Source organism: Capra hircus, chromosome 26, assembly GCF_001704415.2.
Source record: "Capra hircus breed San Clemente chromosome 26, ASM170441v1, whole genome shotgun sequence".
Classification (NCBI taxonomy): domain Eukaryota; kingdom Metazoa; phylum Chordata; class Mammalia; order Artiodactyla; family Bovidae; genus Capra; species Capra hircus.
The window spans coordinates 17,347,088-17,412,231 of record NC_030833.1 but is presented as its reverse complement, the minus strand read 5'-3'; the positions used below and the strand labels follow the sequence as shown (position 1 = coordinate 17,412,231).

Here is a 65,144-nt window from a genome sequence, read left to right as displayed (position 1 = left end):
TCCTGCATTGGCAGGTATGTTCTTTGCACCTGCCTGGGAAGCCCCCTTTGCATTCTGAAATGGAACTAAAACTTGGGTGTGAGCAATGATGTACATTAGAAATCATTTCCCCTTTTCTTCCCACCCTCTGGAGGAAGGCTCACCGTTTCACGTGGGTCTGACCTCTGGGGTTGGATTTCTGAAGCCAAGAGGCCCCCTCAGTCCCTAAGGCAGCTCTGTAGCAGGTGGCCCAGGTAAGTGAGTGAGTGCAAATCGCTCAGTGGTGTCCGACTCTTTGCGACCCCATGGACTATAAGCCAGAACACTGGAGTGGGTAGCCTTTCCCTTCTCCAGGGGATCTTCCCAACTCAGGGATTGAACCCAAGTCTCCTGCATTTCAGGAGGATTCTTTACCAGCTGAGCCACGAGGGAAGCCCAAGGTGGCCCAGGAGACAAGCTCTATTCTGGGCAGGACACGCCCCCTGCTGAAAGGGCTAGAAACGCCTGTGTTATGCTGCGGCAGGAGGGGGGCCCAAGGAAGGACACAGCTGACTTTCCCAGCAGGCAGAGATCAGGTGCGACCTGGTTAAAATAGTAACTGCTGAAAGTGACAGCGACATAATCCATGCGTGCAGCAGTCACCATCTGAGTGCTCCAGCCACATTCTGGCTGAGGACCGCCCTGGATCATTTTGTATCCTGCCCGGCTCCAGGACTAAAACCTAAGTGCTTAGAGACTTTGCATTCCTGTTCTTTAAGGTAAGTGCTAAACATTAAGTTGTGTGCTGCAGTCCTTGGGGCCACAAAGAGTCGCACACAACTTAGCTACTGAAAAACAAAAACATTAACTAGATTCCTTAAAAACGTGCCTCTGTCTTCAGTATCATCTCTGTAGCTTTCAGGATGATCATTAGATTGTTATCAATATATGCACAACTGGCAAAGATGCCGACCATGCCAATAAAGGCCAATCTCAGAATCTCTGATCTTTATGAGGAGTGGGGGAGTTGGCATGCCACCCAGGCTGTGGCATAGGGGTGACAACGAGGGTTGGGAAATGGGTGAATTTGTAGACCAGTAGGCTCTAAGTAACGCAGCTCCTCCCTCTCTTCCAGTGGCCTTTGAAGTAAAGGCAAAACTAAACCTACTGGTCCCCAAGCATGACAAAATGAGGCGCAGGAAGCCCCAGGGGGTGGGTAATTGTTCATCTAAACAGCCACCACGGAGGATGTACTGCTGGTTCCCGATGCAGCACAACAGTCCTCTATTCAAGACTTTATTAAGGAAAACCGTATTTTACACTCCCCATTAAAGCCAGTTTGGAAATGTCTAAGAATACTTCAGCATTATGACCAAAGCTCAAGAAACGCACCCCACTACTAAAGCAAATTTGATCCTACATTAAATGAAAATAGCTCCCTGAAAAAAAAAAATTCCCTGCAGGTCAAGCCAGGAACCACTTAGAACAAGAAAGAAGAAATGAGTGCGGTTTTCCTTCCTAGGGTGAAAACCACAGAGAAGGTTACTGGCAGCAGGGATCAGCCTCCCCGTGGGCTGGGAGGGACCCCATGCAAAAGGAGGAGAAACTGGCCATACACCTGGATTGGGGGGCGGGGAGGGGAGCGGCAGGGCCCTGCTGGAGATGGGGCTGGGGCTCTGGAAAGAAAAGAAGAAAAAAGAAGAAAAGAAGAAAAGAAGGCCTGGGCCATGGGAAATCCTCAAGTGATGAGGATTTGGGAAGCGAATGGGGACCCACAGCAGTGAGCAAAGTGTATGGAAGGGGGGCAGTTTCGGGCTCACTCCCCACCCCCAGGGCATCTTTCAAAGCTCTGTCCAGACACCTGCCAACAGATGAGCCAGCCTAGAAATGAGGCTGTCTGAGGCTTCTCCCCTCTACAATGCCTTCCACCTCCAGCCGCCCCTGACCATGGACGGGCATTCTGCTCCCTCCCTGGGCTTCCTTCGATTCACAGCTGGCTGCGCTTCCAATAACCCTTGATAGACAGCGAGAGGAGGGGAACTTCCAGCCCTCGGCTTGGCTCACATGGGTGAGGGCAGTAGGGTTCCTTCAAAGAAGGGAATGATTGTCTTGACTTAACTTGGAAGCCCCTGAACTTCATGTGCCCTTAATTTGAAAGCTGGATTTCTCTCTTACTTTCTTCCAAAAGCTGAGAAACAAATCCTTTTGCTGGAAAGCTCCAGCCCTGGAGGGAGCCTATGGCCGCTGCAGCAATCACTTGCAGGAGTAAGGGCACAATGGGTAGAAAAAAAAAATGCTCTGGCAATATCTCAGCTGACACCAGAAGCTAGGAGCTCCTCAGTAAGAAAGCACTGCCCAAGCGGGACGCGGAGGCCCTGAACAGATCTGGGACACACTGAGGCTTTAACTGATGGTGGCTTAGTTCACAGGTGGGCTTCCCAGGTGGCGCTAGTGCTAAAGAACCCACCAGCCAATGCAGGGGATGTGAGAGTCGCGGGTTTGATCCCGGGGTTGGGAAGATCCCCTGGAGAAGGGAATGGCTATCCACTGCAGTATTCATGCCTGGAGAATCCCATGGACAGAGGAGCCTGGTGGCCTACAGTCCACGGGGTCGCAGAGTCGGACACGACTGAAGCAGTCCTCTTAGCACAAGTAGGGCACAGACAGAGGAGAGTGGGCTGCACCCAGGGACACACTCCCGGAAGCCACCTCCAAACCCCCTCCACTGTCACCTGGACAAGGCGTCCTTTCACACTGTGAGGTCTCCATCCTGTCTCTTTATCACATACCCTGCTGCCATCTCAGCTGGTCCTGTGCCAACCCCCAGTCACATCTGTCATGTGGAAATAGGAGAGGAGGACTTCATTCCTAAACCAAGGGCCTCAGCTAACCTTCGGCTTTCCTCCAGAAACTGGAACAATTAATTGAATGGTTATAAATGATAGGAGAAAGTTTTGTAACTCTTAGCAATCTATGTTGAATATAATAAAATTCTGAGTCATAAAGCAGAGGCTGCTGGATTTTTTCTTCACGGGATGGTGACATGACATTAAAGCAGCACATTCTCCAAGAAAGCATTTCCTCTCTGCTTACAATGTTGCTTGATCAATCCCATCCTGAACTCTCTCCAGATAGAATATAACTGAGCCAGTGCTCAGAAATAAAAACAGTGCTTTCTAGCTCAGACTCAGAACCTTATTTTTAAAGGAAGAAAAAGAAAAGAAAGAAAATTTAAAAAAAGAAAAGGCCCATTGATGAACCATTCAAGTTTAAACTGTATTCTTGCCTGGAGAATCCCAGGGACAGAGGAGCCTGGTGGGCTGCTGCCTATGGGGTCGCACAGAGTTGGACATGACTGAAGTGATTTAGCAGCAGCAGCCTCTCAGACTTGGGAGTGTTAGAAACTATGCTCAGCAGCCAAAATGAGTGATTTCTGAGATTAAAAAGTTAAAGGTTTTCATAGCAGTAGTGTTGCTGGCTCCTCCTGGGAGTGGGCAGGTTGAGAAATGGATCTGACCACAGAAAGGGAGCAAGACAGCTGGGCAGTGTATTGGGCTCATTCTCTCTAAAAAGTGTCTGCAGAGCGCTGCAGGAATGTTGCTTTTCTTCCAAATGTCCAGCTCTAGGAGACTCGACAATCTTTCAAAGGTTGGAAATTTTGGTATTTTCTTTTTAGGGATTTGGGCAACACACACACTAGGTTATGCTAGTACCAGCCATCCAGGGCCACAGACTCCTCTGGGCGGGGAAAGGGGTGAGTATGTGGAACCACAGGGGCTAAAAGTCCAAGTGACAGGAAAGGTCTCTCAGGATCCTTCAGACAGGGCTCCCTCCCGGACATCAGGAAAGGGAGACACGTACTTTTCCTAGTCTGTGATGATCCGCGGGTTTCATAACCTTCCTCTGCCACCTAGTGGCAGAGTCTACATGTAAATTCCACAGAACTTTCTAGGGATTCCTATGTCAGGGAGGATTATCTGCAAGACTTTTATGAGTTAACTTTGTTTTACTCAATCAGTTTTCAAAACATCCTTCCTGGGGCTTATCATAGAGGAGATCAATGAGAATTGACTTCGGGTCTATGTTGCTGTGTGGGGTGATGACCACTTTGCCATGTGGACCATTTGCCTGAGAACTTGTACCAAGTGACAACTTTTTCCATCATCATAATGTGATCCACAGCACAAAAGCTACATACACACATGCATGCGTGCATGCATGCACACGCGCGTGCGCGTGCACACACACACACACACACACACACAATCCTTGCTCTCTTCATCACTAGAGACAAGGAGGTCCACCATAATTCCTTGACTAGCCTCTACCATATGTACTGCTTTGGGGATTCTTTTATAAGGATCAGGCCAATCTTTAATGACATCATGCTATTTACATGCCTGTAGTCTTTGCCTGGTGCCTATGACCTTGCATTGTTCTAAGCCTGGAAGAGCCATGTTCAGTCCTGGTGTTCTGAACTCTCAGCCATGACAATGGCTCACGTTTATTCAGTGCTCATGCTGCGTGACAGAGTACATAGTGTAGGCTCGTCATCTCATTTGAATCTCACAGTAATACTGGAAGGAAGGTACCTACCCTCACCGTCATTGTACCTACGAGGAAACTGAAGCATGAAAAGGTGTAGAGGTTGTTTGACATAAAACAAAAAATTCTGTAAAGCAATTGTCCTTCAATTTAAAAATAAATAAATTGTTAAAAAATGATATAGAGGTTTGATCAACTGATCCAACCCATATGGTCAGATTCCGAAATGTACATTCTTTTGCTATTTTGCCAAAACTGCCTTCATGTTCCTATCATATCTCCGCTGTTGGACTTTTTGATGATATGAAACACAGAATTTTTCAAGTTGATCAAATTGCTTGATTAATAGTCCAAGCTCATCACTGTGCAAAATATAAGGTCTCAGCAGGAGACATAAGAGACGTGGGTTCGATCCCTGGGTCAGGAAGATCCCCTGGAGGAGGGCACGGTAACCCACTCCAGTATTCTTACCTGGAGAATCTCATGGACAGAGGAGCCTGGAGGGCTATGATCCATTGGATCACAAAGAGTTGGACAGGACTGAAGGTACTTAGTATGCAGCATAAAAAACCACAGCCTGATTCCAAGGGGTGGGTGCCATATTGGCAATGCATATCACATTGTATCAAGGACTTCTTAGCACTGAAGCAGAGGCCTGGAAGTGAATTACACATGTGAAAAATTTGTAGCATATTTCAGAGTAGCAAATCTCAGGGAAGATTTCCCGGAGCCATTTCAAAGGAAGACCTTGTAGACGGTGTGAAGGAATGAAACGAGCCCAGATCCAAAGTCAGACGCCGAGGCCTCCTATGCAGTCAAATGAATTCAGAACCTACTTTCATCAATTGCTAAACATCATTCTTTTGACAAAGCTAAAAAGGAAAATAAACATTGAAATTTAAAATCTCAAACAAAACGTGACAGCAGAAATAAACAGGTTTCAGTTTCCACACTTTCAGGCGAGCATAGAATGTCTTTAGTGCTTTGACATGAATGAAATCATTCAGTTTTGTGCTTTTCAATTTTTAAAGCCACTTGAAGTTTTAAGGCCAAGTGTCGCTAACTCTGTTAGATGGTCTTGTTGCCTCAGGGTGCTCCTAAATCTTTTAAAATTCATTTTCATTTAGAGAAAGGGCACTCTGCTGAGGATAGAGCAATGAGAAGAGTCAAAATTAGTAATATTATAGGGAACAGACTCCAGAAAAACTGATACTCATGTCATTTGAGGTTGTTCAAAGTTTTTTTTTTTTTTTTCAATTTTGCTTTTGAACAATGATGTACAGGGCAGTAACTGATCGCACCAATATGATTAATTTTGTCGATCTCTACTTGTGTATTTCTACCTTTGCTGCATCTTTTACAACAGGCATTTGATTCATGCCAATTATAAGATTAATTAATAATCTTGTTGTCAATATATTAATTAATAATCAATTAATAATGACATTTCATTATTTTAGTTAAATCCAACCAATCCATTCTGAAGGAGATCAGCCCTGGGATTTCTTTGGAAGGAATGATGCTAAAGCTGAAACTCCAGTACTTTGGCCACCTCATGCGCAGAGTTGACTCATTGGAAAAGACTCTGATGCCGGGAGGGATTGGGGGCAGGAGAAGACGGGGACGACAGAGGATGAGATGGCTGGATGGCATCACTGACTCGATGGAGGTGAGTCTGAGTGAACTCCAGGAGTTGGTGATGGACAGGGAGGCCTGGCGTGCTGTGATTCATGGGGTCGCAAAGAGTTGGACATGACTGAGCGACTGAACTGAACTGAACTGAATTACATTTTTATTAAATTAAATGTTAAGTTTAAAATAATATTTAAATAATAATTAACAATTAATAATATATTAATTAATGTAAGAAATGTCAATAAGGGAATCCAGTGGTTAAGACTCTGTGCTTTCACTGCTAGGACCTAGGCTCGATCCCTGGGTGGGGAACTAAGATCCTGCAAGCTACCTGACCAAAAAACAGAAAAAGAGAGTAAAGAAATGTCAGTAAGTCAGAAACTGGCAACCAGCTGTACTTGGCCTTGAAATCTTGGGTCTATTTGGGCCATATCTTTATTTTACAATATATGATAGAATTTTATATATTGTAACCCTTTCACATCCAATAATGCTGAACTCCAACAGTTTTTACCTTAGCTGTTGGCAAATCAATCAACCAAAGTAGTTAACGTAAAAACATTTTTTAATACATTGTTAGATTTTTAGCAAAATATCTACCAAGGAAACTTTTCAGTACAGAAAACAAATATTTTTATAATATAAATGAATATTTATAAGTAGAAGATATATTTTAAAATATAAGGTGAGGGATTCCCCGGCAATTCAGTGGGTAGGACTTGGGCTTTCACTGCCAGGTTCCATTCCTGGTTGTAAAACTAAGATCCCACAAGCCATGCAGCGTGGCCAAATATACGTATAAGTTGAAGCAATCCCAAGACAAAAAATGTGTTGTTTTCTACTACACATTAAAATGCAATGACAAAGCTCTGCTTCCTTGCAACTAAAATGTGGCCAGATACCAAAGGCAGTCCATGGCCAGGACACTTCTTTGTCTTTCCTGAAGTCAGCGTCTTCTCACATATCCTGCTAGAGAAAGTTGGCAAAGAATGTGTATCTTTCCTAGATATTCTATCCCATTGGCAAGAAATACATGCCATTTTTGTAAATTATAACAATCAAAGAATGCCATACTCTTTCTCAATGACCTGCAGAGCAAATTGTACCTCAGGCTGCACAAATTAATCTGAATTACCCAAGGAAAATGTGACCAGTACAGAGATCTATTGAGATATTGTTTATATGCCTGTGTTAATTTTTCTTTGACATTGTGTAATTTGGTTTTGCAACTGCTTAGATAAATAGTAGTTAAGAGAATGCTGAATAATTTATAATTCATTCACTTATTTGATAAGTGGTGAGTGCATTCTTTCAGTGCTGGGCTATGCTAGGGCTAAGGATTCTGGCAACTAGGACTCTGGTGTCCTTGCTGAGAGCAAAAGCTCGACAGTCATCTCGTCTGAATACCACCAGTTGCCCCAAAAGTAATTTATAATGATTTCCAGACTTATTTTCCCAAATGAAATGTCTATTATCTACAGCCTGGGTGTTGGGCTTCCCTGGTGTCTCAGCAGTAAAGAATCCTCTTGCAATGCAGGAGATGCAGGTTAGATGCCAGGGTGGGGAAGATCCCCTGGAGGAAGGCAGGGCAACCCACTCCAGTATTCTTGCCTGGAGAATCCCATGGACAGAGGAGCCTGGAGGGTTATGGTCCATTGGGTCACAAAGAGTCGGACACAACTGTAGTGAATGAGCACGCAGAGGTAGGTTCCTCCTCCAGACTTTTAGGGGCCAGGCATAATGAAAGAACATCATGGCTTTGAGGAGCCATACAACTGGCCAGTGGGTACATGAAAAGGTGCTCAACCTCACTGATCATCAGGGAAATGCAAATCAAAACAACAATGAGCTATCAACTCACACCTGTTAGAAGGGCTTTTATGAAAAGGAGAAGTGTTGGCAAGGATGTACTGCATGAAAGGGACCCATTTTACACTGTTGGTGAACATGTAAATTGGTGCAGCTGCTATGGAAAACACTATGGAAGTTCCTTAAAAAATTAGAAGTAGACCTACTATAGGATCCAGCAATCCCATTTCCAGGTACATAGCCAAAGGAAATGAAATCGGCATTCCATGTTCACGGCAGCAATAGTCACAAAGCTGAGATATGGAAGTGACCTAGATATCCATCAACAGATGAATGGATTAAAAAATGTAGCGCTTATATTCAATGGAATGTTATTCAACATTAAAAAAGAAAGAAGTTTTTTCAGGTCATCTGATGTACTTCACTCTCACTTTCAGCAGTAGTCTGGGTCTAGTCAGGAAAGAGAAACAATGCAATAGGTTAAGCAAATTTTAAATACAAAGAATTACTAACTATGAGAAAAGACTTACTATAAGATATGAGGAAATTCTATATGGTACCTTTGGCTGATGGAGAGGACCCAAGAAAACACCGACTTGGCAGGGGTTCAGACCTCGTTGCAGAAAGTGTGGTCCAGCCCACTGGGCAGCAGAGGTGTTGGCGGGTTTGGTCAGCAGGGAGATGATCCGGATTGTTTGGCAAACAATAGGCAGGAATGCCAGCAGGGGGGCAGGTGGTCAGCAATCAGCGGCGCGGCCCTGCAGTGGCTTCTTTGTACGACTTTCTGGACCACATGTAACTGTGTGTATCCCTGCAGGGGCTTTGCCTTCCATGCTGAGAAGGCTATGGAAAGGTCATCAGGTGCTGCAGAGTTGCAGAAGGATGGCTGGGGCAGGCTCACTAGATGTCCTCTCACTTACAAGGCTGATACTCAGCCCCTTCCAGCAATTTCTAGAAGGTTCTTCCTCCTGTAATGTGCTTCCATTGCCGTCTGCTAAGGAAGCTTAACACCGTGCTCACTTTGAAGGAGAAATGGTTAAAGGAATTCTCCTGTTGGTCACAAGGCAGATATTTCACATTACGTTTGGACCTGAGAGGCAATAATTCAATAACCCACATACTTTCCATTTTCAGAGCTTCCTTAGTTTATTTGGTGCTTGGAAGAGAATATGTAGAAACATAAAGTATTGGTATCAACTGTGATTCAGGCACCATCAGGGTCATCAGTGCCTCTGGAGCAAGGAAAAGCCTGGCAAAGTGTGACCTCAGGCAGATCACTTCCTCCCATGGGCCTTTCCCCTCATCTTATGAGTGGCTGGATTGGATCTGTGATTTTCAAATACCAGATTCCACTGAGGGGAGAAAAATAAATAGAGCTTTGCACAGTACTAAACTCATGCAATTTAAAATTTAAATCTTTCAGCCTCTTTTGAAAACTGTTAAAGCTTCCTCTTTCATGAAATTATGGTGATAAATGGCAATTCTTTTTGATCCTTGTTTAGCAGAATAAAAGAAGTCTGCAAGCTCAGAATTTTGTTTCTGAAATGTTATTAGCCTGTGGGACCTGAAAGTCTGTTCGCCCTAAGCCTAGATGCTCTCTCAAGCCTTTCTCCATCTCTGAGAGCTGTGGTCCACATGGCCCCACAGTCTTTGCTTCTCATCATCCAACTCTAAAACGGGCAGAATAAAATCTAACAAAGGTGCTTTCTCCAGCAGCACGTGTAATAAATTTGGGCCCATCACAGAATTCATGTGGCCCCTACACAGTGATGACTCGTGAATAAGTAAAGCATTTCATATTTTTAAGATATTTTGTAAACCCCAGGGCAACCACTAAGACATTTTACAAAGAGGATTAACTCCTAAGCCAATAATGGAGATATAATTGAATTGTACAAAATAATCCAAAAGCAGGCAGAAAATCTAGAAAAGGATGGAGAATTTATTTTACATATGTATCTGGCTTAGCTTAAGGATTGAATCTTAGTGGCTGCAAACACAGCCTGAGTTCTATCAAAACACACCTTGAGGGATTTCCCTGGTGGTCCAGTGGTTAAGAATTCACCTGGCATATGGAGGTTGAACAACACACTTCTGAATAACCAACAAATCACAGAAGAAATCAAAAAAGAAATCAAAATATGCATAGAAATGAATGAAAATGAAAACACAACAACCCAAAACCTGTGGGACACTATAAAAGCAGTGCTAAGAGGAAAGTTCATAGCAATACAGGCATACCTCAAGAAACAAGAAAAAAGTCAAATAAATAACCTAACTCTACACCTAAAGCAACTAGAAAAGGAAGAAGTGGAGAACCCCAGAGTTAGTAGAAGGAAAGAAATCTTAAAAATTAGGGCAGAAATAAATGCAAAAGAAACAAAAGAGACCATAGCAAAAATCAACAAAGCCAAAAGCTGGTTCTTTGAAAGGATAAATAAAATAGACAAACCATTAGCCAGACTCACCAAGAAGCAAAGAGAGAAAAATCAAATCAATAAAATTAGAAATGAAAATGGAGAGATCACAACAGACAACACAGAAATACAAAGGATCATAAGAGACTACTATCAGCAGTTGTATGCCAATAAAATGGACAACGTGGAAGAAATGGACAAATTCTTAGAAAAGTACAACTTTCCAAAACTGAACCAGAAAGAAATAGAAAATCTTAACAGACCCATCACAAGCACGGAAATTGAAACTGTAATCAGAAATCTTCCAGCAAACAAAAGCCCAGGTCCAGACGGCTTCACAGCTGAATTCTACCAAAAATTTCGAGAAGAGCTAACACCTATCCTACTCAAACTCTTCCAGAAAATTGCAGAGGAAGGTAAACTTCCAAACTCATTCTATGAGGCCACCATCACCCTAATACCAAAACCTGACAAAGATGTCACAAAAAAAGAAAACTACAGGCCAATATCACTGATGAACATAGATGCAAAAATCCTCAACAAAATTCTAGCAATCAGAATCCAACAACACATTAAAAAGATCATACACCATGACCAAGTGGGCTTTATCCCAGGGATGCAAGGATTCTTCAATATCCGCAAATCAATCAATGTAATTCACCACATTAACAAATTGAAAAATAAAAACCATATGATTATCTCAATAGATGCAGAGAAGGCCTTTGACAAAAATCAACATCCATTTATGATAAAAACTCTCCAGAAAGCAGGAATAGAAGGAACATACCTCAACATAATAAAAGCTATATATGACAAACCCACAGCAAACATTATCCTCAATGGTGAAAAATTGAAAGCATTTCCCCTAAAGTCAGGAACAAGACAAGGGTGCCCACTTTCACTGCTACTATTCAACATAGTTCTGGAAGTTTTGGCCACAGCAATCAGAGCAGAAAAAGAAATAAAAGGAATCCAAATTGGAAAAGAAGAAATAAAACTCTCACTGTTTGCAGATGACATGATCTTCCACATGGAAAACCCTAAAGACTCCACCAGAAAATTACTAGAGCTCATCAATGACTATAGTAAAGTTGCAGGATATAAAATCAACACACAGAAATCCCTTGCATTCCTATACACTAATAATGAGAAAGTAGAAAAAGAAATTAAGGAAACAATTCCATTCACCATTGCAACGAAAAGAATAAAATACTTAGGAATATATCTACCTAAAGAAACTAAAGACCTATATATAGAAAACTATAAAACACTGATGAAAGAAATCAAAGAGGACACTAATGGAGAAATATACCATGTGCATGGATCGGAAGAATCAATATAGTGAAAATGAGTATACTACCCAAAGCAATTTACAAATTCAATGCAATCCCTATCAAGCTACCAGCCACATTTTTCACAGAACTAGAACAAATAATTTCAAGATTTGTTTGGAAATACAAAAAACCTCGAATTGCCAAAGCAATCTTGAAAAAGAAGAATGGAACTGGAGGAATCAACTTGCCTGACTTCAGGCTCTACTACAAAGCCACAGTCATCAAAACAGTATGGTACTGGCACAAAGACAGACATAGAGATCAATGGAACAAAATAGAAAGCGCAGAGATAAATCCACACACATATGGACACCTTATCTTTGACAAAGGAGGCAAGAATATACAATGGAGTAAAGACAATCTCTTTAACAAGTGGTGCTGGGAAAACTGGTCAACCACTTGTAAAAGAATGAAACTAGATCACTTTCTAACACCGCACACAAAAATAAACTCAAAATGGATTAAAGATCTAAATGTAAGACCAGAAACTATAAAACTCCTAGAGGAGAACGTAGGCAAAACACTCTCAGACATAAATCAGAGCAGGATCCTCTATGATCCACCTCCCAGAATTCTGGAAATAAAAGCAAAAATAAACAAATGGGATCTAATTAAAATTAAAAGCTTCTGCACAACAAAGGAAAATATAAGCAAGGTGAAAAGACAGCCTTCTGAATGGGAGAAAATAATAGCAAATGAAGCAACTGACAAACAACTAATCTCAAAAATATACAAGCAACTTATGCAGCTCAATTCCAGAAAAATAAACGACCCAATCAAAAAATGGGCCAAAGAACTAAATAGACATTTCTCCAAAGAAGACATACGGATGGCTAACAAACACATGAAAAGATGCTCAACATCACTCATTATCAGAGAAATGCAAATCAAAACCACAATGAGGTACCACTTCACACCAGTCAGAATGGCTGCGATCCAAAAATCTGCAAGCAAGAATTGCTGAGGGTGTGGAGAAAAGGGAACCCTCCTACACTGTTGGTGGGAATGCAAACTAGTACAGCCACTATGGAGAATAGTGTGGAGATTCCTTAAAAAATTGCAAATAGAACTACCTTATGACCCAGCAATCCCACTGCTGGGCATACACACCGAGGAAACCAGAATTGAAAGAGACACATGTACCCCAATGTTCATCGCAGCACTGTTTATAATAGCCAGGACATGGAAACAACCTAGATGCCCATCAGCAGATGAATGGATAAGAAAGCTGTGGTACATATACACAATGGAGTATTACTCAGCCATTAAAAAGAATTCATTTGAATCAGTTCTGATGAGATGGATGAAACTGGAGCCGATTATACAGAGTGAAGTAAGCCAGAAAGAAAAACACCAATACAGTATACTAACACATATATATGGAATTTAGAAAGATGGCAATGACGACCCTGTATGCAAGACAGCAAAAAAGACACAGATGTGTATAACGGACTGTTGGACTCAGAGGGAGAGGGAGAGGGTGGGATGATTTGGCAGAATGGCATTCTAACAAGTATACTATCATGTAAGAATTGAATTGCCAGTCTATGTCTGACACAGGATACAGCATGCTTGGGGCTGGTGCATGGGGATGACCCAGAGAGATGTTATGGGGAGGGAGGTGGGAGGGGGGTTCATGTTTGGGAACGCATGTAAGAATTAAAGAGTTTAAAATTTAAAAAAATAATAAATAAAATAATAATAATAAAAATAAAGAAATAAAAAGAAAATAAGGGCTATGGCCACATTAAAAAAAAAAGAATTCACCTGGCAGGGGATGCAGTTTCCATCCCTGGTCGAGGAACCAAGATCCCACATCCCAGCTAAGCCTGTGAGCAGCAACTACTAAGCCTGGCAACCAGAGAAAAGGAAAAGCCCTACTCTGCAACAAAGACCCAGCACAGCCTAAATGATTAATTAAAAAATAAAATGTAAAATGTTTAAACATACACACACTGACTCAGGAGCCATGCTTGAGTTACCTAGATTGCTTTGAAAAGCACTACAGAACCTAAATGAAATATTGAGGATGGAGCTTTCTTAAACTCAGAGAATGAGTGCCAACCTTGTGGCAGGGGTGGGCACATGGTTAGTTGCCAGCACCTGTCTGCCTTCCTGTCTTCAATGGCACACCATTGCCTGGTGTTAAGCTGGGGTGGCTGAAATCGGAGCCCTGATTAAACCCCCTGACCAAGGACTAAAGCAGGCAAGTGCTGCCAACACCTTCCTTGGGCTGGTATTAGTGAAATTCCAAGCCCTGTAGTGCTTTTCCTCCCTTTTCTTCCTCCTTCCTAGCAAAGGTGAAACACCCACAGTTCGTCCACAGTAGAACCTGGCCTTTAGCACAGAGTCTGTGTGACCATGTCAAAAACATCTCAAAGGTCCAGCCGTCTAAGCATTCTCCCTGCTGACACCTCAGTGGCTGTGCATGAGAGGATGGGCTTGGCTGGAAAATGAGTAAGTTCAAAGGCACCTGCGTCCTTCTCGTTATTTATTCTCATCCTGCAGCCACTGCACCTGCTCTTCCACTTTCAGAAACAGCATCAGGCTGCAGGCGTCTCCAGGTAGCACCAGGTCTGAAGCTAGGCTTGAATTATAGATCTTCTCAGAGAAGGCTGCTCAAATGAACACTGGCAATACATCACCTTCTCTTACCTCTTTCCAACGCTATGAGAAAGCTGAACAATCTCTTTCAGGAGAATTAGAAAATTGAACAATAAGGTCTTTCTAGATAATAAGTATGTGTGTGTATGTATATAATCTCCATCCCTGCCCCCTTTCTCTTACTATGCACCTCCTATGGTGCCTGGCATGTGATATAATTCTTAGAATACAATTCTACAAGCCACCTATAGCAAAAGAGCACACATTGAAAAATACTTTGGAAACAAGAATTTAAAGTGAAATATGAAAGTATACCAGGGACTTCCCTGGTGGTACACATGCCAAGTCCATGTCCAGTGGCTAAGAATCCACCTGTCAATGCAGGAGACATGGGCTTGATCCCTGGTCCAGGAAGATTCTACATGCCTTCTGAAGCCTGCATGGCTCTAGAGCTGGGGAGTCACAGTTAATGAGCCCTGTGTTGCAATTACTGAAGCCCGTGTGCTTACAGCCATTCTCCACAACAAGGAAGCCACCTCCATGAGAAACCCGTACTCTCAACGAGAGAGTAGCCCCCACTCTCTGCAACTAGAGAAAGCCCACATATAGCCATGGAGACCCAGCACTGCCATAAAGAAACAAATAGTACAGCACTGTGCACATGGCAATCTCAGGGAAGCATTTACATTAAAAAAGTCTTTTTAAAAGAAAGTGTAGTGAGCCTCAGCGGAAGCCAGTGTTGAGTCTATGTATCTGATCAGAACTTTGCCTTTACATACACACATAGTTGTATATTTAACAGTGCTTTTTCACTTTGTTGTAAAGGCTATTCTATTAAAGCAATAATCTTTATAATACAATTATATATACATCCTTCAACATTTTAATAATAGTATTTGTAAAAACAGGAATTATCCCTTTCTTTTTAAAGATTTAGCTTATCTGGCCACATCTCCGAGCTTCACAGTTTACACAGTTCTTCCGTATTCAGTGCCCAATTTAATCCTCAGAACAGCTCTGCAAAGTGCATTTTATCATCCCCATTTTACAGGTGAGAAAACTGAAGCGCAAAGAGGTTAAGTCATGTGTTTAAGGTTTCACAATCAGTGGCAGGGCAGGGTCATGCAAATCCGTGTCCAGATCATTTTACATCCCTCAGCGTTCTCCAGCTGCCTTAGATGAAAATGGGGCCGGAAAGGGAGGCTCCATTACAGTCACCAACAGGGCAGCAGGAAAAGATATACCCACAGGTAATTCAGAAGCTCAAGGAACTCAAAGTGCTGAAACAATTATAGTATCATCCATTAATTGAGTCCTCTGCAAAACCATTACTGAGGTTTCAGAGAACAAAACGACTGATTTTTCTACTTCTCTGATTGCAGTTAGAGGAAGGGCTTAGTCAAAAGACAATCAGAAAGAGGAAGAAAAGAGGGGTGCCAAGTCTCCAGCGAAGAGTCTGCTAAACCACCCGAGCTCGCACATCCATCTTCTTTAACAGTTGATTGGTCTTTTTGTTTAAACCATATTAATACAAAGAAAAAGAATCTAATTATGACTTCAACCCACTCACGGATATATTTGTGCTTTAACTGTGTTCCTTATCATTTCAAAAGGAAAACACACATTCTTAACATGCAAAAGCAATATAGTACATTGTACTTATTTCTGACCAGAGACACTAGGTCCTAAATGCTATCGGGCTAAGTAAGTACAGCATTGGGTAAACCCCTAGAAGACGTAAGAACACCTTGCGTGGCAAACCATGCTCATATAGGAAACTATTTTTTTATGCTGACAAGTGTCCAAAACCAATCAGAGGGGCTTTTAACTTCATTGTTGGAGGGATCATGCAACCAGCTGTATCAGAACATGAGACTCAGGGCCCTCAAGCCATCTCTGCAGACCTCACCTTCACTTGAACTTGGTCCTTACCTCTACCCTACCCACCCCAAAACCTGATAAGGTCTCTGCTTCTCATTCCCACTACTCTATGACACCTATTGATATGTTAATGAGCATTTAAGGCAGAAAATTAACCTAGAAAAACATTTCAGTGTACTCTAATTGTTTCTTAGGATTGACCGGCTTTTTTTCTTTTTAGAGGGGAAGTTTTAATAGAATCAACTTTAAATTATATAATACATTAATTTATCCTTAAAAGGGGCTTCCCTGATAGCTCAGTTGGTAAAGAATCCACCTGCAGTGCAGGAGATCCCGGTTTGATTCCTGGGTCGGGAAGGTTTGCTCAAGAAACAACAGGCTACCCACTCCTGCATTCTTGGGCTTCCCTTGTGGCGCAGCTGGAAAAGAGTCCACCTGCAATGCGGGTAAACCTGAGTTCCATCACTGGGTTGGGAAGATCCCCTGGAGAAGGGAAAGGCTACCCTTTCTAGTATTCTGGCTTAGAGAACTCCATGGACATCCAAGGGGTCTCAAAGAGTCAGACACGACAGATTTTCACTTTCACTTCCATCCTTTAAAAAACTGGAACAGTCCTTAAACCTGGCACCCCCTCCTCCATCCCCCCTCAACAATCAGACAAAGTAATTTCTTCTAGTGTTCAGTGTTTCCTATTCAGTGTTTAACTTCTGGAAATCCTCTCCTTTTAAAGAAATAATAGATATATGTTAAGCTGAACATCTCTAGCCGAACTTACAAAAATGTGCAAAATGACATCAGGAATCACTATGGAACATCCTCTGTAAACAGCCACGTTATGTGGGTCCTGCCTCCTGTGGCATACCATCCACAGCACAGGCAAACATGATATGGAGCACTTCCACCATCAAAATACAATTTGACAAGGAACTGAATGTGACAAGGAATCTTGCTGAACTTTCTCATTTTTCCCTTTTATCTCTTCCTCACTTGACTGACTTGTAAAAAAGCCTATCCAAGCAGAATTTGAAGGAAGTGATGAAGGTTGGAAACTCAAGAGACAGCCAAACCAGCTCTGGGCAAGTAGTGTTCTGGTTGTTGTTTTGGGTGTGTGTGAAGTTTTGTGTGGGAGATGGGAGTGTGGACAGAGACAAAAGGAAAAATTCTCTTCCGCTTTATCCTAAAGTTGTTACTGAAATGAAACTACACTGTGCCTGTAGGTAGAGTGCCATCTTTAAAAATCATCAGCAACATTTGCGCTTTAGAGGACGGACTTTGAAAACAAGTGACTGACTTCTGAGACTTCAGGACACCTTTATGAGACTGTAATATTGGATCATCAAATTTCTCAGGAGGTATCTGGGGCTTGAGTGTGCGGAGCACCATCCTGCCTTGAAGCTTCCAAGCCTCTGCTTTAACTTTTTTTTGAAAGTTGGTGCCTTGGAGCTCAGAAAGCATTTAACCACATAAAAGTAAAGAAAAAAATGTAATAAATGTTACAGGCAAACACAGCCTTCTAGCCCATAAATTTTGATGAGAGTTAGTCACTGTTTGAAAATACCATTTCTATAAGAAAGTGGATTCTGGATTCCAGTTAGGCAGCAAGCAAGAGACTGTTCTTGGCCTGTGAGTCCCAAGCAGGTTCTCCCTCCCTTCCAGGCTTGCCTGGATAACACAAAAATGACAAACACCACAAAAACATAAAATCCGGGAGAAGCTGGTTCAGAGCCCAAAGCAATAGCCAGCCCTTTAGCATGAACTCCTAGGGAGCTGGGTTTTAGGGGGGTAGTTGGGATCTATTGGGGGCTCTGGTGGGAAGAGCTCAAAGTGTTTCTGTCGTGTTGGCGGGTACACTAGATCAACGGCAGCATTTGGTCAGACTTCATAAAAAAAGAACCTAAGAAATACCATGGCAGGCTTAACTGCTTTGGGACAAGTAACATGTAAGGATGCTGAAAACACATCTTGCCCTTGGGTCTTTAATTATTAAAAATAAAAACACAGTGAAATGGATGATACGGAAAGCCATTCCAGTATTTAGTTTCCAAGTAAATGTAACTAAAAGTTGGCTAACTCTTTATTTCAATGAATCCTAAAATTTCAATAGAACTCTTTTTGCACTGGGTTAAATGGCAGAGATTCCTCTTTCAGATATAACATCCTACCTCTTCCCCTTTTTTCTGAAATGCAATATGGGTAGATCATCTGACTGGCTAGCAGCACAGCCTTCGGACAATTCAAAAGGCTGAAAATTCCTCAGAAATAGAATATGACTTAAGTGGGTGCTTCTTTTAAAAAATTAGAATCAAGTCTCCTAAATGTAATTTAGGAATTAATAGTGCATCTCTGCAGGGGCAGGGACATCTAGTCTGGTCACACTGTTCTCAGCATTAGCCCTGGTCAGCCAGAGGCATCCTCCCAAGTTGCCGGTCCTCTTGAAGAAGTGTGCACTCATCCTACACTCACTGATTGAAGCAGACTTTAGTAAGAAAAAGCAGGACTTCCTGGTGGCACAGTGGATAAGGATTCGCCTGCTAGCGCGGAGGACACAGGTTCCATCCCTGGTCTGGGAAGGTTCCACAGGCAACTAAGAAGCAACTAAGCCCGTGCACCAGAGCTACCGAGCCAGCGTACCGCACCTACTAGAGCCGGTGCTCAGCAACGAGAGAAGCCACCACAAGCAGGCCGTGCACTGCAATGAAGAGTAGGCCCTGCCCACTGCAACTAGAGAATGCCCGCATGCAGCAACATAGACCCAGTGCAGCCAAAATATGTTTTAAAAAAAGAAATTAAAAAAAAAAAAAAGCAGGCTTGCATTCAAGTTCATTGGAATGGTCTTTTATAACTAACTGCAGGTCACACTGACCAGTTAAGAACCGTAAGCTATTCTCTTCCAAAAATTCACTCTTCTTTTATATACTCCTTTCTCTTGCAAACAAATCTATAAGCCGCTGAAAACAGATTACTAAGTAAGTCAGCAAAGCTTCCTCAATTCTATTATTGAGGAATAATACCTTTATTTTAAGGATCCTGATTTCAGGGGATTCTTTACAATACGGAACTCTTTAAGGAATGTGGCATAATCTGTGTGTACCTGAACTGTTATGAGAAACGGAAAACAACACACCACGATGTGAAATATCCATTATACAGGTTACCTGTATGAAGCTCATGCCATTTCAATATCTTTTTATTGAACCGATTAGATCTTTATTATTAAACCTAGATAATTTGGGCAAGTAAGTTCCATAGTTTTGTGGAAAATCTGATTTTATTCCTGGCTTGTCGAGTTCAATGAGAAATTTTCGCATAGGCAGCCTTTTACAAAAGGCCAGATTTTGCTATCAATAATTTAGACAAAAATTTAAAATACAACTTGGCATTCGATTCGTTTACTATTGTTCACTGACTTGTAATTAGTAGAATAAAGACAAAAATGGAAAGCAAAAATTCTTATTAATCTGGTTTAAAAAGGAACATTTAAGCAATTTCAGTCTTGTGAAGTCTGGACAATCAGTCTGCTAGTAGTGGTATGCGTAAATAATCAAAGATGCCAGTAAAACACAACTCAGTAAATAGGCATTTCCTATTTAATAAGTGCAGTATATACATAAAATTCTCTTGAAAAGCTTCATTTTATACAGAAAGATATTTACAAAATGAACAGTGTAATCAAACTAAAGATTATCTGTACAATACACACATATATATATATGAACCTTGGAAGATAGACAAGTTTCCTCATTGTCAAAATGGACAGCTATATGCATTTTAAAAAAGAATTTCACTTCAGAAGAAAATACATCTCTAATATACAATTATATTTTTCATTTATTTTCCTGAAAAATTCTGTTTGGATTCTCTGAGTATCTTCTCTTGTTCAGTCTTGAAAATTTTTCAGGTTTCTAGTGCCACCAACCGGTATTAAACAGGAACAATCTTAGTGTCAAAAAAGAAATCTTTCGTTTTAAAAATAAGGTTATTGGAAGACAGACCACTGAATCCAGCATTCATAAGGCAAATTAACCATATGGAATACCATGATTGATACAAGTATTTTCATCAGGGTAACATATACAACATTTACAGTACTAATAGTTTCTAGTGCTTTTTTTCTTCTACTGATAAATCCTCATCTGAAATTATATGTAAAAATCTTTAGAAAATAATATACTGCAAAGCAATCTAGAAACAAACATGACACCATGATTAGACTCATCTTTATGAGCATCAAGTGGACATTAATAATTTACTAAAATGGCAAAAATTAAGTGCCATTTTATGGTCACTGGATTTTTTTTTCCCCTTCTTAAAACAATAATTAAACATCAAACTGTGAAAAAAGTTAGGAAATGTGCAGAACCACCACAAAAACAATGATCTGCTCTCAGTGTATCTCAGCAAGGATTCATTTCCCAAAGCTTCATGCCAGAGTGAGACTTCTGGATCACCTACGTGCACAGTGCATTAACCTACTGACAAGGGCTGGCTTTGGGCTGCAGAGACTCAAAGGCTGCCTCCCAGCGGTTTTCACTAGACCATAAGCTCCATGCTGACACGAACTGCCCCGTCTAGCCTGTCTACAGTATAATGTTGACACCCTGTATGGTGCCTGGCAATAAAGGGGTTTTCAATAAATGTGTTTATTATATGAATAAATAACATCTGTTGGTAGCCTGACAAAATTTAATTTCAAGATAAATTGCTTTAAATGGTTATGGATAGAAAGTTTAAAAAACAAACAAGTTTAAACTCATTCTACTGTTCACACCCACCATTTTCAATCCTTAGAGCTTAACAGGCTAAAGTCTGAAGTGGTACGGGATAAAGGCAGTCACAGTAAGTATGCACTTTAAAGTTAAAACCTAGTAAAAAGTGCATACTTACTGTGACTGCCTTTTTCCCATACCACTTCAGACTTTAGCCTGTTAAAAGTTAGCCTGTTTTAAAATTAAAACCTAGTAAAGTGCATATGTATGTATACATACACACAAAAATAATTTCCTCTTCAAAGAAATCAAAATAGTGCTAACAAGAACAGCCTTTGATGTGTTTAATTAATAATAAACAGACAAACCAAAATTTCTCCCAGAAGTCAAGTTTATCATTTATCTACACCATTTTCCTTTCCTGGACACCACACTCTTCTTTCCATATATTGCCTTCTAAATGCTTAATCAGGATCTGTGGGTCAGTCTAGAGAGAGATCTGATAAATGCACCTTGCTGTACACACTTTTGCTCAGTCATGATCTACATACAAAAGGATATAGCAGAAACTAAAGAACAAAAGGAAAATAAACATTTTCTTCAAACTTTTCACAGTTCCTTACATTTATGGGGGGAGTAATAAGTCAATATATGGTTTATAATTGCATTCTTCTAAAACTGTTTAAACACTAAACGTCTTTAAATGAATGCTGGAACAAATGTGAATATTGGAATGTTTCATTTTCATATGCAATATATGTATGCAAAAATGTGTGCGTGTACATATATATTTTTAAAGTATACAGACATAGAATATTGTAGATCTGACCACTATTTGGTCTCCATTAACATATTTCGTGTCTTGGAAGGAAAAAAACAGATACTGTAGTGTATGAACCTGTATCACATAAGAAGCTGTAAAAATTTAGTTACATTGACTAACCAGTCTTTGGGAGCATCAATACTATTATCAAAAACAACTAGGAAAATAATTCAGATGTGATTGCACTTACCCTCATTTCTTTATTTTGATAAATTATTACTGGTAAAAAGACACATTACGTTAAGACTAAAACTTACAGCTATTTTAAATATAAAGTGTTTCTGAACTTCTATTTCCATTTTGAAGTGAAAAGATTTTGTTTTTGGATGAAACCTATTAACTCAATATACAGAAAAAATAAGATGCTACAATGAATCATCTAACCTTTAGTAAATGATCTTTTTATACAATGGTAAGTCAATTAAAAAAAAAGTTAAAATACATTAAAGGGACATTGCCATCAAAAGCCCAGCCCAACTGGTAAAGCCATACAATTCTTTAAAGGCTTTTAATCCATCACCTCAATGCTTACTTCTCTTGAGAGGAAAAGAAGGATGCAAAAATTCAAAACAAAAATGAAGTTTGCTGCAACATCTGTGTATATGCCAAGGTATCATTACAGAAATGATCTGAATATAATGAAATGTAGAAAATCACAGGGAGAAATTAGGAGAGATGAGAAAAAAGTTCAGTGACAGAAATACTGATACTGTGACCAGCAACACTTGAGTGCGTATCTTAAATAAATATTGTAAAAATCCAACAGGATACATAAATTTGGCTCTAAAACTCCTTTGGTTACAAGGATGTAATTATTTATTGAAACACAGCACATTTAGGGGCTGTAAGATCACACCACTATAACATATAATTAAACTAACAGTAAAGAATGGTGCACAGATAAAATGGTTAACAGTGCCCTGTGCTGGATTCTCTTGGGAACTGGTTCTTCATAAGTATCTTATATTCATCTTCATACTTGATGTCAGTAAAACTAAAGTATTTCTGTTTCAAAGAATTCATTACTCATCTCTTGGTTCTAATGACTAATTCACTTCACATTTTAAAATACAGCTGAAGTCCACAGGAATTTTCAAATCATAGTTTATGTAACTAGAGATTTTAAAAAATGTAACAATTAACTCAAATCAAACCTGAAAACACTGTTCCTAGCACAAATAAGGAAACCTGAAAGAAGCATACAGTGCCGGTCCCTGCTAGTCACCAAGAGCAGCTTTCCTATCTGCTTCCATGAAGACCAAAGGATTTAAGAACTCACTGGCGTCCCTAACACACAAGCAAACGCTGTATCAGAATGTCAAAAACAAAGCTTTCTTCATTTCTTTAGTTTTATTCATGTTGGAGAAATAGCATATTACTGAATGATTAACACCTGTCCTTTCATGCATAATTTTAGAAAGTGAAATCATTTTTGACATTATAGAAGGGGTTTTCAAAAGCCCTTGTTGTAATGTTCAGCACTTCATATGACTATCAGCAAATTAAATTCGGTTGTTCAGATTCAATGACAGGCTGTCACTGTACAAGAACAAGTTTCATCAGAGCTTACATTCTTACAGTATACACAGCAATGCATTTGTATTGTAAAAAGGTACTTTTTTATACAGATGGAGCAAAACAAACTTTTTACTGGCTGACACACGAAGGGGGGAGTTTCCCGCAGTGCTGGGCAGTGGCACCTGCTCCTTGTGCGGCTTTCGTCTGCTCACTGAGGAAGAGCTTTGTGTTAGGCTTTCTTCGTCCTCTGTTCTAGTTCATGCTGGTGTTTAATAAGACGTTCTATTTCTGTTCCAAGCGTTTGCAGATTTTCCTTTAACAGTTGGAAAAAGAGGGAAAAGAAAACAGAACTACTGAGTGTAATAAGTAAAAAGATTTGATTCGAACTGTTTTCCCCTAAATTTTGAACTAAACAGTGATACACAGTCGTATCTGCCACGTGAGATAAACTTTGCACATACATGTTTTCAGTGCAGCAATCCTGCATACTTCAGAATCATACTTAATCTTTTTACTAAAGCTATAGCAAATTTTAGTGCATAAAAGTATTATCAGATTAAAACAAATTTTTTTTTTAACCCATTACTAACCATTAACGCCCAAACAGCACAAACAGAATAGCTGGGTCAGATAACAGCTGCAAAAAATAAAATATAGCTGGAAAATACATTAGAAAATAAATACCTCAATCTTAATGCCTCAGTAATCAATTATAACTATTGTAATATATGTTAAAGACTTTCCATTGCAAAGTAAATGACTCATCTTAGGGAGTCTATCCAATAGCTATACTCTTTTTTTTTTTGCTATATCTTTCTTTCCTTGTTAATTTTAAAAATTACATTTTTCAATAAGAGAAAAACATAAAATTTCATCTATGGAAACAATGGCTACCCTTCCTTACAGAAACAGTCCATCCATGTGTTAGACTGAATAAGAGAGGTACCATTTCTGCCATGTTTCTTGGTTGGTAAGTGAATGAGAAATACAAATACCTTCAAAGTAATATTTTTCAGCAATGTATCCTCCAAAACAGCCTGTAGTTTCCGGTTGATCTCCAAAGAGAGTTCCAATGTTAATCCAGTATCGGCTGGATGGGACGTGTACAAAGACGCCATGATGCCACCCCGCCTACTTAAATGCACTTTGTTAAAATCAGATGCCTCTGAAGAAAGTGTGCCTGATTCTTCTCGTAAAATGTAACTCTGAATTATTCTGTAAAATAAAACACTATGACAATTACGTCCCTGCAGAATTTATAAACACTGTAATTTTCAAGAGTGAGCTAATCATAAGTGTAAAGATGATGCATGAAATAATTACATATTAGGTTAATAACAGAACTATATTAGAACATAGGGGCTTCTCAGGTGGCGCTAGTGGTAAAGAACCAGCCTGCCAATGAGACATAAAAGACTCGGGTTCAATCCCTGGGTTGGGAAGATCCTCTGGAGAGGGCAGAGAAACCCACTCCAGTATTCTTGCCTAGAGAATCCTGTGGACAGAGGAGCCTGGCAGGCTACATACAGTCTATAGGGTCGCAAAGAGTCAGACATGACTGAAGCAACTCAGCAAGTATTACAAAATAAGGGAATTTTTCTTCTTCAGATGGCTTCTCAAATGATCCCATTTTTGTTAAAACATGGTATTTAGATTTAAGATATATAAACATGGCTCTATTTTTTTCCTTATGTAAATCAAAATATGTGAACAATTTATTGTTCCAGTTTCAGTTAATATTTTCTATTTTCTTATCACTAAACTTAAAACTTGTGTTGTCTTCTTCTTCTTTTAAAAGTCATGAGCAGGGATGTCCCTGGTGGTCCGGTGGCTAAGATTCAATGCTCCCAATGTAGCGGGGCACAGGTTCAATCCCTGGTAGAGGAACTAGATCCCACACGCTGCAACAGAGACCCAGCACAGACAAACATAAAGAAATACAAATAAATGTGTGGGAAAAAAAGAAGAATGGCTTTGGTAACTTAAAAAAAATTTTTTTAAATAAAACTCATGGGCAAATTTTTCCCTAAATCTATAATACCTCACTGTGTCCTGCTCAATAGGAATGATAATCCACAACCCCATTATCTCTTAGAACCACCATCTTGAAAATAAGAAGCTAAGCAGAGCACAATCTGTTTTTAAGTTCAAAGTTATTCTAGTAAAAAAAATCAACACCTACAGAACTCTGTATCACCTTAAAGGAAAAACCTATGCTTTCTTTCATTTCTGTATTCCCAAAACCTAGAACAAAAATACATGACCCATAAGATTGAGAACTAAATGATCATAGTTTAAAAAATTTTTTTGAAAGAAAGGCTCTTGAAATAATTAAATTTGAACTCAGTAACTTTATCGTATGAATAATGCAGATCCCAGTACCATAATAACGCACACTTCGGGACTTCCCTTTGGTTCAGTGGTTAGGAATCCACCTGCCAACTATAGAGGACCTAGGTTCAATCCCTGGTCTGGGAGGATTTCACGTGCCGAGGGGCAACTAAGCCCGTGCGCCACAACTATGGAGCCTGCGTGCCCTAGAGCCTGCGGTCTGCAACAAGAGAAGCCTCCACAGAGAGGAGCCAAAGTACCACAACCAGAGTAGCCACGGCTCACCACACCTAGAGCAAGCTGGCACGCGACAACGGAAACCCAGCGCAGCCATAAACAAAGGAACAGAAATGAAAAAGAATACATACTTTGTTTTTTTCCTAATTTCTTCCACCAGCTGTTTGATGTGATCCTCCATAAATTCTATCTTCTCATTTTTCCGGGCATGTGCCTTCTGCAGCCTTACTATCCTCTCAATCAGCATGGCCTTGTCTACTTCTGGGAAGTTATCTACAGCTACTGACGACCCAGTATTTTCTGGAGATCGGTCTTCTGCACTGCTTCGAGCATTGAGGGACCCTTAAGACCAAAATAAATAAATAAATAAATATAGAACTTATTGTACTTAGTCTGCAGTCAACTCTAATTTCAGGCATTATTTCTTCTATCATTTTCAAATATTCAATCTAACAGTGTTGGGCACAGAACTCAAGTCATACCTGACCACATCTAACCTGAGTTCTTGTTTCTCAATAGACTGATGATATAATAAAGGGTCTAGTATGTTTCTAAAAACAGAAATAGGAAGTGGCAATAGAGAAATGAGAAACTCAAGACACCAAAATTAAACAGAGACACACAGAAAGAGAAAAAAGTCACAAGACAGAATATAACCAGTAGGTTAAGCTCTGGAGCTAGCCCTCCTAGTAGCTTTGTGACTTTGGACTCTTATCACAGTCACATCATTTAAAACTGGGAACCATAATATGATCTGCCTCATTGGACTGCTATCCTCATTTAAATGAGTTAATACATCATACCATAAGCAATAACTAAATGGTAGCTATTTCTTTTTACCAATATCCGTTGAGAAGAATTTCTAATCTCTTTTAATACTGCAAAGACATATTTTTTTCCAATCTCATTTTATAGGTTTAAGTAATATTATCTTATCCAAGGTTATACACTAGTAAATGGTAGAGCTGGGATCTAAATACCTATGTGTAATCTCAAACCCATGTTCTTTCTACTATACAATTTTTCCACTATTATAAGTTAATGATGTTTTTCCCCTACTGTGCAACTCCTAGGAGGCAGTGAAAATGTTGTGGCATGCAGCTTCTAGAGTTTGAGTTCTGTCACTATGGATTTGGGGAAAGTCAGGACTGAGTCTTCTCCAACACCACAGTTCAAAAGTATCAATTCTTCGGCGCTCAGCTTTCTTTATAGTCTAACTCTCACATTCACACATAACTACTGGAAAAACCACAGCTTTGACTAGACAGACCTTTGTTGGCAAAGTAATGTCTCTGTTTTCTAATATGCTATCTAAGCTGGTCATTAGCTTTTCTTACAAGGAGCAAATGTCTTTTAATTTCATGGCTGCAGTCAACCAGTCCATCCTAAAGGAAATCAGTCCTGAATATTCATTGGAAGGACTGATGCTGAAGCTGAAACTCCAATACTTTGGCCACCTGATGCAAAGAACTGAGTCATTGGAAAAGACCTTGATGCTGGGAAAGAGTGAAGGTGGGAGGAGAAGGGGACGACAGAGGATGAGATAGTTGGATGGCATCACCAACTCAATGGACAACTCTGAATAAATTCCGGGAGTTGGTGATGGACAGGGAGGCCTGGCGTGCTGCAGTCCATGGGGTCACAAAGAGTTGGACACAACTGAGTGACTGAACTGAACTGATGGAACCACTCTGAATTTTAAGTTTCCCCATTTATAAAATGGGAATTACAACACTTATCTCACATGACTATTCTGTGAGTAGATGATATGTTTAAAGCATTCAGCATGGTTCCTGGCATTCCAAATATGATAAATATGCTGATATTTTGCTAATTATCATTTTCACAATGCTATCAATCAATTTTATAGACTATTAATTTTTGCTTTAAACTAGAGGCATATTTTAGAAAAAGAAATGGCAACCCACACTAGTATTCTTGCCTCGAGAATTCCATAGACACAGGAGCCTGGAGGGGCTGCAGTCCATGGGGTCGCAAATAGGGTTGGACATGACTGAGCGACTCAACAAGAGGCATATTTACCATGAAAAAGCAAAAAGATTCAGAAATACATACATATATATAATCTGAAACATAATGATGACCCCATCTCATTAGGTCTCAGGTGTTAAAAGCAATATAAAATTAAAAGAAAATGGAAGACGTGCTATACCGTATCTTTCTATAGAGATGGATACAAATATGAACTGAAAAATGGAAGAAGAAATTGATGCACAGAATGAAAAAGCAGGTAAGGAAAAGGAGGTAAGGAGATAGATGGTATAGAACCCCATGACAAACTTAAAATCCTGTGTAATGATTAGAACTTAAATGTTTTAACTGGAAATATTTTTTACAATGTAATTGTGTATAACCACTGTTTTATATAATTCAAAATGACAGAAAAACATATCGATACCTTGTAAAACAAAAAATGCTGTTTCTTTTGATAATCAATCACTGAAAAACAACTAGAAAAGCATTAGTTTTCACCTGATGAGCTAGAACGGCTTCCCATGCTGCTGCCTTCTTTATCACAGCTTCCATTCTCAACCTGATCTAACTTTCTTCGTGCTGCAGGAAAAGATGGGTTACTTGTAACAACAATCATGACCACCTGCCCCCATTATCTCTGATTTTAACTGCTAAAATCACTTAGGCCAAAATGGCATAAGTGACAAAAGAAATTTCTTGAATACATACTTTCAACAGGAGGTCTGTAGGGTCATTCACATAAAAGGACATCTAGAAATGCACAGGTCAAATACAAAATACATGGAAATAACATTATGATAACAACGGATACTGACATCATTTAGGCACACAGAATCTAACTTCTGGAGTCCTGGAAGATTTAAAAGAACTCCACAGTACCAGAAAATCCCCCCAAATTTCCCTTCAATTACATCTATGAAAACTAAATTCTTCTGGCAAGTATCTGAATATATTTCTATTAAGTAAATGCTAAGTCCCTTTTACCATATTACTGTATGTCACCCTATCTTAATACAAATAAAACAGTGGGGAGTAGTAGAGAACAGGACGTCAGACTATCTTTTATTCAGCTGTGTATCCAATCACATAGCAGACTCCAAAAACTGTATAAATTTTTAAATGACAGAAATTTAAGAGTTCCAGTTCTAGCTGTCAATCGTTGCGTTCTGGAAATTTATAACTTTTCTGGATCTCAGTTTCCCCTAAAATTAAGGGTTAGGATTCAACGATCTCTAAGTCAGAGGTCATCAAGGTGGGTGCAGGTACCCTAGATGCTGTACATAACAATTCATAGACAAGTGCAGGCAGAAAATACTAGCACTCTACTTGTATTTAATCTGATCTTCTTAAATTTATATTTTTCATGTTTTTCTAATGTGCATAAAATAGAGTGATACATGTTTACAATTTACAAACTGGAGAACAAATACTTAAATGCTTTTCATTGACAGTATCATGTAATTGCTGTCCTGGAAAGGCACTTTCCCCATTCTTATATTCTGTGATTCTGTGAATAAAAGTATTTTAGCATAGAACATGCTTTAAACTATTTATGAAACAACAAGGTCAGTCATTTGGTTTATGAACATTAAGAAGAACCTACAGCTCTATCTACCCAATGTGGGAGAAACTAATGTAAAACATATTTTTTCTATAAATCCTTCAACAAAAAGAAACAAGAACATTTAAGATCTAAATGCAGAAGAACTGTATACCTTGCTGAAGTTGTTTGGTAAGATCCTTGACACTAGAGGCGTGTTTACGTCTTTGAGTCACTAATTCATCTTTTAATTCTTCAACCTGGGTACTCAATGCTTTAACTTCAGTTTGTGTACAAGTGAGTTCAGCTTGCAGAGCCTGGACTTCCTCTTTTCGCAGTTCTTCTTCTTTTAACAATCTACTTTCCTAAATATTAAAATAAGATAAAAATACCAATTTTTGATATGTTTTATTGCTCAGAGTTTAAAACCTTAAAAATACAAGGTCTTTGGGTCTAAATTCTTCTGTCATCACTCCTTACCAGGTTGTTAATTGTGTTCCTCAAATTTCTTATGCAGTAAAGTGGGGTGGGGGGGGTGAAGGGGAGGAGTGATATATTAATGCATCTGACACCCCACACAAGCAAAACAACATGCGATACAGGTTTCTGTAGTTTTGGACTAAAGTCTTAAATTATTTTTAGGAGTAACTTAAGACCGCCCCCCCACAACTTGGAAATATTAAAACCATTTTAATTTAAGCTATAAAAATACAGAAATTTAAAGTCCTATTAAGAAATACATGGTAATTCCAGTTAGGAATGACAAAAATCCTGGTTTTCTTACTTTCAAAAGTGAAATACTCCTTCATAACAATGTTAGGGAGAAATTTTATTACAAAACACGTAAGTTGAAAGGAAAAACTGACATTTCTCATAGCATTTGAAATGATCAGAAAGTCCGTGCCCGTCCCACCAAGAAGAGCTTAACCATCCAACATTAGGGTTACATCTCTGCTGCTGCCGCTGCTGAGTCGCTTCAGTCGTGTCCGACTCCGTGCGACCCCATAGACGGCAGCCCACCAGGCTCCCCCGTCCCTGGGATTCTCCAGGCAAGAACACTGGAGCGGGTTGCCATTTCCTTCTCCAATGCATGAAAGTAAAACTTAATTTGTGCTTCTTGCTGTGTTGCCTTAAAAGTTAAATGTACACTAATACTTACCAAATTCATATTTGTCTGTTTCATGTGTTCACATTGGCTTTGTAACTGACTTTCACTACAGGAAAGTTTATCAAACTGTGACTGCAAAGAATTGGATTCAGATTGAAGCTGTGCATTCTTACTAGTGAGCTTTTCTGTAAACAGTAGTAGCTCAGATTCTCTTTTCCTACTGCCTTCGATGTCTTTTTGTAGGTCATTAATCAAAGAATTAAGACTTTCCACTTCTTCCTTCAAATTTTCAATTTCTTGTTTACCTCTAAAAAACAAAGTTTATATTTAAGAAAAAAATTAACTATTAAAGGCCATTAAGGGTTTGAGAATTTTCATTGACTGAAATGCTTTATAAAGGTACTTTTATTCATTCATTCAAATACTTATTTGGATCACTACAAATGCCTAATATATGCTAGGAACTAAGAGCTCACTAAGAGCTATAAGCAAGACTGATTTAACTCCTGCTTTCAAAGAGCTTTTAATCAAGCACTGTGAAAAAACATTTTTGATGATGAAAGCACAGAGTGTGAGTGATTAAAATAATACTTAAAGGGTTAGCAAACTTTTCCTATAAAAGACCCAGAGAGTAAACAATATAGGTTTCTGGGGCACATGGCCTTTGTTGCAACTGTTCTAACTAAGCCGCTGTAGTGTGAAAGCGGCCACACAATACATAAAGGAACGAGAGTGGCTGTGTACCCCAAAAAAGTTTCTCTACAAAAAGAGGGAGTGAGCTGGAATTGCCTTATAGGCCACAGAGTGCAAATTCCTGAATAAGAGCAGAGGTAGGAGTGAGCAGAAGACAACACATTCCAGGCAGACGAAACAGTATGAGCAAAGCTGGGAAGGGAACGAGAGAAGGACGTCTTGCTGATACTAACAGACAGATATTCAATGCTGATGAGGGTAAAGACCATGCTATATCCTAGCACTTACACAGGGCTCCACATCTATATAACCCTAACTGGGGGACAATTAATCAATGTTTGTTAACCAACTACTGCTGAAACACGGAATGAAAAAGGAGAACGCAGAGAAGGAGAAGCAATGTTACTAATGATCATTCAAGCCACGTTAAGACATCTGCACTCACCAGGCAATCCTTGAGGCAATGGGAAATCATTGAAAGGTCTGAGACTTCCTTTTTTAAAAAGATCATGTTAACTACACTGTAGTAAACTGACTAAAAGGGAAGTAAGCAAACAACAGTTTAGAAGCTGTGGCAGTTTTCTAGATGAGAGCTGATAATGGCTTAGATGATGGTAGTAGCAACGGGAATGTAAAAAGTAAATGGACTTGAAAGATATTAACGAGTTAGCATCAAAAATATTTTGTGACTGGTGACGTGGGAGGGAAAGGATAGAAGAGCCAAGGGTAACCCCCAGGTTTCTGGATTCGAAAATCATTTGGATGTCACACTCATCACTCATCTCAGCAACATCAGAGATACAACATCTGTCTTGTATTTGCAGGCAAGACAGATGAACCAGTTTTGGGCATGTTAAAAAGTCTGAGGTGTCTTTGATACTTGCATGTCTAGAGTTCAGCAAAAAGGGTTAAAGATAATAACGTGAAGGTTCTGCAACACATTACAGGAAGAGTTAGGATCACCCGGGGCATAATAAAATAAGAATAAAAGACAGCTTTATGACAGAAAGAGAGGGCTGCCAAGGAGACAAAAAAGACTGGCCAGAAAGTTGGGGAGGAACACCAGGAGAGCACAGCGAAATTCATTTGGCTTCAGCCAAAGGAATGGAGGCATGTCAAGAAAGGTAAGGGCTTAGTGTGTCCATACTGAACACTCAAGCATGGCTTAATCTGGGAAGTATCTACTGTATTTAAGGATGTATTAGCAGTCTGTAATGGTACACTGGGGAAGCTTGAAGAAAATGGAGGGAAATAGAAGAGCAAAGGATGCAAAGAAATGGAGGAGGGCTACAGATGATTCTATAAAGACGTGGTTGTGAAGAAAAGGAGAAGAGCGATCATAGGACTTCTGAAGTTTTTAAGATGGAGTAACATTTAAATGTAGACAGAAGAAAAGAGGGTGACAGTGAAAAGAGGGAGGTAAGAGATAAAGGAAAAAGAAGCAATGATCAAGGAAGACCCTGAGAAGGCAGAAGAGCATGGGATCCACAGCAGAAGTAGAGACCACAATCTGATTGAGAAATAGGAACATTTCTTGCACAAAAACAGAAGGAAAAGAAAAATGACTGCAGATGCAGGCAAGCTCATAGGACTGACAGCAAGAGGTGGAGCTGTCCATTTACAGCTCCTTTTTTCTGCCAAGAGTAAAGAGCAAGGAGAGAGAGATCACCGTGAAAGCAGGATGGTTTGGAACAGACGCTAAGACAGGGGAGAAGAGTCTAAGGACATATGGTAGGCCTGGGGGTGCAGTAGTAGTCCCAGCTGAGGTTGCTAACCATGAATTTATAGCAGCAGCATCTGGATGATGGTGAAGATCTCTTCAGCAACACTCAGCAGCCTGGGTGTTGGTAGGGTATGAAAAAGAAGATATTTGGATCCAGTCTGAATCCAGGCTTTGTCTGGTAAAGTCCTAAGTAGAACTCAGCTAACTGGTGTTATAAGAAGACAAGGAATAATGTTACCTCCTGATCGCAAGCTATATACATGCAAAGATACAGACAGAGATACAAATCTACCTTTTAGAACAAACACTACTGTGTATAAGTAACAGAATTTGAAAGCTAAGGAATGGATTAAAAAACAAACAAACCCATAATCCATTTTGTCTTATAAATAATTACTGCCAATGTTTACATAAGAATATAAACTTTGATTTTTAGAAGCTGTGTTGGGAACCTCAAAAATAACCCAAAACAGTTCAAATGAAGATAGGGATTTAAAAAAATTTTTTTGCCTAGTAAAATATAAGATTATTCTTATTTAATGCAATGACTGCATTTAAAAACAGCAACTTAGGTAGAATCAAAAAGCCTCTTGATTAGCACAAACAGAAGTTGCTCATTTTATACCTCTGATGCTGCTCCTGTATCTGATCTGCAGTTTTCACTTTGTCCAACAAATTCTGAATTTCAGCTTTCTGGCGATTAATAATCTCTTTATATTTTGATAATTCATCTTCTGTCCTCAATCGTTCATCTTCTAGACATTTTACCTATCAAATAATCACAAGCAAGTTAAACTACAAAATGATATTTTCTTGTTCCTTATTAGCTATTTCAGATAGTGGTTATATTTTAATAATCTAAGCTGAATTGTGAAGCAGTATTAATTAACATGAAGAAAATACAGCAAGAAGTTAATACTCCTGTGTTTCAGTCTCAGATTCCTCATGATTTAGTCATGGCAGTTTCAGCATGCCACTTCATTTTTGCTGCACCTCCATTTTCTCCTCTGAAGAGGATATACCTTCCCTAGATGGGAAACAGTGGAAACAGTGTCAGACTTTATTTTTGGGGGCTCCAAAATCACTGCAGATGGTGATTGCAGCCATGAAATTAAAAGACGCTTACTCCTTGGAAGGAAAGTTATGACCAACCTAGACAGCATATTCAAAAGCAGCGACATTACTTTGCCAACAAAGGTCCGTCTACTCAAGGCTGTGGTTTTTCCAGTGGTCATGTATGGATGTGAGAGTTGGACTGTGAAGAAGGCTGAGGGCCGAAGAATTGATGCTTTTGAACTGTGGTGTTGGAGAAGACTCTTGAGAGTCCCTTGGACTGCAAGGAGATCCAACCAGTCCATTCTAAAGGAGATCAGTCCTGGGTGTTCTTTGGAAGGACTGATGCTAAAGCTGAAACTCCAGTACTTTGGCCACCTCATGCGAACAGTTGACTCACTGGAAAAGACTCTGATGCTGGGAAAGATTGGGGGTGGGAGGAGAAGGGGAAGACAGAGGATGAGATGGCTGGATGGCATCGCTGACTCGATGGACATGAGTCTGAGTGAACTCTGGGAGTTGGTGATGGACAAGGAGGCCTGGCATGCTGTGATTCATGGGGTCGCAAAGAGTCGGACACGACTGAGTGACTGAACTGAACTGAACCTACCTCAAAGTACTGGCATAAAGAAAAAATAGAAGGGCATATGACAGACACTTTAAAAATTAAGTGATCATAAATTCAAGATGGTTACCTGAAAGCTTATTTCTAAGTAAATGAAAGATACACAATGATAACATATTTGACACATTAAAAGGGATACTATTCTTATAAGGACCATAAACACTAGAAAAGATTTAGGAGACTGCTAAAAATTAAACCTGTATACAAGACTATTAAATATATTCAAGAGAAATGTACAGTCTTGCTAGTACTTCCTGACATAGTTCTAAAGCCCATGTATCTTCCCAATTAATTTGCTAGTAAGACTGCCTTTAGATCAGAGGTCCAAGGATAAGTTACAGATAGAGCAAATGTACTGTGAAACAGGAATGTTTGGCAAACACTTTAAAGGGACTGAAATGGAAGACATTTTTATTTCTCTAAGAGTCAGTTTTGTTGCTAGGGAATTGACATGCTACTTTTTGATTTTAGATTATTTCTATATAAATATCCTTTCCCCAATATTTAAAAGTCAGAATGAGTACTAAATTAAAGCTGTTTACCCGTCCTCTAGAGTCACGACTAAAGACTGAATTACCTTTGTTCTCAGTGTCCTTAGCTCATCCATGCCCTCCTTAAATGTCCTCTTCAGATCTTCTAGTTCCTTTATTTTGGCATGATGCATCTTTATAAAAGTTCAAAAGAAACCACAAATCATTATATGCTAAACCAGATCTAACATTTACTGCCTGCTCCTTCTAGAAGGCCTTAAAAGTAGATGGCAATAAGCACTTGTTTCTCTCCTTCAATATTACACCATCTAAGGTATACAAATACAGAGCTACTCACTTCTAGCTGGTCAGATTTTTCCTGCATTTGTTTTTCAAGCTCTCCTTTTGTGACTCTAAGCTTGGCATCAAGCTCATTTGATTTAATTTCTTCTGACTCCTAAGGGAAAAGAAACGACAAAAGTATGGCAAGTTCTTAAAGTTTTATGCTTTGAAATGTGAAGACAGCTTTTGCAAGTAAGTTTACTAATCATAAAATACATAGCTCACGCATCTAAAATTGATGACTGCATTAAAAATTTTAATATATCAATTTTGCACCAACAGAAGAGCATATTTAATATGCATATTACACAGAGTGGGCTTTTTTTCCCTAAGTTATACATTTCCTTGTACTCACCTTTCTTCTAAAGTTTTATAGTGTTTTTATTTGTCCAAACACTTTTCTAATAAGATTTCTATTTAAGCTGCAAGTATTTTAACATAGGAAATAGCCTGCATTTAATTTGGCTGCCCTAGAAAATCTACTCCACACTTCAAATACTACAGATACAAAAACTTATGAAACAAGAGTATTAATATTTGCTAAAACTTGTTATAACTTGTTATAATAAATCTATTCAAAACTTTAGCATACCTGATATGTTTTTATCATATCTTGACAATTTTTCCTAATCTGATCTGCTTCTTCCTTTGCTTGAGTTAATTTTGTTGTTGTTTCTTTGAGTTTATCTTTGGTTTCCTGCATTGACAAAAAGACAGTGTGAGATGACAGAAAATATATATTGGTCTCTGCCCTCAATTCCTGACAGAGCTCCTGAAACCCCTCATAGCCTGGGCCTGGGCCTGGCGTCTGAAGTGGCAGGTTAGGGAGGTTTCGTGGGACTGACACCCTTTCTGGATGGACAATATCAAAGTGAGTTCAACTGTAGGTCACTCGGCTGGTGCCACACACAACTAAGGGAAAAGCCTCCACACACTGGTGACATGAGTCAGCAGTGAGGTGCTTTGTGTGAAAGTGAAGGGGACACACAAGAAACCCACAGGAGGGGAGAACTGGATCTCTCCCTTTGCTGGAGGAAGACTGTTTTTATTTTTTAATTTACAGACAGCAACAAGGCTGGCACAGTGATGTGATGAATGGTGAGAACCACGGCCAGAGAGTAGAGAAAGTTCTTGTCTCAGCACTGCCACTGGAGTCAGAAACGATTCAGTAATTACAGTTTGCGCTTCTGACAAAAAACTAATGTGGCCTGCACAGTTGATTGATCTAGTCATTAAATAAAGTTAAATGTGATAGTTTTCAGCAAATCACTAGAAGTTACTAACCTCATGGAATGGGTAAACTTAATTCAGATGACCACTGTGGGCAAGAATCTCTTGGAAGAAATGGAGTAGCCCTCATAGTCAACAAGAGTCTGAAATGCAGTACTTGGATGCAGTCTCAAAAATGACAGAAGGATTTCTGTTTGTTTCCAAGGCAAACCATTCAATATCACAGTAATCCAAGTCTAAGCCCCAACCAGTAATGCTGAAGAAGCTGAAGTTGAACGGTTCTATGAAGACCTACAAGATCTTCTAGAACCAACACCCAAAAAAGATGTCCTTTTCATAATAGGGGACAGGAATGCGAAAGTAGGAAGTCAAGACATACCTGGAGTAACAGGCAAATTTGGCCTTGGAGTATAGCATGAAGCAGGGCAAAGGCTAATAAGAGTTTTGCCAAGAGAATGCACTGGTCATAACAAACACCCTCTGCCAATAACACAAGAAAAGACTCTATACATGGACATCACCAGATGGTCAATACCAAAATCGAATTGATTATATTCTTTGCAGCCAAAGATGGACAGAAGCTTTATAAAAAAGATCTGAGCCAAGTCGCTCAGTCGTGTCCATCTCTTTGCAACTAACATTTCTACCAACTTGAATTATTTAAAGAGATAACAGGGACTTCCCTCGTGGTCCAGTGGCTAAGGCTGCACACTCCCAGTGCAGTGGGCCCAGGTTTGATCCCTTGTCAGGGAGCTAGATTTCAAATGCCACAATACCACAACTAAGAGTTCGAATGCCACAACTAAAACCTAGTGCAGCCCAATCATTATCAATAAATTTTAAAAAGCCAAATTAAAAAAATCCTATCTAATATATAAATCATGAAAGGAAATACCTTTTCACAATCTGGAAAACTCAGCAGTGGCCACAGGACTGGAAAAAGTCAGTTTTCATTTCAATCTCGAAGAAAGGAAACGCCAAAGAATGCTCAAACTACCACACATTTGCACTCATCTCACACGTTAGTAAAGTAATGCTCAAAATTCTCCAAGCCAGGCTTCAGCAATACATGAACCATGAACTTCCAGATGTTCAAGTTGGTTTTAGAAAAGGCAGAGGAACCAGAGATCAAATTGCCAACATTCACTGGATCATCAAAAAAGCAAGAGAGTTCCAGAAAAACATCTATTTCTGCTTTATTGACTATGCCAAAGCCTTTGACTGTGTGGATCACAATAAACTGTGGAAAATTCTCAAAGAGATGGGAATACCAGACCACCTGATCTGCTTCTTGAGAAACCTGTATGCAGGTCAGGAAGCAACAGTTAGAACTGGACATGGAACAACAGACTGGTTCCAAATAGGAAAAGGAGTACGTTAAGGCTGTATATTGTCACCCTGCTTATTTAACTTCTATGCAGAGTACATCATGAGAAACGCTGAGCTGGAAGAAGCACAAGCTGGAATCAAGACTGCCGGGAGAATTATCAATAACCTCAGATATGCAGATGACACCACCCTTATGGCAGAAAGTGAAGAGGACCTAAAGAGCCTCTTGATGAAAGTGAAAGAGGAGAGTGAAAAAGTTGGCTTAAAGCTCAACATTCAGAAACAAAGATCATGGCATCTGGTCCCATCACTTAATGGGAAATAGATGGGGAAACAGTGGAAACAGTGTCAGACTTTACTTTTTTGGGCTCCAAAATCACTGGAGATGGTGACTGCAGCCATGAAATTAAAAGACACTTACTCCTTGGAAGGAAAGTTATGACCAACCTAGACAGCATATTGAAAAGCAGAGATATTACTTTGCCAACAAAGGTCCATCTAGTTGAAGCTATGGTTTTTCCAGGAGTCATGTATGGATGTGAATGTTGGACTATAAAGAAAGCTGAGCACTGAGGAATTGATGCTTTTGAACTGTGGTGTTGGAGAAGACTCTTCAGAGTTCCTTGGACTGCAAGGAGAGGCCAACCAGTCCATCCTAAAGGAGATCAGTCCTGGGTGTTCACTGGAGGAACTGATGCTGAAGCTGAAACTCCAATACCTTGGCCACTTGATGTGAAGAACCGACTCATTTGAAAAGACCCTGATGCTGGGAAAGATCGAGGGCAAGGATGAGAAGGGGATGACAGAAGGCTGGATGCCATCACCGACTCAAGGACATGAGTTTAGGTAGGCTCCAGTAGTTGGTGATGGACAGGGAGGACTGGTGTGCTGCGGTTCATGGGGTCGCAGAGTTGGACATGACTGAGTGACTGGACTGAAATGAATCACCAAATATTTTGGCTCAAGCTATCCTATAGGAGTCACTAAAATAAGCTTTATGTCTGATTAATAACTGTTGCTATATTTGTTCTTATAACTGATTCTAACAGTTTTTCCACTGTGTTACAGTACTTACCTTATGTGAATCCATTTCTGCTTTTAATTTGTTTTGTGCCCATTTTACTTTAATGATGTGAGAGTTGATATCTTCCTTTAATTTGTCTATTTCTCTGATGAGTCGGGTAGCTTCACCTTCCTAAAATAATATCACTGGGTCATATTTTTCATTTAAACAATGAACAATCATTTGTGTGTCTTTCATATCTCAAGAAAATCAATGCAATCCAGGGGCTAGCACTTTATGGCTCACAAACGATAAAACTGATTTAAAGTTTAAATCACAAGAGGAAAGTAAAATCCTAAAACCAATGAACAGATATAAGATGATTAACATTTATACTTTAACCAACTATTATGTTTTGTGAGTATAAGCATACCTCTGGTGCTTCCCAAAAGGTTGACATAAGGTGAAGTATAAATTAAATTGGTTTTGCCAGAATTCCTGAGAATGACAACATTTCTGAACTAAAATTTAGTAGAAAATAACACTGATTATCAAGAAATGATAACCTGCTGGACACAAAAACTATGCCATGAGGCTGTTAGTTAAAAACAAGGGCTCTGAATAGCTCAGTAATTAAATCTCTTTAAACAGCATCTAAAAACATGTTTTTCTGCAAGAAAAATATAAATCCTATTCTATGAGCGTAACATTAAAATTCTGGTCAAATTATACTTCTAGCTCAAAAACTAGGCTTCCCTGGTAGCTCAGCTATTAAAGAAATATGCCTGCAATGCAGGAGACCCCAGTTCGATTCCTGGGTTGGGAAGATCCCCTGGAGAAGGGACAGGCTATCCACTCCAGTAGTCTTGGACTTCCCTGGTAACTAGGTTGGTAAAGAATCTGCCTGCAACGAGGGAGCCCTGGGTTTGATCCCTGGGTTGGGAAGATCCCCTGGAAAAGGGAACAGCTACCTACTGCAGTATTCTGGCCTAGAGAATTCCATGGACTGTATGGACCATGAGGTCAGAAAGAGTTGGGCATGACTGAGTGACTTTCACTTTCATGTGTATCTTTTACGAAAGTAAAATCCTCTGTTGAAGCACGAAGTTATTTCTAAAACATGTAGCTTTTAAAAGATAGTTTTAAAAAAGATCTAATAAACAACATGTGTTAGTTTCTGATATTTTCACAGGAAAAATGTTTTGCAGCTAGCTAACAAGATACTGGAATTATTAAAGCATTCACATTCTTTGAAGGTAAACTAACAAAAACAGCTTTATGTTTAACAGTGATTGAACCATGTTAATTTATGATTATTTGATTAAATAAGGAAAAGCAAAGAGAATAAGCTTCAGGTAAGGTACAATATCAAAAGTGATACCTTTGTTTCATACAGCTGGTGTAATCGTCCTTTCTCCTGAGAAAGTTGCTTAATTTTGTTAGTGTTTTTTTCACATTCTTTATTTGCATCTCTAAGTTTTTTTTCAAGTATCTCTTTTTCCTTCCGAAGGTCTAAAGATTCCTTCTCACCTCTTACATACTTCATTACCATTGCTTCTTTTTCCTGGCGTGCCTCTTCACATTTCTTGTTGGCCTTTGAAAAAAGTATCTAGCGTTAATAAAACATGGTTTTTAAAGTAAAAATAAACTAAAACAAATAATATTTTCCTACAATATCACCATGTTTTAATTTTTTTACATTTTGGGAACCTGTGTCATGAAATCATAAAAAAGAAATGATACAATGAACAAATTAATATCACTAACATTTGCTTCTTCCCTTTCCTATTTCTTTTCCTTTAGGTAATACAGATGCTATATTCCATTTATGGCTTCAGATCACTTTTCCACTCTTTCCTAGCCTGCCCTGTGCTCTGGGAAAATGACCATCAGGGACCATATTAACAAGTTTCTTTGTCCTCATACAAAGAAAAGTTTGGAAGAAGACGTTTTACTGTTTGAATTGTTATTGTGTACAATTTATTATCATTCTGTTTTTATTTTAAAATATAATCCTAATTCTAACAGTTATTTTAATGAAACTAGGTTTAGGTTCACTAAAGCTATCAACTTTTTAATGTCTTATCCTCTATATTTTTCTTTAATTAGAATAAACGGTTTGAGAACTGATAGTGTAAATGTTAAGCATGTAACAATCCTACTGCTCAGGGTCAGCATATTGTAAAGAATCACAGAAATAAGAATTGAAGTTTTCTGTAGTTAACATACATTTATGTAATGCTTTAGCATTTTAAAAATCCTATTCCTAGTACACACTAATGTCTAAAATTTCTAACAGGGTTAAATAAACAAAAAGTCAACAGAGAGTTAATAATGATGATTTGGAAAATACCTGTTCCATCCGATGGGCCATCTCTTTGTGTAATTGCTGAACTGCGTTTTTGGCTGCAATGTCTTGAGCTAATACTTTATCTTTGGAAGCCTGAACTTCTTTATTAAGTTCCTCTATTCTTGTTTCTAACTGTAAAGAAAATTATTTTCAGATCATTTTTATAGTATAACAAATAGACCACTAACATTTCAAATAAATATAAATTATATGCGCATAAAGAATTCAAGAATATACTTCAGCCATAGACAGAAAAAGTAAACATTAATTATGTCCCAACATATCATTAGAATTAAGTCAGTATAAATCTGAAGCAGACTCTGAGAAGAAAGATGGTAAGCTCTAGAGTAATTATCAATGAAATAACTCAAAAAATAGTTAAAATATCATGAAAAAAATTATAATGTTACCTATTTACTTAATGCAATATAAAGCAGTAAGTGAGGAATAAGGAAACAAAATAGGAACATACCAAAAAAGACATAAAGAAACTATAGACATAAAATACTCAAAAATGGTGGACATAAATCTATAAACCAAACCCATAACCCTAGTCTTAAATATTGTAAAAGCTACAATTTGGTAGAAATCTTGAAACAATTACACTAAGAAGCTAGATATTACATGGCTGCACTTATATGAAGGAAAAGGAAACATATATGATTCTATTTATATGAAATAGTCAGAACTGGCAAATAGAGAGACAGAAAGCAGGTTAGTTGTCCCCTAGGGCTGAGGAGAGACAGCTGACAGGGGCTGGAGGGAGATGAGGGGTGACTACTAATGGGCTTGTAGTTTTTTCATGTGATGAAATTTTCTAAAATTGTGACAAAATGTACAACTGAAAACCACCAAACTGTATACTGAAATGAGTAAATTATGTGGCATGTGAATTATATATCAATGAAACTGCTATAAAAAACCCTACATCTTAGCTTATAGTACACATGTGCTAATTTTCCTTATGACAACACTGTCCAACAGCAATACAAGCCCAATATTTTAGTAGCAACATTTTAAAAAGTAAAAAGAAACAGGTGAAATAAGTGTTTTATTAAACAACGTATACAGAATATCATTTCAACAGGTAGTCAACGTTAAAAAACTGAGCCATTTTACCCCTTTTTGTACTAAGTCTTTGAAGTGCATATTTCACACTTACATCACCTCTTAATTTGGACTAGCCACCTTTTGCTGCTGCTGCTGCTAAGTCGCTTTAGTAGTATCCGAATCTGTGTGACCCCATAGACGGCAGCCCACCAGGCTCCCCCGTCCCTGGGATTCTCCAGGCAAGAACATTGGAGTGGGTTGCCATTTCCTTCTCCAGTGCATGAAAGTGAAAAGTGAAAGTGAAGTCACTCAGTCGTGTCCGACTCTTCGCGACCCCATGGACTGTAGCCCACCAGGCTCCCCCATCCATGGGATTTTCCAGGCAAGAGTACTGCAGTGGGGTGCCATTGCCTTCTCCAAGACACCTTTTACATGCCCAATATCACGATGGCTAGTGGCAGCCATATTAAGTGGTACAAATTCAAAGATAAAATTAGGAAAGAAAACTCTGCTATACTGGCTAGCAAAAGAAAGGTAAATCGAATTTTCTCCTTTAAAAAGGCACAACTACGCACAAGTTCAAGAAAAGAACAGCTCTGCTTAGCCCCCATCTGTTTATTCTGACGTTTCTGGTCATCAGCAGTGATCTGTCTACCAAAATTCATATTCAGCCCCACACTTTAAAATTAAGGCACCCTCACTTTAAAATTCTAAGTTTGGTCTACATGTGGTAGACGATACACACACACACACACAAATCAGGATTAAACTTTCCTGATTAAGTATAACAAAGTATAAGTAAGTGAAACTTGGTTTAACTTTTCATTATGGTATTACCAGCTGTTTACTTTTATTTTCACTATACAGCTTTCTGTGAAAGATGAGGTAGAAAGAAAGATTTTAAGGCTACCATGTTTCTAACCTTGTCCACGGAAGAAAAGTGAAAGTGCAAGTCGCTCAGTTATGTCTGACTCTTTGCAACCCCATGGACTATATTCAGGCCATAGAATTCTCCTGGCCAGAGTACTGGAGTTGTAGCCTTTCCCTTCTCCAGAGGATCTTCCCAACCCAGGGATGGAACCACAATGCAGACAGATTCTTTACCAGCTGAGCAACAAGGGAAGCCCAGGAACACTGGAGGGGGTAGCCCATCCCTTTTCCAGAGGATCTTCCTGACCCAGGAAACGAGCTGGGGTCTCCTTCATTGCAGGCGATTCTTTACCAGCTGAGCTACCGGCGGGGGCGGGGGGGGGGGGGGCAGCTCAAAAAGATAAAGAGCTGCTGAGCTACCAGTCTAGAATATGCACTTTGCTGATCCAAGCATCACAGTACATTTTTTTAAAAAAGAAAGGAAAGGAAAGGCTTGGAGAAACTAGCTAACCAGATAACATCTGAAGTAAGAGAGTCAGCCTTCAGTATAGTTTACAAAATACTAAGAACAGAATTATATAAGGGCTTCCCAGGCGGCACTAGTGGTAAAGAACCCGCTTGCCAATGCAGGAGCTGTAAGAGACGCAGATTCAATCTCTGTCGGGAAGATCCCCTGGAGGAGGAAATGGCCACCCACTCCAGTATTTTTGCCTCAAGAATCCCATGGACAGAGCAGCCTGGTGGGCTACACTCTACGGAGTCACACAGGGTGGGACACAACTGAAGCGACTTGGCATGCACGTACGCATAAGCTGTAAAACCTTCTAAAGCCAGATACAAGCATTTAGGTATATACTGCTTTTTCTGAAACAATCTATTTGACTTCCAAACAAACTGTCTTTCCTTCTCAGATATCTATTATACATAGAATACTGCCACACATAGCATATAAAAATATTAATTTACAGAAAACAGAAAGATAAGGCTAGAATTCCCATTTCATAAAAGAGAATGCTTCACACACCAAGGAATCTTCTGCATTTAAAGTATGATTTAATTTACAGAACTTCAATTTATATACAAGTTTTCAGGAATGTATTTAAGAACAGACTTCCAAGACTTTTGTCTTTTTACCTGTTTAATTGTGTTCATATGCTGTTTCTCTGTTTCTGTTCTTTTTTTAAGTTCTTCTCTTAAATTGTCTTTTTCTGAACAAATGTCTAAGATGAGTTCCTGATGCTTCTTATTTTCTTTAATTAACCTAAATATAAAAAGGCCAGTATAAGTAAAACATAATTGAAAATGTGGAAAATAACCTGTCTGCAGACTGAGGTGGAGATACTTATGATTAATAAACAAATATTTCCAAGTAATTCTTTTGTAATGATATATTCTACTTTTCTTGGGCTCCAAAATCACTGCAGATGGTGACTGCGGCCAAGAAATTTGAAAGACACTTGCTCCTTGGAAGAAAAGCTATGACAAACCTAGACAGCCTATTAAAAAGCAGAGATATCACTTTGCTGACAAAGGTCCATATAGTCAAAGCTATGGTTTTTCCAGTAGTCATGTATGGATGTGAGAGTCAGACCATAAAGAAGGCTGAGCACCAAAAAATTGATGCTTTCAAACTGTGCTGCTGGAGAAGACTCTTGACAGTCCCTTGGAGAGCAAGGAGATTAAACCAATCAATCCTAAAGGAAATCAACCCTGAATATTCATTCGAAGGACTGATGCTGAAGCTCCAATACTTTGGCCACCTGATGTGAACAGCCAACTCATCGGAAAAGACCCTGACGCTAGGAAAGACTGAGGGCAGGAGAAGCAGGTGACAGAGGATGAGATGGTTGGATGGCATCATCAACTCGACGGACATGAGTTTGAGCAAGCTCCATAAGCTGGTGATGGACAGGGAAGCCTGGCGTGCTGCAGTCCATGGGGTCACAAAGAGTTGGACATGACTGAGTGACTGAACAACATATTATACTTTACAAAACATTCTCTGGCAAACAGGCTATTACCTTTTTTCTAGAAATCTGTATGTTTCAAATTAAGTGAAATATAAGCAGATAAAGAACACCACACTCTTTTATGTCTTAAGGCATATGAATTATGTGCTCCATCCCTTCGGAACTGGATTCCCTTCATATCAGTCAGGGTCAATCAGATACAATGGTTCCCCTCCAAGCACCTGTCTGGAGACAGACACTTGGAAGCCACTACTGTGGAAAGTATTGCTACAGCCTTTCTGCAAGTACAGGCAGGGTTGCTGCTAAACATCCTATAATGCAGGACAGCCCACCACCAGCAAAAAATGATCTGCCCCCGTATGTCAATAATGCTGAGACGAAAAAATTTCACTTTAGATTTTAATGATATTCTAATTCTTGGGCTTCCCTGGTGGCTTAGAGGGTAAAGCGTCTGCCTGCAATGCAGGAGACCCAGGTTTGATCCCTGAGTCGGGAAGAGCCTCCCTTGGAGAAGGAAATGGCACCCCACTCCAGTACTCTCGCCTGGAAAATCCCACGGATGGAGGAACCTGGGAGGTTGCAGTCCATTGGGTTGCAAAGAGTTGGACACGACTAAATTAGATACCACTAGATATTAAATTAGAATAGAATTAGAATTCTAATGATATTCTAACTTAATATCTATGATATTCTAATTTAATATCTAATGGTATTCTAATTACAGAAGTAGTCAATGTAAAATAATAAAGTTTAAGCAGAAATTTCATTTTGAGTTATCTAAAAAATATAAATATAACCTTAAAAATTACCCATAAAAGTACTTAGAACTATAAAATAAGATATCTAAGAGGGTTAACAGCTAATATTTTAGGATTACTAACAACAGCAACAGCTATTATTTAACATTTATGGCACAATTACTATTTCCTAAGTGTAGCTTTAAATGTATTATTTAATATTCAAGTCTATAAATTCATAAGTCTATAAAATCATTACTTTATGCTTTATGAATTTGAAAAACCAAAAACAAAGCCTAGAACTTATTCCAAGTCATATAGTTAGTAAGTGGAGAAGGAAATGGCAACCCACTCCAGTACTCTTGCCTGGAGAATCCCATGGAGAGAGGAGCCTGGTGGGCTCAAGCCTTGGGGTCACAAAGAGTTGGACAAGACTGAGCAACTAACACACACAGTAAGTGGGTGAAGATTAGATTTGGACCCAGGTCTAATTCCTTGCCATCTTCTACTCTGAAGATCCCTCAATCCCTCATACTCCACAAATGTTGACTGAGTACCTACTATGTACCTATACTAGTCTATATTTTGGGGGAATTATGAATTATGTGCTCCATCCCTTCCGAACTGAATTCCCTTCAAATCAGTCGGGGTCAATCAGGCACAATGTTTCCCCTCCAAGCGCCTGTCTGGAGACAGACACTTTTGGAAGCCACCTACTACTGTGGAAAGTATTGCTACAGTCTTTCTATGCGTGGAGGCAGGGTTGCCACTAAACATCCTACTTTTTTAAAGTCAGTGAACTGTCCCTGCACTCATGATGCTCACATTCTAAGAGAGAAATTGAACAATAAACAGATATATAATGAAACGCCAAGTTGGGATTAAGTTCTATTAAGAAAACTAATAAAATGGCAAGAGGACAGGGAAAATGACTTGAACTCTGGCTATCCTTCGGGTGATGAGGACAGACCTCTCTCACAGGACAGGAATGCAGTGAGCAGGAACGCTGCGGAAACGCTCGGGAGCAGAAGACCGTGCAGCGTGCAAGCTCCTTCAAGCCTTTCCTGGCCCAGTGGTTTAGCTCCGGTTATACGACAAAGACGGACACTCAATCTGTTGCAGAAAACAGCTAGAAACACGAGAATCCTGACTACAGTCCATAAAGTAAGCAATTTAGGGAGAGAGAAGTGAAGAAGAGCAAGCCCTGAAATTATTATTCTTATATGCCAAGTGCACATCCTATACACAGATAATTGTTCCTAATTAAAAATATGGTTGGGACATTGCATAATAATACTGATATTAGAAAACAGGGGAATGAAAAAAAAGGAGGGGGATGGAGGTATTAAACAAAGACATTTGCAAATAGATGCATTCATGAAAATTCAAGCCAAAGCAACTAAAAGGTAGTTTCTTTACAGGAAACTGAATGAAGGCAAAAGAAAAAAAGACAAGTTATTTTAGAGCTAACCTGAATCATAAAGCATTTTATTTGAAATTTAAAATATTACATGCATAATAAAAATAACTTGGGATTTAAAGTAATAATATTTTAACCCTTTAATGTCTTCAAAACAATCCTATCAGGTAAGTATTGTCCCCTTCATACAGATGAAAAATCTTTGTCTGAGAGAGACTGACCTAACTAAAAGCTTGCAACTGGGAGTGGGAACCTTCCAACTGAGCATATTACCTCAGTCTACCACGCTGCCTCTGTCCTGACACGATAGAGCACAAAAGAGGAATTAACTTTCTACTGTATTCCTAATGTTTTTAGTTAAATTTAATAACATGTAAGCTGTTCATTTCTGATAAGCACATTAAAAAAAACCCCTTAAGCCAGACTAAATGGGTTCAGATTTTAACTTTGTCATTTAGTATCTTGTGACCCTGAGCAAGTTAGTTACTTAACTTCTCTGTGCTTCAGGTACCTTATCTGTAAGATGGGAATAATAACTGTTCACACCGCATAGAGTTGTTTTGTAAGGATTCCATGCATTAATACATGGAAAGTGCCAGGCACACTAAGTCTTCTGGCTATTATTATCAAATCTATAAGATCTTATAATTTCCAAGAGAAATATGAAAGTGGTCAAGACTCAAAATCTAAGGAAAGTAGAAGGAAGGCAGTATCAGGAATAATCTCAAAGGGAAAGTTTAAAAGATTAAAGTATAGATAGCAGGAAATAAGGAGGTTACCCAGAAAAGCAAGAATGGCAGAAACACTGATGGTTCAAGTACAAAATCATAGTTTTTTTTTCGTAACAGCAGCATTCCAGTAAAGTTATTAGCAGCAGTAGCTGCCATTAGTTTTTAGGCAGTATTAAGAAAGTATCGAGAGATATCTGGAGTCTCAACAGATACTGGTACAGTCATGTTCACAGCAGCATATTCACGACAGTCAAAAGGTAGAAGCAACCCAAATGTCCACTGATGGACGGACAGATAAACAATAAACAACATACATACAGTGGAGTATTATCCCACCCTACAAAGGAAAGAAACGCTAACACATACTACAGTTTGGATGAACCTTGAGGACATTTGCTAAGTGAAACAAGCCAGTCACAAAAAGGCAAATACTGTACAATTTCATTTACACGAAGTATCAAGAGCAGTCAAACTGTTAGAAAGCACAACAGAATGGTGGCTACCAGGGACTAGGCCAGGGGAATAGGGAGTTGCTTGAAGGATATAGAGCTTCAAATCCATGAAAAGCTATGGTGGTGGTTGCACACTCTGTGAATACACTTAATACTACCAAACTGCACATTTAAAAATGGTTAAGGTGACAAATTTTATGCTATGTGTATTTTATCACAATTTAAAAATAAACAATAGGAAAAAAAGGCTTTGGATGCTGGGATTAAACTTCACTGGATAAACGAATCTCCTCCTCCCCTTTCTCTACACATGGCCCCTTCCATTCCAAAAACTTTTTTAAAGTACCACTTTTTAAAAAAGAGAATCAGTTTATATTGATGAAGGCTAGCAAGTTTTATTTTCCTTTATAAGGGTTATAAGAGTATCTAAATATATGCATCACTTACACATATAAATATAAAATAAAAACACAGGGTGATATAACACTAGGAAAAGATAAAATGAAATTTAAACTGTTGTTAAAATAGAAATTAACTCCACAAATTGAAGAGAAGTCAAAAATTAACTATGTTATTATTTACTGAATGATAATATACCAATTCTTCTGTTCTCTAAATTTTAATTTTTTTAACCAAGAAATTTACAGTGGGGATTTTAAGAAAAAATTTTTAATTTCACGACTTCTCATGCCTTTTGAATTTATCTTAGTTCTGACAATGTAATGCTTTACATTCTTTTAAAACGGAAAAAATTGAGCTGTCTTTACAGACATTTCTAGATCTTTAATGAACTTACACTTTAATAAAACATTTATTCTTTTAAACTTAACATATTAGGACTTCTATGTAAAACAAATTTTAAATCATATTCAAAACAGTGCCTTTATAGATATATATTTCTATATATGCTAACATAGTTAACATAGTTATATTATATATAACACTCATAAAAACACTATTTACCTACTATTTCTAAAATAACGAGAATATCACATCCTAAAAAAAAGTTATGTATTAACTAGGCAAACTTGACATCTGCTCAATAACTTAACTACTGTGGAAATAAAAGTAAATAAAATGATACTTTATTTAATCTTTAATCCCCATGTAAAAAAATAACTTGAAAGAATAAAAAACTTACTTTTTTATGGTGTGTTCCTGCTGCAAATACTTATCTTGCACACACTTTTCAAACATAATTAATGCATTTTCTCCCTTATTCATTCCATTTGGTACTCGGTGTTCTTTTGCAAACTCAGTAGATAAGAGCTCAGATTCTATTTCTTCCAACAAATCCTCTGATGTTGAAACATCCTTTATTTTTGAAATAAGCTTCTTGGTGCAGTCTGTATCATAAGGACTCTCTGAATAAGGCTTTTGGTTCCCTGCTTCTGTAAACGCAGATGACCTTAATTCCGCCAATATTTGTGTCACTGTTTGTTCTGCTTCACTTGTTTTCAAGACTTGCTGTGTAAAATCTCCACCAGGAAAACTAGTTATTTGTTCAGAATTTTCTGGGCCTGTGTCTGTTTTAGCACAGGAATCCTTACCCCCACCATGATCTGGAATATAATTTTCCTGTGTTTCAGTTTGATTATTGTGTTCATTAGGGTGACATACAGTTTTATCAGAGTTTAATGATGACAGTTTGGACTCATTTTCTAAGCTGCTGCTTTCATCACCAGAAAGAGAGTTGCACGAGTCTTCCTTTGTTTCCGCTGTTTCCTCAATATTTTGATCAGAGGAAATGGAGGCTATGTGCTCTGTCTCCGACATGCTGACTGGCGCCGATTCACTGTGTACTTGTTCAAATCTGTTCCTGATCTTCGTCTTACATCTAAGAAAGTCAAAAGACACATTTTTAAAAAGGTTTTTTTTTAAACCAAGACCCCATATATAGTTGCATACATTTCACGCCGTGGAAAAACTAAGGCTACACATTTTACCAGTAATAATTCTATAAAATTTCTTTCCTTGGAAGGGAAAAACAAAGAGAATAAAACAGCTGATCCAAGTGAGTCACCACGGGTCAGGTACCACACAGGTTCACTCTCTTCTCCTTCGGTCCAGTCCTACCACTTCACTTCAGCTGCAGTTTGGCCCCATAAGATGCTGGGCACAGAATGATACTAGTAATGAGAAGGCCAAGAATTGTTTATTAATAGAATTCCTTCAGCTCCACAAGGGGAAAAAAAGACTATGTAAAGAACTTATAACAAACTATTGCAGAAATCAGATAGCAATGAAAACAATAGGAAAGAAATTACAAATCAAGGCAATAAAACAACGTACATTAACAATGGTATTCTCTGCAGAAGGAAAACTAGACAATAAAACACAACTACCTGCAGCCCAGACACCTACAGCTGAGCTGAAAGAAGTCAAGGCGTAAAGGACTCCTGACAGGAATCCATGTTTCACCCTGGGATACAAGAAGCATCACAGTGATTTCCAAACATTCTCATTAAGAACAATGTCCAGCACGACTCAAATGGACCCCATATGCATTGCTTCGTTCATAAAAGAAACATTTACAAACCTAATTCAACAATGTTAGAATATATTTTTTAAGCTGTTTACGAGGGTTACTAAGCTAGCTACTTTCTGAAAATTAGTCAACTTCAAAAATTATCTTGAGACAGAAAAATATATAATATCCCAACAATCTTAATGAAGAATTCTAAGAAAGGAAAAGAAGACCAGCTTGCCTGTTAAATATCCTGGCATCAACTAATTAGACATTGGCCTTAATACTATAAATTACCTACTTGTACAACGTATTTCCAAACAACCAAACAAATTATCATTATTATCTTGCTGCATGTATGTTACAACTAAGACAAAGTCCACACTAGCAATAAAAGTTTGGTTTAGGCAATATAAATAAATGCAGTAAGTTAATAAAAACCCTTATGAGTAAGGTGTATTCCAAATCAAGGACAAAGTAAAATAATTCTCAAACAGGGACATTAACCACTATGCGGCTTCCTCATTTGGAAGGAAGCCACTACCTTTCTCAAAATAACTAATTTTAACATACAACTTATGAATGTGTTGCTGCTGAATTTGAAATCTTAATTTGGAAATCAATCTAAAAAGTGCTTTCAAACATCATAACTAGTCATAACTAGTCAATGTTATGTTACATCTACTGAAGTCGAACTCAGAGCTGACCAAATGTAATGGGCAGAAGATAAAGAATCTTTTTAAAAGAGAATGAGTCTGTGAAGGCATTGTGACTCTCCAGCATAGGCTGATCAAGTCAGAAGAAACTTTCCTTTGCTAACTCTATGGCTCTTGTCTGTGTGCCGTGCTTTGTTGACAGAAAAGCATTACACAAACAATGGTTATCTTCTTATCCAGCTCTCACATTCCCCAGGGTTCAGTCCACAACTTTATTTTCCCTGCTAGAATTCATCCAGTATGACTGATTACTGAAACCACAGACTCGTAGTTGAGGCCCACCTGGTTTTCACTCCTGTGCTCTTGAATTATAGATAACAAATCACCTCTTTGTTTCCACTCAACCTCTCCATCTATAATAATCTCACACCAACAGTGGCATTTCCAATGGCTCAATTCAAAAAATGGCTAAACCCAAAATCACAACAATAGCTTCTGGGGTTGAGAACCCCTAATCTTTTATTTCTGTCAATGCTATCATTTTTCTTAGTCATGACTCTTTCTTTCCTTCAGCCTCATATTCTTTCACTGATTTCATGTTTCTTGCAATTACACCCTCATTTCTACTGTCACTGGCCCCCTACCTGCAACTCAACCCAGGCCTGATAACTTCCTATCTGGAACACTTGAATTATTGGCTTCTCAATCTCACTCCATCCTCCCTCCAGTTCTCATTCCTGAAACTCCAAGTCAAGGAGCAAGGAGGCTACTATAAGGGGCAGAGGACCTGAGACAGCGCCAGGTAAGCGTCATCCAATCCAGAGAAGGCGGTAAGTGTACACTACATTGGCTCTGCCACAGAGGAACAGGAGCTGCCCTACACAGTGAATCCCCGGTGGCATGAGGGTCAAGGGAGTTACAAAACTGCCCCTTCTCCCCCAGATACCGCACAGCCCACCTCCGGAGAGATCACCACCAACACAACCAGATGGCTCAGAGTAAAGGCAGAGCTACTGCTTCCCTCTTTCGCGCTTCAGATAGTGAGAACTCTGCCTCCACTGGCTGGTATTCCCCCAACTCTGAAAGGGCCAGTCAAGCGGAAGCAGAGGGGACAAATTTTAGAGCCAAATTACATCTCTTCTTTAATCCAAGCAGCTGGGAACCAACAGTTTCAGCATTTCTTCACAGAGAAGAAAGAGTTTATGATTAACATATTTTTGTTGCCTGCTTTTGTAAGCACGTGAAACCTGTCTTAATTCCTGGAATAAGTTTTTTCTAGTAATCACAAGTGGCAGAAGAGTTTTGACACCAAACCAAGACATTATTAAAGGACTGTACCTCAGAGGGAAGCGGAGGGGATGTGAGCATTTCATGTTTATACCTCAGAGTTTCAACTGTACTATTTTTTCAATCTTATCTCTCAACACAATCTTACAATCCTAGTACTTTACTGTAGTACCTCACCAGCCCTTGACCAGACTACTCTAGATTCCTCCAAACAATGTGCGCAGTTAACATCTCCATGGCTTTGCTCTCATCTAGGTCTGCCCTTCAGTCTAGTGGCAGTAGTTTAGCCCCTAAGTTGTGTCCAATTCTTGTGACCCCATGGACTGTAGCCCACCAAGCTCCTTTGTCCATGGGATTCTCCAGGCAAGAATTCTAGAGCCTGTTGCTACTTCCTTCTCCAGGGGATCTTTCCCATCCAGGGATTGAACCACTTCTCCTGCATTGCAGGAGGATTTTTTACTGCTAAGCTACCAAGGAAAGCCCTCCCTTCAGTCTATCCAGAGCCTAATTATACTTAAAGGACAGACCCTAAGGTCATGTCTCCTCCAAATTTTCCCTAATGGCAAGCACACACACACACAAAAAAAACCCTCTCATGTAAATGGAAACATACTGTACTTATACCCATCAGGTACACAATCATAGCCTTCCTTGTGACATTTCTCAACAGCCTTTTAAAAGATCTCTGTACTCGCAAGGAAGAGGAACCTCACTCTGAACTGACTCAAACTTCTTAAACCCCAAGCAATATAACAGTAACAGTAAATAGATAAACAAATCCAACAAATACATTCTCTACTACATTTACAGTCATTCTTGCAAATGCTGTTCAGTGGTTCTCAGTGAGGGTGGGACTGAGTTTATACAATGAGCTGGGGGTGCCGAAGGCATTTAGAGGGTGGAAATCAGGCTGTAAGAAGACTTGCTATGTGCAAGACAGCACAGAACAACAAAAATGTCTCATTCTGCTGGCTCTTCATAGGTAATAAATGAACAAACACACACCTGTTGCTATAAACACCTCAGCTTAGATTCTGTTTTACAGATCATCCTTCTGCAAATTAAAGAAGGCTGTGGCTCAGACAGTAAAGAATCTGCCTGCGATGCGGGAGACCCAGGTTCAGTCCCTGGGTCAGGAAGATCCCCTGGAGAAGGAAACAGCAACCCACTCCAATATTCTTGCCTGGACAGAGGAGCCTGGCAGGCTACAATACATGCAGTCACAAAGAGTCAGACACGACTAAGCGACTAACACACACATAGTTCACCGTCAAACGGCAAGTACTTTTTATATTTTCTCAGTAATATGCCATGATCTTTGGAAAAACTATCCATATAAACTGGCATCTGATAACCACTTAGTCTGTAAACTCAGTTTTCTGATGTTCAAATGAATACTGATCAGGGGCAAAAGGAAAGGCGTTAAAGAAGATTTGTGTGTCTGTATGTAAAAAGCCATCACCAAGAGTAAGTAACTACACAAGAACGATGCAGGGAGGGGCCGCCATCATGTGCTTGACTGTCTGCAACTAAGCAGGGGAAAAGCAGTCAGCTGAGTCCTCCTGTGGGCCTCCAGCTGGCAATGCTGATGCAGGCCCATTTGGCTGCTGCACAAATTTTTTCTTCGGGGTGGGGGTAAAGGAGTAGAAGTCATTAAAGCTACCAGCGATGGAATAGCCTAGAAGTATATTAAAGGGGTAGGATGCAAAACTATACACTTGTATATAAGATTGCTTTAGTTAAGAAGTGCTTGTATAAATCTAATTCACACTCATATATAGACAGTGACTACAATTACTAATTACAATCTCTATTGCTGAGGTAAGAAAAAACACAGGTTATTTGACTTTTTAGCAATTCTTACTCATTAAGGGAAGACACTATATTTAAATTTAGCCAAGTCACAAAATTCCTCTTAATTCAAGGACTTTTTTTTTCCCACCAGGGTTGTTTCTGCTTCTGACACAGTACTACAGGACCAATTCGCACTTCAAAACTGTTTCAGCAGAGTGAGAAGTGGTTTCGCTCTTACTGGAGCTCATCAGCTGTAGGCAACTGGTCCAGAAACACTCTTCACTTGCCTTAAAGCCAACCATTATCCAGCACAGATTTTATTTCTTTAAGAACCAGCAATGTACAAAATTATTTCTATATAAGAACCTTATAAACAAAAACTCTGTTTATAACAACTTTTAATACTATTTCTTGTTTGCCAGTAATTAGCAGTATAAACAAACAACAAAAGAATTTAAGCTTATTCAATAAATGCAAATACAAACTAATCCAAAGCCAGACATTTGGTACTAGATTATCAAACATACAACCTCATACAAAAGTGCCAAACCAGAAATACATTTCTAAACTAAATATTAATTCATTTATTCACCACATATGTATCGAATATGTATTATGTTCAGCACTGTCTTACATGTTGGGAACAAAGCAGTGAATAAAACAGATATCTTTCTGGAATTTACTTTCTGGTGTAATGAACCAACACAAAAAATCTGTGTTAAATCTTTTACTCTTTGTTTACAGTATTTTAACTGGAAGGTCAGCCTTCCATGAGAAGCTATATAAGAAACATATGAGTGTTTAACTCCAACAGAAACATGTGACTCAGTTCAGCATAAATGTTATCTATAACAAACTACAAATTTTAAACTTACAAATTGTACCATTTGAGTCTCAAATAATACCAGCTGTAGCTTCTCAAGTAATGTACGTTAAGATAAGCAAGTTGAGCTTGTGATGGCACTCCTGTTCTTCAATATAACAGTCCTTTGAAAAAAAAGTAAGTACATCCAAAGGTCTTTTACACATTCCTCAAATACACTTTGAAAACAGAATAAACAAAATGATAACTTATCTTTCTGACCAGTTCTAATAATGTTCTAATAAAACAATTAAAATCAGAAGCAATCAAAATCATCATCCTCAGTCCAACATAAACTGATCACAACTCCCAAGCGTCTGATTTTTGATAGACATGAACTACAAAATATAAATACTTTCCTGGATAAAGTTTTAAAACACAGAATAATGAACAGAAAAGAACCCATACAAGAGATATAAAACTTCGTTTCACATAATGAAAATATCTGACACTGAAGTTTATACACAGCGAATCAAATTCTACTCTTAAAAGATTAAAACTTGAGCTGGTTATTTCAAAGAACTCTAGACTAGTTCTATCGAAAGGAAGATTTATTTGTAAAGTAGTCACACTGTAAATGAGCTTTTTGGTAAATATACTGCGTTTCCTTTTTGTGAAACACATCACTAGCTCTTTGTCCATTAGTTTAAAAAGTGTATCATCTGAGGCCAAGCTCAATTATCCCTGTAGGGGTTTGTTTAGCTTTGTACCCAGGGGTCAGGGCATTCAGAATTTTACAGTATGTATACTATAACACACACAGAAAAAGATGGTGAAAAGACTCAGGGCAATAGATGCAGCAGGACACTCACCCCCCAGACAGTACGAAAACCTGTGATATGATAACAAGAGAAATCACAGTCCACCAAGACTCCTGGAAAAAGAAGGAAAGTAGCCACATCATATACCATGTTACAAGTTATATGTCATATTATCAGTTTGGTATTTTAGATCCATGGAGTTTTATACATCTCTTACAGTAACTTTTAAATTAGAAAAGTTATTAGCATAGAAATCTCATTTTGAAGCTCCCTGTATAGAGCTACCCAAAAAACTTCAATGACTCTAAGAAAACACGAAAAGATTTTCAGCTAATTTCCCCCTCAAAAACCTAAAAACTAAAAAAAAAAGGGGGGGGGCAGGATTGACCTACAGTTTCCTTTTCAAAATGGGACTAGCTAATAACCTAAAAAAATTTTAAAAAGCTAAGTTTTAAGTCTGCCTTATATTAAGAAGTTCTGGTTAATGTTTATATTTTGAAGCCACCTTTGGCCTGGGCTTGGTTAATTTGGTACAATGCAGTTTACCAAAAAATTAAATTATTAGCTATGACATGATCATCTCTGAAGTAGGTGAATAGTTTGTGTTTCCTAATGACAGGCAACTATACTCACAATCCAATCGATACTTTGCTGGGTTTGATTTCTACTTTCTGTCTATTGCCCCTTCACGCCAGTACTTTTTCTTTTGTTTACTTCTTAGCCCAGATAGATTTTTAAAATCTCAGTAGCTGAGAAATAAAGTTCAAAAGTGGCTTCTGAAATAATATGATAAGATTACAGGGTCACTCCCAAATTTAAATTATCTATGCTCCCATCCTAAAGGAAATCAGTCCTGAATATTCATTGGAAGGACTGATGCTGAAGCTGAAATTCCAATACTTTGGCCACCTGATGCAAAGAACTGACTCATTTGCAAAGACCCTGATGCTGGGAAAGATTGAAGGTGGGAGGAGAAGGGGATGACAGAGGACAAGATGGTTGGATGGTATCACCGACTCAATGGATGTGAGTTTGAGTAAGCTCGGGTAGTTAGTGATGGACAGGGAAGCCTGGAGTGCTGCAGTTCATGGGGTCGCAAGAAGTCAGACACAACTGAGCGACTGAACTGAACTGATGCTCCCAAGGTTGCCCCGAAATGACACTGAACATAATATTCCCAACACAGTAAGCCCTGCTGCTGCTGCTAAGTCACTTCAGTCCTGTCCGACTCTGTGCGACTCCATAGATGGCAGCCCACCAGGCTCCCCCGTCCCTGGGATTCTCCAGGCAAGAACACTGGAGGGGGCTGCCATTTCCTTCTCCAATGCCTGAAAGTGAAAAGTGAAAGTGAAGTCGCTCAGTCCTGTCCGACTCTTAGCCACCCCATGGACTGCAGCCCACCAGGCTCCTCCATCTATGGGATTTTCCAGGACAAGAGTATTGGAGTGGGGTGCCATTGCCTTCTCCGACAGTAAGCCCAGTGACACGTTTATAAGAAATTCAAGAATCAGCTTTAATTATTTAAAACTAGAGATAAGAGGTAAAAGAAAAATTCAAACTTTGTGAAAGAAACATACTTCAGGTTAAGGAGTCTTTAACATGAAACTGTTAAGATGAATTTGAAAAACTAGTACAGATTATTAGTCATTCTTCAAAGGAAAAGATGATTTTACTAAATCTTTAAATAAAGGCTGCATCAACCTATCATCTCTCCTAAAGAGCAGACTTCCAGGAAGTTAGCATGTATTTGTAAATAGATGGTTTTAAATAGAATATACTAAGCAATCCTCATTAGCTATGCTGTCACTGAATAGCATCAAAGAACAACTCTTTAGTTTATGGTTGAAGGGACTAAAAGGTTAAAGGTCGGTTATTGTGCTCCACCACGCCTTCCTTGTTAGCAATAAACAAGATTCTGAAATACCAATGATACTCTATGGAATCTCCACTGTTTAAAGGAACCTCTGAATTTATATGCAGGTATTATGAATAAGAAAAGGTCTTAAAAAGAATAAAACCAATATAAATGTAAGCCAGGCATTTCCAGGTAGAATCTTTAGTGATTATACATGCCCACCTATTACAACGTAACAAGGGGTTTTAATTCTTTATACTGCAAAGTTTGTGAATCACTCAATATCTTCCACTGAATTTAAAATAATAGGAAAGGACCAAAAAGGAAGGAAAAAAGAGAAAAAGAAAAACAAAGCCAATCTTCCCTGCTTTCTATTTGTACAATGATGGATAAGGAATTTGAAAGTAGCTGAAGAGAGAAGATACACAAGCAGATGGTCGGTTTTACTATCAACATCTCTCGCACCTTAATCTTTCCCACACTTTGCAAATATGAAGGTGTAGTTAGCAGTCCGGAAGGCTACACCCACAAGCATACCTAAAACACTAACAGTTTTTTGGTGTGTTTTTGTTTGTTTTTGAGCGACCACCAGCATACCTCTTGAAACACTTTCACTGATTTGCCACACATTGTCCTCAGAAAAACTCCTAACCTATCATTTTAGAAGAAATGTAAAAAGGTAGGCAGGAAAGGTAGATTACACAGGTACACATAGAGAAAACTGCCGAATGACTGGGGCTGCCCGGCATTACTCTACTACATAACTCTCGGAGGTAACAAGATCAAGTCGAAGATAATCCAGATGTTTCAAATCCAGGCCTCTTTCCTCTAAGCAAAATCAAGATGTAAAAACTAGCTAAAGTTCTTCCATGGTTAACAGGCGATCAATAATTATACCTGCACTGTTCCCCAAGATCGCTACGAGGGGACATGCAGAAGGGGGTTTACCATTTTACAGGTTTGACAGACACATAAATTTGAAATCTGATCCTTAGCAACCAAGATTTATCAAACGCCTTGATGTCCTTGGCGGGGGGGGAGGGGGGAGGCAATATAAACACCAAGAACGATTTCCTTCATAACCACGATCCCAAAGAATCGTCTCTAAAATTACTTAAAATCACAGTAATGGAAGCGTTTGGAAGAGGGTTTAAAGTCACTACAGTAAACATGAAACACGAACACAGTCAACTTGGAGAGGAAAGGAGAAACAGACGCCGAGTCCATGAGGGGTGGCCGAGCAGGTGGGGCTTAGCTGCTGTTCACACGGGGAGACCCGGCCGGAGGCCTAAGTTCTGCGGCTCTCTAGGGACCTCTCAGGAGGCGCGGCCCCCACGGCCACCGGCGACCCCTCCGCCGCCTCCTGCCCGGGCGGCCGGGGACTGATGGCCGGGAGGCAGAGAGAGGAGGGAACGCCTCCACCAAGCGCTCGCCTAACTCCCTCGAGGAGCCAGGCCAGGGAGCCGCCCCGGGACGTGCAGGATGGCGCAGGAGGTGGCAAGCCCGCCGTGCCGCCACCGCGACTCCCCAGTGCCCCTCTAGGGTACTTACCCCACTGATCCGAGCCTCAGGCCACACCCCTAAACAAGCCGCTGGAACTACTGCTCAGGGATCAACTTCTCCATAGAGGGGCCCCGCAGACCTGGAAATGCGGGGGCGGTGGGGACAGCAGTGGGAACAGGGCCAACAGCACGCTCCCTCCGCCGCGGCTGCCCCAAGCCCCCGCGGAGCTGACACATCAACAAAGATGGCGGCGACGCCGAAGCCGGCCCGGCTACAGCTGAGGGGGCGGGGCTCCCCGGAGGAGCCAATCAACGAGGCGAAGGCGTCGTGACGCAACGCACCTTGGGCCTGGGGAACCTGTCTGCAGTGGGCGGGGCCGACGCTCCGCGGTCTCCAGCTCGGCGAGCGTCCTGCCCGGGCACTTCGTCTTCGGAGCTCGCCACCCCTTGGCCATCCTGGCGAGCCGGCTGTCCTGCCTCGCTAGACCGGCCCTACCTCTCACGCCCCTCCCCGATCCAAGTAGGTTATTGCTTCCTGTAGGACGTGCTCCTTGGAGCTGATCCCTCTTCACCCTTTGGCCCCTACTCATCTTACTCAGGAACTATAAAGAGAATTTTAAATTGTGACCTCCCAGCTCTGATGCGTTAGTCTGGCACCTGACGTGGGCGGAGTCAGCAGGAGCTGCCTACCTGCCCCTCAGACAATTCATCTCTGGGAGAGGCTCTGGGGGTTTCCATAACACCGCATTCATGCCCACCGCTTGGTACCTACTGCCATTGTTTAATAATAAACTGTCGGTGCGTTCCTCTCCAGTACCCGACTGTGAGCCTTGAGCACGGCAAATGTCATCACCCTAGCACGCAAAGTGGGGTTTGGCACGCCAGTGCTGCTCAATAATTAGCTATATATATATAGTGTACTGGGGGGAAAACGTATACTGAATACAGTCGCCTAGTCACGTCCGGAGAAGGTGAGCAGTTTCAGTCTGGAGGTTTTGCAAACCTACTCTGCCCAGTTTAGTGCTGCTCTTGGATTTAAGGCTTCTTACTGCACAACTCATGACTGAAAGAACAAAACCCCCCAAACAAACAAGAAGTCTTCGCTTAAAAAGCATTCAACACTGTGTAACTCTATTCCTCTTTCCAACAGGAAATGGCACCTCCCTCCTTCAATGAAGATACTGGTTAAAACACATTATGCAGTTAAAGTGTGACAGTAGAGAAATGACTTTCAAGCAATAAATTTACCAAACATTCCTGTTGTTTAGTCACTCAGTCGCGTCCGACTCTGTGATCCCATGGACTGTAGCCCAAGCCCAGCAGGCTTCTCCGTCCATGGGATTTCCCAGCAAGAATACTGGAGTGTTTCACCAGGCATTCCTATTGAGATGTTATTCCAAGGGGAAAAATATAAAAGAAACTTTAAGCTTTTTCAGTATGCTTATTGACAGTAATATTGACACATTTCTGAACTATATTAGTATAAAGCATGTATGTAATCCTTGGAATCAAGATTTTCAATATTGGAGAAAGGAAATACAAATATAAAAATCAAAGAAATTAAGTATAAAAACACTGCAATCCTAAATTTGAATTTAGAAACATCAGTATGAGTAAATTTGAAATTAGAAATTTCAGCATGAACTCATGATACATTTCATTTCCATTAAAAAGAAAAAAAAGGCTGTCTACTGAAAAGGCCTAGAATAATGATCAACCCAATGGACACCCCTATTGTCCAACCATCTCTAAATGTAATTTCCCACTAAAAGTAACCTAGGCTCCTCTAGGAACTCAAGAGCTAAATCTACAAGGGAAGAAATGTACAATAAAATTTAGGATATTTTGGTTATACCAAAAAGTAAAGATCAAAGGAGTTGTGTCAAAAAGATTTGAGCCAATTTAAAGGTGTTCCCCATGCAGAGAAGACAATTTTAGCATTTAAAAGTAACAACAAATGAGACAAATCTACCAGTTTAAAAAGTAATGAGTGTGTTGATTTTTTAAAAATGGTATTGGTCACCTTTGCTGCTACTGCTGCTAAGTCACTTCAGTCGTGTCTGACTCTGTGCAACCCCAGAGACGGCAGCCCACCAGGCTCCTCCGTCCCTGGGATTCTCCAGGCAAGAACACTGGAGTGGGTTGCTATTTCCTTCTCCAATGCATGAAAGTGAAGTCGCTCAGTCATGTCAGACCCTCAGCGACCCCATGGACTGCAGCCTACCAGGCTCCTCCATCCATGGGATTTTCCAGGCAAGAGTACTGGAGTGGGGTGCCATTGCGGATTCCAATAAATCATCACATTTTGAAAATTAAAAAAATCAAACATCCTGCCTTTTCTGTTACAAACTGAATCTCAAATAGTTGATGGAGAAAGTTTTTCTTTGTGGACTTTCAGGTAACAAATGCGGAGAAAAAGACTATTATCATTTTAGAAACACTTCCCTGGTAATTTAGACAGTAAAGAATCTGCCTGCAATGCAGGAGACCTGGGTTCAATCCCTGGATCAGGAAGATTCCTTGGAGATGGGAATGGCAACCCATTCCAGTGTTCTTGCCTAGAAAATTGCATGGGCAGATGAGCCTCGGGGGCTAGGGTCCATGGGGTCACAAAGAGTTGGACACTGAGTCACTAACACTTTCACTTTCAATGAAATAATGTACCTAGATAATGATCACCAGTGAATCCAGAATCATATGGAAAGCTGGCTGGAAACTTTAGAGTGTATATCCCCCCAAAGAGAAATGACTAGATATTAAGTGTCTTCTGAGTGAAGCAACAGAGGAACACGATACCACCACCAGGGAGGTATTCTTGCCAGAGAGAATGTAATCAACAGAATTGTGAGGAAAACTGCCATTCCTTCAATATATAAGTTGCAAGAAGATGAAAAGATTAAAAGAGAAATCTCTTTTTAAAATACATCACTGAATGCAAATATAGGATCTGATTTGACCATACATATTAAAAGTCATTTGAGACTACCTCAGAAATTGTAAATACTAACTTTATGATATTATGAAATTATTTTTAAAGACGGGATAAATTTGGGTGATGTTTTTCAGAAGTTAAGATCTTTTAAATATACATACATAAATATATATGGATGTAAAGATACAATATACCAGAAAGAAAGAACATAGTTCAAAAAATAAAAACAATCACATTGATGGGGGGTATGTCAAAGAAGAACAAAACATAACTGAAAGAGTTGCCAATAGTCAAAGCTGGAACAATTTGAGCAAGGAAATAAAGGAGTGTTGGATTATAACCCAGGGCATAAAATGAATATCTGAGTCTCTATTGATGTATGTATGATTGAATATGATTGAAACATCTACTTCTGCTTTATTGACTATGTCAAAGCCTTTGACTATGTGGATCACAACAAACTGGAAAATTCGGAAAGAGATGGGAATACCAGACCACCTGACCTGCTTCCTGAGAAATCTGTATGCAGGTCAAGAAGCAACAGTTAGAATTGGACATGGAACAACAGACTGGTTCCAAATCGGGAAAGGAGTATCTCAAGGCTGTATATTGTCACCCTGTTTATTTAACTTATATGCAGAGTACATCATGAGAAATGCTGGGCTGGATGAAGCACAAGCTGGAATCAAGATTGCCAGGAGAAGTATTAATAACCTTAGATATGCAGATGACACCACCCTTATGGTAGAAAGTGAAGAGGAACTAAAAAGCCTCTTGATAAAAGTGAAAGAGGAGAGTGAAAAACTCGGCTTAAAACTCAACATTCAGAAAACTAAGATTATGGCATCCAGTCCCATCACTTCATGGCAAATAGATGGTTAAACAGTGGAAACTGTTATTTTTGGGGTCTCCCAAATCACTATAGCTGGTGACTGCAGCCATGAAATTAAAAGATGCTTACTCCTTGGAAGGAAAGCTATGATCAGCCTAGACAGCATATTAAAAAGCAGAGATAGTACTTTGCCAACAAAGGTCTGTCTAGTCAAAGCTATGGTTTTTGCAGTGGTCATGTATGCATGTGAGAGTTGGACTATAAAGCAAGCTGAGCGCCAAAGAATTGATGCTTTTGAACTATGATGTTGGAGAAGACTCTTGAGAGTCCCTTGGACTGCAAGGAGATCCAACCATTCTATCCTAAAGGAAATCAGCCCTGAATATTCATTGGAAGGACTGATGCTGAATCTGAAACCCCAATACTTTTACCACCTGATGTGAAGAACTGACTCACTGGAAAAGACCTTGATGCTGGGAAAGATGAAGGCAGAAGGAGAAGGGGACAACAGAGGATGAGATGGCTGGATGGCAGCACTGACTCTATGAATATGAGTTTGAGTAAGCTCTGGGAGTTGGTGATGGACAGGGAAGCCTGGTGTGCTGCAGTCCATGGGGTCACAAAGAGTCGGACACAACTGAGTGACTGAACTGACTGATGATTGAATATATTTAGTAAGTTGAAGAGGAGAGACAAATCTCCCATGCAAAAAAAATTTCAAATGATTTCTGTAGATACTCTACTTTTAAGGAAGAGGAGCATAATTCCCTTTGTTTAGGTGTAGACTGCACAAAATGACTTCTGTGTTCACGACATAAAGGAAGGGAAAAAATAACTTTATAGTAGAGAAACCTGATAAATACTAGCCAGGTGATCACAAAAAATAGCAATAGTCATGTTCAAAGAATGCTTGATGTGATGCTACAGAAATAACATTTTACCTCTGTAGTCTTTCTAATAACTACCCTCTTATTATGAGAAAACATCAATGGGGCATCCAACAAAAATGTCTCACCAGTACCCCTGGAGGCCATCAGTTCAGTTCAGTTCAGTCGCTCAGTCGTGTCCAACTCTTTGCAACCCCATGAATTGCAGCATGCCAGGCCTCCCTGTCCATCACCAACTCCCGGAGTTCACTCAGACTCACATCCATCGAGTCCATGATGCCATTCAGCCATCTCATTCTCGGTCGTCCCCTTCTCCTCCTGCCCCCAATCCCTCCCATCATCAGAGTCTTTTCCAATGACTCAGCTCTTCACATGAGGTGGCCCAAGTACTGGAGTTTCAGCTTTAGCATCATTCCCTCCAAAGAAATCCCAGGGCTGGAGGCCATGAAGACCATCAAAACCAGGGACTGAAAAACTGCCTGAGGAGACAAGACAACTAAATGATGTGTGTTATCCTGAATGGCACCCGGGCTAAGAAAAAGGACAATAGGTAAAAACTAAAACATTCTCAATAAAGCATGGACTTTAATAAAGCATTAATATTGGATCCTTGTGCTTCGTTGCCTCGGACTCTGCAACCCCATGGACTGTAGCTGGCCAGGCTACTCTGTCCATGGGATTCTCTAGCAGAATACTGGGATGGGTTGTCCCTTTCCTTCTCCAGGGGAACTTCCCAACCCAGGGATGGAACCCAGGTCTCCCACATTGCAGGCAGTTTCTTTACCCTCTGAGCTACCAGGGAAGTCCTCAGTCAGTCAGT

At 39.5% G+C, this 65,144-nt stretch overlaps 1 protein-coding gene across 1 annotated transcript; it reads right to left on the bottom strand.

The window, feature by feature from the left end:
• On the bottom strand, nt 19,432-59,939 carry CCDC186 (coiled-coil domain containing 186). The gene is made up of 16 exons (XM_018041485.1): nt 59,723-59,939; nt 49,631-50,326; nt 44,314-44,440; nt 41,263-41,391; nt 40,291-40,503; nt 38,982-39,101; nt 35,940-36,044; nt 35,364-35,462; nt 35,113-35,199; nt 33,483-33,625; nt 30,493-30,748; nt 29,509-29,698; nt 28,292-28,372; nt 25,930-26,140; nt 24,226-24,445; nt 19,432-23,543 (listed from the first exon to the last, which is right to left on the bottom strand). The coding sequence occupies exons 2-16, from the start codon at nt 50,263-50,265 to the stop codon at nt 23,460-23,462; spliced, it is 2,700 nt and encodes an 899-aa protein (XP_017896974.1). The 5' UTR covers nt 50,266-50,326; nt 59,723-59,939; the 3' UTR covers nt 19,432-23,459.

Bases quoted from the DNA above. Each gene is read 5' to 3' on its own strand.
- CCDC186 (XM_018041485.1), bottom strand. From the start codon at position 50,265: ATGTCGGAGACAGAGCACATAGCCTCCATTTCCTCTGATCAAAATATT. The intron at 29,699-30,492 runs GTAAGTATTAGT...TTTAATATTTAG, and splicing joins AACAGACAAATATGAATTTG to GAAAGTAGATTGTTAAAAGA. The intron at 23,544-24,225 runs GTATTTGTATTT...CAACTGTTAAAG, and splicing joins TGAAAAATATTACTTTGAAG to GAAAATCTGCAAACGCTTGG.